The 60,500-nt window shown below is 39.7% G+C and overlaps 2 protein-coding genes, 1 long non-coding RNA gene and 1 pseudogene across 3 annotated transcripts; all 4 read right to left on the bottom strand.

The window, feature by feature from the left end:
- Nucleotides 1-8,695: 8,695 nt before the first annotated feature.
- Nucleotides 8,696-10,179, bottom strand: LOC103454919 (uncharacterized). The gene is made up of 3 exons (XM_008394515.1): nucleotides 9,895-10,179; nucleotides 9,589-9,685; nucleotides 8,696-9,456 (listed from the first exon to the last, which is right to left on the bottom strand). Exons 1-3 carry the CDS (start codon nucleotides 10,177-10,179, stop codon nucleotides 8,696-8,698), a joined length of 1,143 nt encoding a protein of 380 aa, XP_008392737.1.
- Nucleotides 10,180-21,194: 11,015 nt separating this feature from the next.
- On the bottom strand, nucleotides 21,195-24,805 carry LOC103454838 (subtilisin-like protease SBT3.10). Its single transcript, XM_008394432.4, has 10 exons — nucleotides 24,384-24,805; nucleotides 24,200-24,291; nucleotides 23,995-24,092; nucleotides 23,766-23,918; nucleotides 23,030-23,691; nucleotides 22,856-22,947; nucleotides 22,528-22,767; nucleotides 22,328-22,442; nucleotides 22,040-22,232; nucleotides 21,195-21,963 (listed from the first exon to the last, which is right to left on the bottom strand). The coding sequence occupies exons 1-10, from the start codon at nucleotides 24,528-24,530 to the stop codon at nucleotides 21,398-21,400; spliced, it is 2,358 nt and encodes a 785-aa protein (XP_008392654.1). The 5' UTR covers nucleotides 24,531-24,805; the 3' UTR covers nucleotides 21,195-21,397.
- Nucleotides 24,806-26,524: 1,719 nt separating this feature from the next.
- Nucleotides 26,525-34,122, bottom strand: LOC103454837 (subtilisin-like protease SBT3.4; annotated as a pseudogene).
- A 7,817-nt stretch (nucleotides 34,123-41,939) lies between these two features.
- LOC139191419 (uncharacterized) lies at nucleotides 41,940-43,285 on the bottom strand. The gene is made up of 3 exons (XR_011575469.1): nucleotides 43,147-43,285; nucleotides 42,491-42,596; nucleotides 41,940-41,969 (listed from the first exon to the last, which is right to left on the bottom strand). It is a non-coding gene; the product is annotated as an uncharacterized lncRNA (long non-coding RNA).
- Between the last annotated feature and the right edge of the window lie 17,215 nt (nucleotides 43,286-60,500).

Here is a 60,500-nt window from a genome sequence, read left to right as displayed (position 1 = left end):
AGCCGCATCCCATCGCGACCATTCAAACCCTTGAAGCAAGGGTGTTAGGCAGTGCTCCTGAAGAAGGCCGATGATAGTCGGCGGAATTGTAGCCTTGAAGAGAGGACCCAGGATTTGGTACTGGGTGCTCATGTCGTTTTCAAACCGGATGGTCTTGATCGAGCTCCGATCAACAATCTTCTGATGTTGGTCACATTCCCTGGAAAGCTTGGAGATGAAGGACGCCATTGCAAGAAAGAGACACGGAGTAAAAGGGTTGTCTGGGTTGGGGATTTAAAGACGGAAGACTTGGAATAGGAGAAATGCACTAGAAATCAATGGCAGAGGATTTCAGGAAGTTTGAGAGCGTAAAAGAACAAATGAGGGGATTTCGGTATTTATAGAGTTATGGGGGGGAAGAGCAATCGTTCGAAATTCAAAACAAAGGGCAAAATCGACCGGAGGAATCGTTGATCATAATGAATATTTGGGAAGTGCGGTTGAGAAGACCGACGGTTTTAGGTTTTGGGGGCGCACGATTGCGTGTGACGGCGAAGTTAATGACGAAAGACGATTCGACGCCTGCACGATGACAGGTGGGCTCACGGACTAATGTACTGGCTCGCGGATTGAGATAGTGGTCATAATGGCAAGACGGTTCGGGTAGGCGCACGCTTCAGACGTCATTATCGGGGATTGGCCATGTTAGAGGATGCCACTTGGCGAGTGGTTTAGCAGGATCAAGATCGTGCGATCGTGTTCAATAAATGCGCCTTGGAACTCGGGTATTGGGATCCTGAGTGGTAGATTCGCTTCTTCAAGGCCAAAACTCGGCCGAAGGTTTCAGGCCGAGGACCTCAGAAGCGAGGGGGCAATGTTTGGGCCCAAAATAACAGTTTGGGCCGAGGGAGGAATCACTTTTGGCCCGGGAAGACGTACGGCGAGAGGGTCGTAGGACGTTCAGCTCATGGGCTTCCAAGCCTAGGTCGGTTAAATCAGAATGCAAGTCGAGTCCTAATACAATAGGGACCCTTGACGAGATCTGTAAAACTAGAAGGCGAATCCGGCTCAGTTAAGGACTAGATTCGAGTCCTAGTAGAGATAGGACTGATCGAGGTAATCCGGAGAGGGAAACCTAGTTCAAGTAGGATTGGAACTCGGGCTCGGTGTTCTGCTACTATAAATACAAGACATTCAGCAATGGAAAAAGCCCCACAAAATCAATACAAAATTGCCCTGCGCAAACTCTCACAACTTGAGATCTTTTTCTTTTCCTTTTTCGCTGACACATCTTCCGTTGGCATCAACAGCACTGTGGAAGCAACCGGTGGTATCTTAAGTCGGCATAGATAGCTCTGTCACCGTAGAGTCGGTCGGTCTCGCAGTATCTTCCGTTGGCATCAACAGCACTGCGGCGAGAACGGTCGGTTACCTATCCAAGTCTCGGTCGAGGAGGGTTTTCGAATCCTTGTAGGTCGAGGTCATCTCATTAGCCTTCTCGGCGAGGTGAGGTGTCACAGTTATTACACTCGGCACATTGCAAGCCGAATTCGGTTCGTGAACTTTGTAAGAAATAGCAGCCTTGTCTTCAGGCTTGAGAACCCAAGAGGCCGAGACGTGTTCCTTTCTCGGCCGCAATCGCAAGACGCAGAGGTCAGTAGCGCGACCCAACGCAGCATCATCAAATTTACTCCTCGGCCGAGCCTCGGCCGACGAGTTGGCACGCTCCGCAATCACCGAAGGACGTAGTTAGCTCATTAATTACTCGACCTGCGCGCCACGTAGGCTTTGTAGTTTCTAGGGTCAACAAATATATAAGCACATAACAAATTTAAACAGTAGGCCATAGACAAAAATCGACTCCATGCTACGGAACTTAAATCCACTAGGATAAATCATGAACAAAATTAACACGATCATAGCTCAAACAATACATCAATCGTGCAGTGTTCCCAGTATATCCTCATCTTGATATAGATGGTACCTAAAACAGCCAAAAAAAATAAAATTAATGAACATCTAATCGGACAAAGGAAGTGAATGGTATAGACCAAAGCTTCTAGTCGCCAAAGCTCGAGTGAAAAGTTTCAAGTCGCCAAAGCTTGATGAATGGTATAGACCACCTATCATAGAATGAGATTACTTTACACTGGTGAGGGTAGCATCTGGAAGTGAAAATGATAACCAAAATGTTGCAAATCTGCAAAAGCACAGATTTTCTATTTCTACAAAAAATTTATCAACATTATTAGTTCATTCCATCATTTAATTTCCATAAAATAAACAACACCAACAACAACAAAGCCTTTTCCCACTAAGTATATGAATCCTAGAACGCCATTGCGCTCGGTTTTGTGTCATGTCATCCGTTAGATCCAAGTACTCTAAGTCTTTTCTTAGGGTCTTTTCCAAAGTTTTCCTAGGTCTTCCTCTACCCCTTCGGCCCTGAATCTCTATCCCGTAGTCACATCTTCGAACCGGAGCGTCAGTAGGCCTTCTTTGCACATGTCCAAACCACCGTAACCGAGTTTCTCTCCTCTTTCCTTCAATTTCGGCTACTCTTACTTTACCTCGGATATCCTCATTCCTAATCTTATCCTTTCTCGTGTGCCCACACATCCAACGAAGCATCCTCATCTCCACTACACCTACGTGTTGATGCTTCACCGCCCAACATTCTGTGCCATACAGCCTCGCCGGCCTTATTGCCGTCCTATAAAATTTTCCCTTGAGCTTCAGTGGCCTACGACGGTCACACAACACGCCGGATGCACTCTTCCACTTCATCCATCCAGCTTGTATTCTATGGGTGAGATCTCCATCAAATTCTCCGTTCTTTTGCAAGATAGATCCTAGGTAGCGAAAATGGTCGCTCTTTGGTATTTCCTGATCTCCGATCCTCACCCCTACTCATTTTGGCCTCCGTTTGCACTGAACTTGCACTCCATATATTCTGTCTTTGATCGGCTTAGGCGAAGACCTTTAGATTCCAACACTTTTCTCCAAAGGTTAAGCTTCGCGTTTACCCCTTCCTGCGTTTCATCTATCAACACTATATCGTTTGCGAAAAGCATACACCAAAGAATATCATCTTAAATATTAAGTTTGTGATCTTCGCTAGATTGCTCCGGTCATTAGTGTGGATAAGTATGTAAATGGATAGAGACAGGAAGCAAACACAAGATGTACGTGGTTCACCCAGATTGGCTACATCCACGGAGTAAAGGAGTTCTCATTAATTGTGAAGGGTTTACACAGTACATAGGTTCAAGCTCTCATTTAGTGAGTACAAGTGAATGATTTAGTACAAATGACATTAGAAAATATTGTGGGAGAATGATCTCGTAATCACGAAACTTTTAAGTACCGAAGTGTGGTATCGTCTTCACTTGCTTTATCTGTCTCATAGGTAGATGTGGCATCTTCTTTGGAAGTACTCTTCCTCCTTCCAGGGGTGATATCTTTAATTGGTGGAGATGCACAAGGTAATGTATCAATTTCACTTGACGCTTACTTGTAGTTTCAGGATTGGTCAAGCGCGATACAAACCATGTAATAGGAGTCCCCCAAGTCGCCGAGCTAGGGGATCTGCTGAAAGAGGTGACAGACAAGGTAAGCAATCAGGGCTCCAAGCAATCAGTCCCAGATCAGAAGTTTGATTTCGAGTTCCGGCTAATTGTTATCCTTCTCTTTATCTTGCAGGCAGCATGAAGGATAAAGAGAAGAAAATGAGAAAATGTGATATGAGATACTTTTGCTTTTGAAGAAGTAACTTTCCACAAGCTTATTCTTGAACTGGGCTGGAGGGTTTTCTGGTTTCCGCCAAAGTATAAGGCCGACTGAAGAATTTTAGGGTCAAAACAAGTCCATCAAATCTAGAGTACGTTCGACCCTGCTGATATGGGATACTTTTGTTGTTGACAAAGTAGTGGATGTATCGGCACGTGTGCTGTTGCGCTTGTCTCCACATGCTTCCTTGTATCCTTCTCACTTGCCCTATTTGTTCCTCAGGCAGATGTGGTATTTTCTCGGGAAGCATAAGATGTTGAAGATGAGTACTCGAGAGCAATGTCAGGTAAGTAATCAGGTAAGGGGTTCCAGGCAGTCAGTTCCGAACTGGAAGCTTGATTCCAAGTGCTGACTGATTGCTCTCTTTCTCCTTGTCTTGCAGGTAAGAACAAGGCCAAAGGAAAAGACAGGGAAAAAGCATGATATGGGATACTCTTGCTTTTAACCCTAATGATATGAGATATTCTTGCTCTGGTGTAGCTTGTTTGCAGAGGTATTTTCGGGGGGAAAGAAAGCTGAGTATTTCGAGAGGCTTCGTTGGGAGTGCCCTCTCAGATATGAGGAAGGGTTGAGCATTTTTGCAGGTCTGCCTGTCCATTGAGGATGAAGGTCGACATATATAGGAGTCTTTCTAACAACAATGAGTAATGCTATTCCTTTACCCTGCTTGGTCATAACACGGTAATGGGAGCTGCCAGCTTCACGTGTTTTAACTTTGTCAGAGCACTTTGAAAAAGTGGTCTGTGGTATCTGGAAAGCTGATGTTACGTGTGAAGATCACAGACAAGCTTTATCCAAGGAGATCTGGCTCTCGAAGTTGAGAAAACGGTGTGAGGATTACAGACCAACTTTATCTAAGGGGCTCTCGAAGTTGAGAAAGCGGTGCCTCTTCAGTTTTCGAACAAGCAATCATGTCGGGGATATGTATCTCGAGATTCGGAGAACGGTGCCTCTTCGATTTTTTAGAAAGCAATCTTGTTAGGAGTTTGGCTCTCGAGATTCGGAGAGCGGTGTCTCGTCGCTTTTTGAGAAAGTAATCATGTTGGAAGTCTGGCTCTCGAGATTCGGAGGACGGTGCCCCTTCGATCTTGAGGCAAGCAATCTTGTTGGGAGTGTTTTCTCGAATGTGAGTAAAGGTTAGGCCTGTTTGCTAGTCTACCTTGCCACGGAGCACAGAGGTTGACACACAGTAACTTTCCAATTATCCAGCAGTGGTCCTGTTCCTTTACCCTTGTGGGTAATAATATGGTAGCTAGACCTTCAAAATTTATGTGTCTAAACTTTGTTAGTGCTGTTTCTTTACTATTCTTTTACCCTTCTTGGTCATAGCAATGTAATGGGAGTTGCAAGCTTCACGTGTCTAAACTTTGTCAGAGATTTTGGCAAAGTTATCTGTGGTACCCGTGAGCTGATGTTGCGTGTGGAAAGTGGATGATTGAATAGTAACATTCACGTGCTTTCTACTTCACCAGATATCTTCGACAGAATGCCCGTAATTTCTGCAAAGTTGAGTGTGCATGTGACAGGTGCTGACAAGGCTGAAAAAGCAGGTGCCTCTTCGATTTCTAAGATCGGCCCTCGTGGTCTCTGAGCAGCCCAGCTTTTGAGAAAGCAAGCGCCTCTTCGATTTCTGCAATCGACCTTCGTGGTCTTTGAGCAGCCTAGTTTTTGAGAAAGCAAACGCCTCTTCGATTCCTGAGATCGACCCTCGTGGTCTCTGAGCAGCCCAGCTTTTGAGAAAGCAAACACCTTTTCGATTTCTGAGCAGGCGCCTCTTTGACTTCTGAAGCTCCATCGAGTGCAGATTTTTATAGAGGTTGGTATTAAGTTCCAAAGCACACTTGAATCTCCACCAGTAGAAGCTCCATTCTTGCATTTCTAAGATATTGATTTGTCCGACCTCTTCTCTCTTCAACACCTTTGAAAATGTTTGGCCCTTCCGACCGTCGTTTTGACTTGAACCTTGTTGAAGAGGCAGCCACGCCTTCTCCAGACAACATATGGCGCCCATCCTTCTTATCCCCTACTGGTCCTCTTACCGTTGGGGATTCCATGATGAAGAATGATATGACCCTGCAGTGGTGGCCAGGAACCTTCTCACTCCCAAAGATAACAGACTACTTTCCAAACGGTCTGATGAGTTGGCTGTTAAGGATTCTCTGGCTCTCAATGTTCAGTGTGCAGGTTCTGTGTCTAATATGGCCCAACGCTTATTTGCTCGAACCCGCCAAGTTGAATCATTGGTGGCTGAAGTGATGAGTCTCAAACAGGAGATTAGAGGGCTCAAGCATGAGAATAAACAATTGCACCGGCTCACACATGACTATGCTACAAACATGAAGAGGAAGCTTGACCAGATGAATGAATCTGATGGTCAGATTTTACATGATCATCAGAAGTTTGTGGGTTTGTTCCAAAGGCATTTATTGCCTTCGTCTTCTAGGGCTGTACCGCGTAATGAAGCTCCAAATGATCAACCTCCGATGCCTCCTCCTTCTAGGGTGCTGTTCAGTACTGAGGCTCCGAATGATCCGCCTCCGGTGCCTTCTCTTTCTGGGGCTCTACCGACTGCTAAGACTTCTCCTAAGCAACCTTTGTGAAGGCTCCCTCTTGTTTGTTTATTTTGACTCATGTATATGTACATATAATTTCCATAAAATAAACATGACAGAAAAAACATAAAGATTAAGAAGCAAAATTACTCGAATGGATAGGCATAATCGACGAGGTCGATGTTGGGAATAACAACAGGGCCTCTTGAAGGACATGCACGTAAACGATTTTCTCATAGAAAGACGATTGTTCTCTGTAGGATCAAACATTCTCCTAAAACAATTTGACTGATTTGTGGATCAAATTAAAATCCAGAAATCAATCAAAACCCATAAATCCCAGAAATAAATCATAATGCATAAATCCCAGTAAATCAAAACCCATAATCGATTAAACCCAGAAATCGATCAAAACCAGAAATCGTTCAAAACCCACTAATAATTTCACGAATCTTCAAAACAAAATCGAAGAAAATGAAGAAGATGAAGTGGAAGAGGAAGCTCTGAGAGACTTATGAGGATGCGGCATTGGTCGAGGAATGGTCCGGCAAGGCTATGGAGCAAATCGAGACGACAATAGAGATGACGGTCTTACTAGTCCGCTAGAATTTAGGGGGTTTCGTTAAGACGATCTAGCGAGCCCTTTAGTCGAGGCGAGTGAAGGGTAATCCCACTAAAGCTAGTCCGGTTGTGTAACAAACATAGGACTGTCCTAATTTCTAATATAGTCTAGTCCAATGAAACCTTGTGAAGGGAAACAAACACACCCTCATGGTTTTTTTATCAAACTGTTGTGACTACTACAGTGTTCAAATGACAAACTGCTACAGGTATATATAAGAGTATGAAAAACTAATAAAAATGACAAACTGCTGCAATTTGTATTAACATTTCTGGCACAACGTGAAAAAAGGTCTGTATAAGGCCTCTGTGTTTTCTATAAAATCTCATCCAATGTTCTTCGACATAATCAAGATTCTAAAAGACATTAACCGCTAGTCGAGCAGCGAGTTGGGGCTTAGCACTTAGGCAACTAGGCCGACGTCTACGCCGACTAAGTGGATATAAGTAAACCTGATATATTTTGTGTAAATAAGTGTCTGTTTATACTTAAAATATATATAATTTCATTAAAAATTACAAAATAAAATGGCATTATATTATAAAGTATTGGAACATAATGAAAACATGAGAAACAAGGATATAATGTGTTTTTATGTAAGTATGCAACAAGTCTCTTATAATTTATTGTAAAATATAAAATGCAAAATGAAAGTTATCTATTTTCTGTCTCAATGAATCACGACCTAGGCTGGTGCCTAGACGGGTCTAGACGGATTAGGCGAGTGTCTAGGCGGTCTAGATAGACACCTCAGCAGGTCTAGACGACTTTTCTTAATTTTTAAATTCCTATACATTAATAGGGACGATGACCAATCACCTAGCACCTAGGCAGTGCTAAGCAGGAAATTTTAGAACATTGGTCCTAATGCATATCAAAACCGTAGTAGAGCATAAATCAAATTTTGTTTGAATAAGTTGACCAGGGAAACATTAGTTTTTAAATTACGATATAAAGGGGATAGAAAAACATCCACTGTAATAACCCAAATTTTCACAGAAGTCAGCACCGAACCTTTGTGTCCCATCTGTGGTACGATTATCCTTGGCATTATGTTTCACCTGCATATATATGTGCGATGCCCTAGGAAGCCGCAAACTTAAGCATCAGACCAACTAAATGAAAAGACCACGGACACCCCCAACTTTTCCACTCTTTTGTCGTTTGAAGAAGGGATGTGATATCCACATATCCCATTTTACTTCTCACACATCTTTCTAATTTTCGGCCGTCGGATTGGATGAATGGAAGAAGATCAACGAACAAAAATTAACAAAGGTATGTGAGAGGTAATTTAGGATGTGTGGATAGCACACCCCTTGAAGAAAGGGGAAGGGCAATATGGTATACACCCAGCTATATATATTAAGATTATGATTGAGGTTTAGACATATTGATTAATACCTGTAGTCTAACATGTTACGTTATATCGAGAGATTATAACTATAACTATTCGTGAAGTACTATCATATATGAATGCATGATATAAATATTCACATGTTAGCAAAATACAAGCTGTCAAACGTCGAGCAAAAAATTGTTTCTTTGTGTGATTTTAACGGTTGTTTTGCAATTTATTTATTAGTTTCAGTAGCCAAAGCATAGAATTTTCTAAATTTTAGTTTTCTTCTTTTAGTTTTTGTTCTTTACCATATATGTATGGACATGCACCTTAACTTAGCATATTAAAAACACGTAAAAAAGATAACAAAAGAAAGGGTTTTTTTTTTTTTTTGTCAAAGGATAAATTTTATTAAATTATAATAGAAACGTTTACATCTTCTGCAAGAATATTAAAAAGAAATTCAGAATCATAAGCATTCCACATGAACGAACCACCATGCCAGGTAGCATAAGAAGTCATTGCATGGGCAGCGAGGTTGCCACTTCGCTGAACATGCATAAACTTCACCTCTCTAATCTGAGACACCAAATTCTGAATATAAAAAATGAAGCATTCCAAATTTGCATCAATTGAGCATTCCCCATTTATCATGTTGATAAGAGAGAGAGCGTCAGACTCTATCTCTACCATTTCATAATGCATGTCCCTACATACCACCAAAGCTGCACGAATTGCAGCCGCTTCCACCATAGCTGCATCATTGAAAAACTCACCTCTCACCCTACCAGCCATGTGCAAAAGTCTCGCAAAATCTCGCAGCACCCACCCATAGCCACCTAACATTGATTTCCCACGCCATGCCCCATCACAGTTAATTTTCAAAGTCCCAAAACTAGGACGTTTCCATCGAACTTGTTGTCCAGCAAAAACCGACGTTGAAGGTTTCCAGCAGCGCTCCTTCTCCCTTGTCTTTTCTGGCTGGGCATTTCTAAACTCTTGAATATGGCTTCGTGATAAAACGATCGCATCCTTTGGAGTTCTATATGTACCTTCAAAAACCAATGCATTCCGACATTTCCATATTCTCGAAAGGCCAAAAACAACTTCCTGTAACAGCTCGTCTTTTACCGCTTCTGTTAGAATTTTTGGATCGCTGGGCCGGTCCCACTCTAACAACACCGATACTGTCCCCACTTAACCACCTGCACAATCCTCAGGTGTGGGGTTTTACCACAAAAAGCCTCGGTATTAGTTAGAGTGGGGTAATACTATTTAAACCCCTTTGATTTTCTTCACCCCACCGATGTGGGACAGTTTAACAGCTTCATCCTTAAACCGTGCTACAATCTTCTTCCAACTTTCCAGAAAATCCACCCCTTTGACGGCATCCACATCAATCTGTAAAGGGCAGCAATACCAAAAGACCCGGCTAAATTCACACCCAAAGAACAGATGCTCCTCCGTTTCCTCAAACGAACCACACAAAACGCATGTCGTCTCCACTCGCATCCTCCTTCGGGCTAGATTCCTCCGCACCACCAAAGTATATTGTTGCAACACCTCCATATAAAAAACTTCAGTTTATTTGGCACTCTTAGCCTCCATACATCCTGCCAAACACGGTCAGACACCATACTCCTACTTCCCATTCCCGTACCCTTCCTATCCAATTCCCCATTCGCTTGAAGATCCATAGCCACTCCATAGCCACTTCTGACCGTATACTCTCCATTCCTAGAATAATGCCAAATTAGTTTATCATGACAACCATCTAAACTAATAGGCAACCCCAGTATAAGTTTTGCTTCCTCCTCTTCAAAATAGTTAAGTACCAACTCCTTTTTCCACGATCCCGTAGAATGCTCAAACAACTCCCCTACCATCACCGGCATCTCCGCATGCCTAGACCGTATACGGAACGTGCATAACTTTGGAATCCAAGGATCATGTACAATCTTGATACTCTGCCCATCTCCAACTCTCCATCTTAGCCCCCGCTCCAAAATACGACGTCCCTGAAGTATACCTTTCCAACCCCACGAAGATCGCCTCCCTTGTTTTGCCTCCATAAATGATCTGTCCGGGTAGTATTTTTACTCGAGAACACGAGCCAAGAAAGGGTGTTAAAGTCACAAACTTGAGTGTTGTTATATATATATATATATATATATATATATATATATATATATATATATATATATAAAATATTCCACACTCAAGCAGCTCAAGATGGTCTCTCTACATGATAATGAAATCTTTAAGGAAAGCCTTTTCTCACATATAAGAAGAGGAGACATGAAATATCACTCCAATATTACTATTACCAACATAAACATGCATTATACTATAATCCATCAATATATTAATATACATGATATATTTATATATTATATTACAGTATGAGCGCCAACCTATAAGAAACTCTAGTCGCAAAGTATAGTGGGAACGATGACTAACTATGATGGAATGAATGTGCAAATAACGATGCTAGAAGTAACTAAAACAGAAAGAGGAAACATTAATCTTCCAATTTATTACTATGGTGACAAACTATGATGGAATGAATGTACATATATAAGACTGATGGTGCTAAAGCAACTTAAACAGAAAGAGGAAATCTTCCAATTTGTTACTATATCCAAGGTCTGCAGAACATGTTCAAAGTTCACGTTCCTCACGCTGCTTCTATTAATCATTTAAAAAAAAAATATCATCCTTATTTCTCTCATACACATACACTTCGCGTTCATCTCTAGCACAACAAAAAAAAACTAAAAGCAAAATGAAATGGCTATCAAATGACTCTCATATGTTATTTGTTAAATGTTATCACATATCTACGATATTGTTTCAACAGTCTCAAGAGGCAACTACACAATGGGTAAGTTGAAAAGACTATTCGCAATAGATTGAACCAAAATCGAGCTCTCTGTCCCTCCTGCTTCTCTACAACCCGTCTACCTCTCTCTCTCTCTCTCTATGACAGCATGGGTCTCACCCACCATGCTTGCAGCAAAGAAAGAAGGGTAAACTGTCATTTGACTGTTTGAACTATTACCCTAGTTGAAATTAACCTCTGAACTATTTTTTTGGTAAATTAACCCCTAGAATTATTTGAAATTAGCCTATTAATCTCTTGTTGATAGATTCCATCCACTATTTCATCAAATTCAAGGACAAATTAGTCTTTCCATTGTTAATTTTTATTTGTTAGTTATAACCATCAATAAAATTATGACATATGGACACAAAATAATGTGAAATGGTCCGTTATGTAACATTTGGTTTTTTATGTTTTGTTATTATGCTATATGTTTTACACATTATTTTGTGTCCATGTGTCATAATTTTATTTGTGGTCATTGTTGACAAGTAAGAATTGATGATAAAATGACTAATTTGCCCTTAAATTTGACGAAATGGTGGACAGATATAACTGCAAGGGGTTAATTGGACATTTAAATAGGTCAAGAGGTTTATTTACCAAAAAAATAGTTCAGGGAGTTAAACTGCAGTTTACCCAAGAAAGAAACAAATGATGAAACAACCTAACCCCAATCGCTCCGAAACCCTAAGGACAAAATGATTACCCTACCATACCCCTCTAACTTGTCATCCTCACCGTGTGATCTGAAGCCCAGATGGTCACTCTCGTCATTTTGACTCCCAAAGGACTGGGCTTAAACTAATTGATGCGAAAGCCCACAGAAGGCATTGTTGCAAATAAGGTGAAATTGGATGACAATTCATTGACTGTAGCTAAGCTACAGCCAATTCCTCTTCTACTTAAAAAAAAAGATAATAAGCAATTCAGCCCACTCAATACTGCAGGTTTTAAATATGTGTTAAACCCGTGGAATATATGAAAATGTATTTACATCCTCATGATCAATAAGGAAAAATATGTCTTAAACCTGTAGAATATCTTACATAGCTTATACCTATTATGGTAGGAACAAAATAAGATTCTTCAAATAGAAAGACAAAGGATGTAACACAACAGATAGCTCACCAAAAAGCTCTAGCCCTTTAATAGTGGTGACACATTGCCACTTGTTACACATGACCTTTTTAATTGTAATTTCTTTCTTCTCCTTGAAAAAAAACATGACAGAACAAATTTCAAAAACCACATACTTGTTCAATATCTGGAACTAAAATTTTCAGTTTTTATATATATAAATTATGATCACATTTTGATCATTTTTTTTAACAATCGATAATATCTACATTAAGAGGAGGATGTGGGTTTAGCTTCATACTGGGCTAGCAATAATATAGTTCAAATTCGCCTTTAACGAGAATCAAACCTGATACTCTTACTTACAAGTGAAAAGAAATATCACTAGATCGTAATACTAAGTGACACATTTTGATCATTGACATAAAATAGAAATCATTGTATATTTGCACAATCAAGGATTTATGGAACTTAGAACTGAGAGCCAGAGCTTCAACCTCTGTGAAACCACCCTTCTCTCGAACCCTTAGCGATTGATTCTTGCATCATCTATACCATAAAACTTGATCAATCAATCGAAGATTTATAAAAGTTTTGAATTTTAACCTCAAGTACAACATGCAGACCCAAAATTTGATCCAAATGAAAGTTGGAGAATCCTAAAAAGAAAAAAAGGTGCTCAATTACATAACTTGGGTATTTCTTAAAACCCCTAACCCAGGATATTTTAAATTCTTAAATTTTCTGAGCAATGAAACACTATCAAAACTAACATGATTAAAGAAACTGCTAACAAAAAATTTTAGAGGTCATAAACTCTATAATAGGTCACGAACCATTCAAATCGAGATATGATTTCTACAATCTGAAATCAAAGAAATTAATAATTCATTTACTAATCTGTAATCAGAGAAATTGAAATAAAACATGAAACCATAGCACATGCTTCAGAACATTCACAATTACATTAACTCATTGGATTTCATTCTAGAATTTGATTTAATGGGTTTTTGTGGGGTCTTTCAGCTGGTTGAGGCCTAGACGGTTGGTAGTAAATTAATGGTTAGATTCAAATCTAGGCGAGCCAACAAAGGTAGGGGAGTTAAGAGGTACAGATCTCTCCTGATAATTAATATGGTAATAAGGGAAGCAACCACTTGCGTCGCATCACATAAATGCATCTGGAATTCAATTTTCACCAGATTCAGGTACTTCCTCCCAACAACCTATATTGCAATTCTAATTTCCTTACTTCAAACAATACGGATCAAGTTTAAGGAAAAAAAGAAGAAACACTACCCATCTGCAATCTCAGAGAGGGCCGTTACAATTTACCTCCAGTACACCTCTGAAAGCACCAATCAATCCCCAAGTTATACGAGGAGACAAATGGCACACCAAGAAGTGGAAAAGCTTGTGGTCCACCTTGAAAATTCTATAGACCTGTTGGCTATGGAGCATGGCGTGAAATTGGTCGGTACGACTCTGGTGAAAAGGACCCTCAACAAGTGGGGAGTCAGGAACATTCTTAGATCCACTTGGAAGGACTTCGGAGAAATAGATGTTAAATGGGTCAAGGAGAATACTTTTGTCATTACGGTCAAAGATTCAAGTATGGCAACAAAGATTCTTGAGCAGGTTCTGTGGGCAATGATGAAGAAAAACTTTTCTGTGAAGATGTGGCCATCGGAACTTGCTTTAGAGGAAGTCAGGATGGAGATTGTCCTATTTTGGATCCAGATCAGGGGGTCCCCCTGGGCCTCACTACGAAACCAAATGTTCGTCGTCTAATGCAGGAGGCTGGGGAGTTCATAGAGATGGAGGACCCCATCAAAGCTCTGGGTTTTCTAAGGGTGAAGCTCAATATCAACACCTCGACCCCTTTAGTTAATGGATGTTGGCTAAGAAGAAAGTAGAACAGAGACACTTGGGTGGAGTTTAGTTATAAACGTATACAAGATTTTTGCTACCAATGTGGGTGTATTGGTCATGCAAATACGGAGTGTATGTTTGAGCCAAATACATGGGGGCTGCTGGCTATGGAGAATGGTCCAAGGCAGCGCCAATCAGGGGGATAATGGAGGCTATAAGGCCCATGACTGTTGGGATGGGTGACATGAGGCATGTTGGAGCTGTGAGAAATAGTTTATTACCACCTTCTCAGAAGGTAGAACGTACGTCAAGGTCGGAGACACAGGTGATGGGTAGCAACAATGTCTTGACCCCTGAGCATGGAGATTTGTCATCGCCACCATAGCGGGGGAGGAAGATATGGCACAGGAAACCAAGAATGGACGTTGGGACGGCGGATCTACCCCATCAATGAGCTGGGAGGCCTGACCTCTTGGAATGTTAGACAGGAAGGGTGTTCCTAAGCTCCTAGTATTGTTTTACCTAGGCAATTGGAGAACAGACACACAATGTCGATCAAGGAAATAAGTGAAGAAAATCACATTCTCTTGGGTACTGAAGTTGAGGGCTCGAGTGGGGTGGAGATACTAAGAAGGGAGCTAACACCAGTTGGTAGTCCTATGAAGAGAAGAGCAGAAGTACAGGGTATTGAGTTGATGCAGTCTCCACATAAGAAAAACATGGCTCTCGAAAGCACTGAGGTGAGAAAGAAGACTATGGCAAAAAAGTTGAGAGAAATGAGTGCTCAGGAGATATGCTTGATGGTGGAGCGAGCTATCTATGTTGAAGATGAACTTTAGGAAGTCCCAATTGAGTACCAAGATAAGTGGGAATTTATGGAAGAGGTCTTGGAGGCCAAGAGGATTGCTCTTATAGCTAGGAAAATATGCAAGACAGCTCGAGGTGGTGGCGGCTGGCCCTCAACAGCCGCACGTTCGCCATGATACACCTCTTCTGGAACTGCCAGGTCTTAGGTTAGACAAGGCAGTTCGAGCCCTTCATAGGCATATAAGAAAGTAGAGACCCTCTATGATCTTTCTATTGGAAGCGAAAATGAAAGATCATAGAATTGATGGAGTAAGGAGGTAAATGGGTTTTGGTAGGGGTTTTAATTTGCCTCCAATTAGGAGAGCTGGGGGTCTTAGTTTGTGGTGGGATGACTTGGTAGAGGTAGAAATTTTATTCTCTTTAAAACATGTGATCGATGCTCATGTGCGGGAGAATGATGCTCAGTTGTGGGTTTGAGTTAACGGTATATATGGTACCTCATATAGACGGAAAAATGAGGAATTTTGGGGGTGGATGACTTCCCATTTCACTCCCACCGAGATGCCTTGGATTTGTGGCGATGATTTTAATGAATTTATATGGGACTTTGAAAAAGCCAGGGGGTCTACAGTGTTATACAATCGGCCCCGTTACCCTGAGGAGTTTATGAATGCCATGGAGTTGATATATCTGGATTTTAATGGCCCTGCTTTCACATGGAGAGGCACGAAAATGGTATGTTGGTGGAAGAACGCTTGAATAGGGGGCTGGTCAATAAAGGTTGGCAGGACCTTTGGTCTAACACCACGGTTACCCACGACATGGTCTTAGGTTCTGATCACTGCCCACTATTTATCCAAACTGAGGAGGAGTGTAAAGAGGTAGTGAAAAATTGCTAGGAAAAGCTCGAGGATGGGAGTGCCCCGGTGCGGTGGGTGAAAAAGATTAACAATCGTCGATCCCATTTAATTAGGTGGAGTCGTGACAAATTCAAGAAGCGGGGAGGACAGATTGAGGTACTTCTCGGTTAACTTTGTGATCTACAAAATAATTGGGGGATAAACATGGATGAGATTCGGGAAAAAGCCAAGAGGAGAGCTACTAACAGCAACGATCTCAGGTGAAGTGGTTGAGAGAAAGTGATGCAAACACGATGTTTTTTCACCAATCTACGCTGCAGTTACGTAGGAGAAACAAGGTGTTAAAGATTAAAGACGAAAATGGTGTTTGGGTGGATGACCCCAGCCGGGTCCATCAGTTGGTGGATGATCACCTTATTAACACTTTCATGACCAGGGGAAGTAGAAGTTGGGGATCTCTGCTTGATTGCCTGACTCTGAAGGTTTCGAACTAGATGAATGAGATGTTGAATGCTCCGATTCTGAAAAAGGAGGTCAAGGCTGCTATAGTTCACATAGGTGGTCTCAAAGCCCCAAGACCAGATGGATTTTAGGGAGTTTTTTTATCAATCATTTTGGGAAAGCATTGTGGGAGATGTGAATGCGTTGATTAGAACCATGATTAATAGAGAGGATGACCCAAGAATGATTAATTCTACTCACATCGTGTTGATCCCAAAGGTGCAAAATCCTGAGTCCGTAACTCAATTTTGGCCTATAAGCCTTTACAAGTACTCTTACAAAGTCCTATCAAAAGTTTTTGAAAATAGGCTAAAGCCTATACTGCCGGACCTTATTTCACCAACTCAAAATGCTTTTGTTGCGGGCAGGCAAATTCAGGATAACATCGGTATTGCCCATGAGTTGTGTCATTTCCTCAAAAAGAGGAAAACAAAATGCAAGTTTGAAGTTGGTTTTAAACTTGACATGCAAAAAGCTTATGATAGAGTGGAATGAGATTTCCTAGATGTGATCATGGAGAAATTGGGATTTAATGATGTCTGGAGGAAGCTATTTACGGGCTGTGTATCCTCGGTGAATTTTGCTGTCATCCTTAACGGGCAACCAGGAAAAAAGTTCACCCATTCGCGTGGTCTTTGGCAAGGCGATCCCCTTTCTCCATATTTATTTCTTTTTGTGGGTGAGGTTTTGTCCAGAATGTTACATGGGGCTGTGGAAATGAGGTTACTGGATGAAGTTAAAATGAACTCAGGAGGGCCGGTCATCTCCCATATTCTTTTTGCAAACGATATGTTAATTTTCCTAAAAGCAGATAAGAAGAATTGTAGGAATTTGGTCAACCTATTGGAGACTTATTGCCTGGCCTTGGGATAGGGAATCAATTTGCAAAATTCGAGTGTGTTCTTTGAGGCCAGCATCTCGACTTGTGTTTCTACTGAGCTTGGCGATATCTTTGGCATGCCAATGATGAATAACCTAGGTACTTACTTGGGGGTTCTGGCCATCTGGGGGCGCTCAAATAAAATGGGACTGGCTTATGTGAAGGGTAGACTTTTAGGGAAATTACAAGGATGGAAACAAAGCTTTTTCTCAAAAGCGGGGAAGGAAGTTATGATAAAAGTCATTGCCCAAGCTATCCCCGCTTATCCCATGAACATTTTCAAGTTCCCTGCCGGGGTGTGTGCTGAAATGGATGCCATGATTGCTGGATTATGGTAGGGGGACTCAGGTGGGGCTAGAAAAATTCATTGGGTTTCAATGGAGACATTGGGCCTCCCAAAGAGTATGGGTGGTTTAGGTTTTAGAAGTTTTCAGGAATTCAATAATGCTCTTCTTGCCAAATAGTGTTGGCATTTTATACACGAACTAGATTCGCTTTGGGCTAGAACTCTTAAGGCCCGATATTTCCCGAACTGTTCTTTCTTGGAGGCTAAAAAAAGAGGTTGGGCCTCTTGGGCTTGGACCAGTCTCCTAGCAGGACGTTAACTGTTTCTTGATGGTGCTCATTGGCAGATTATGAGTGGGATGGATGTTTGAGTTTGGGTCGATAGGTGGCTCCCTTCCTTACCGTTGGGACGCCCCACCCCTTCTTGCACGGTTGTAGTGATTGGGAACACTTGGGTTAGCTCCCTTATCTGCTCGGACTTTAGAGAATGGGATATCAACTTCCTCCTCCCGTTATCTCTATTCGGGAGATATTTCGACAATCCAGGACACTCCCATTGGTGTTTCTTGAAGGAAGGATCGACTTATTTGGGCTACAAGAAAAAATGGTAATTATTCTGTTAAGTCCGAATATCTATGGTTGCAATCTCGATCTTTCACTTCTAGGGACCATAGACTTTCCTCTTCCCGAGCTGTAGTTGTTGGGGTTTGGAATTGTATTTGGAAATTTGAGGTGCATTCGAAGATCCGTCATTTCCTTTGGAACACCCTCTATAACACGACGACTACTATGGCAACTTTATACAGAAGGCGATCCGCTTCCATTCCTATTTGCCCAATCTATAGGTGCCAAGAGGAAACAATTGAACATCTTCTTCTTTTTTGTCCTTGGGTAGCTCTCATTTGGCTTGGTGGGGTGCTAATGTATCAAGTGATCAGAGATAGTAGCTTAATTGGGGTGTAGTGGTTGCAGGCTATCGTCTCCTCCAACCTAGGGTCCAATGCAAACAATAGCTGGGTGCGGGCATATGTGGGCTTCTCTTGCTGGCACATATGGAAATCCCGATGTGAGTTTGTGTTCAACCAGGTGCTCATCAATTCCTCCAAGGTTATTGCAACAATTTCCATCTCAATGGGGGAATTCGTTGTTGCATGAGGTAGTTTAAATGACACAGGGATCTCGGCTTCGGTCAGGGTGGGGCAGCACCTCAGATGGTCTTCTCCAACGGCTCCTTTTTATAAGGCTAATGTTGATGCAAGTTGATCACGGCTAAATAATACTGGTTTTGTTGGGGTTGTGGTGAGAACTGCGGATGGTAATTTTTTTGCAGCGGCAAGATACTCCATTGCGGCTTCAAGCGTCGCAGCGGCGGAGGCCTTTATGCTGCTTCATGGGTGTGACATGGTTTCCTCTTTAGGTTTGAGTTCGATTGTTTTCGAGTCTGATTCATTGGAATCTATTTCGTGCCTTAATGTTTCGATGGATGATGGTTGTTGGGAGGCTTTCCCGATCTTGGTGAAAATCAAGGAGTTGGGTGAGTCTTTTCAAGACTATCGCTGGTCTTGGGTTCCAAGATTAGCCAATGTAGCAGCAGATTCTCTTGCGTCGGCAAACAATCCGGAGATGTGTGATGTCATTTGGGCTGATAGACCCCTATCTTCGTTGGTGCATGTTCTGAACAATGACAACTTACCTTGTCCTCATTAAGTTTTCTTTGGTAGTGTAAGGGGCGACGCCTTTGCATGGTTGCAGTGTCCCCCGTCTTGTACCCCTCTACGCTATTCTTTCTCTGTTTGCTTTGTTTGCCTCGTTTGTAGGCTTTCTTTGTAAGTTCTGACATCTTTGCCCTGGAATGAAAATTCTCTGTTTCCAAAAAAAAAAAAGAAGAAACTTTACAAAATCCAAGGCTTGAAATCAAACAATTATGCCACCAAACAAATTATTAGAAGAAGAACTGGATGCTTGTTGTGCCTAAAACTATCAAATAACACCTTATCCTTTTATCAGTCATTTGAAACATTAACATTCTAGGACGATTTGACACTACACCACACAACACAACAAAATTTATTCGACAAAACCAAAAAATGAATCCAAAACCTCCACCAAAATACATTCACCCGTTATTACCTAAAGCTTGACATTGATTGTCATTTGCAAATGTGGTTTAGATAATTAAATTTACAGTTTGTAATTTACATATTTCAATGTAAATATAATTTTTTATGTTCACTAAATAAATTAAAAAAAAAAATGAAAATAGGAAATATCACCTATTTAAGTATGCGGTGGGTTTGGCCCTGCATTCTTAGTTGTGTGAGATACATGGTGGATATTAACTAATTATGCAGTATGTCATGTTATATCAATGTCAACATTTCATTTTACTAAAAATAACCCCAAAGATTGAATAATAAAACACAACTTACCAAGAATAAGCCTGCACTGCATCAACATGCACCCAAAGGAAAAATAAAATTATAAACAAAATCGCAGAGAGCAAACATGCAGCAAAAACAAAAAAAATGTTAGAAATACCGACCTTTCACTGCGATTCTAGCGGAAACATTGAGGCTGATTCAACCTACAGATCAGGCACCACCCTCTCCTAAAACCAAACCCAAACGCAAGAAAGCTAAATAACAAATGAATTGATTCGATAAATTCACAAAATTAGCCACTTGAAATCGATCGGAGACTCACCAGGAAACCCAACCTTTTCTACCTACCATTGTAAAATAAAATTGCAATACTCCAAGCAATCCAATAATCACCAGAACCTAAACCTTTCCCAGTCATTCAAATTCACTGTTGCATTCATCAGTTTGCTCATTCATTCACACACAGTTATGAAAATCTTTTCTACGACCGTTGGGAGTAACGTTTAAAAAAAAAAATTAAAGAAAATGAAATCCCTAATCTGGAATTGTGAAGGGACACAACTTTAAAAACAAATAATAATTCGAAGATTTTAATAATTCACCAACCAGAATACTCACATCCTTCGGGTTGATGACTGCCAAATGCAAGGAAGAGAAGATACATACATCAAAAGGGCCACGGTGGTTAGCAGACATATTATAAAAATTACTGTTAAGCACTCGACTACAAATCCTAGAGTCTACAAACCTTACCACGTGTCAATCGTTTATTGAACAGGATGTGTTGTTAGCACTCAAGCCCAAGAGAAGAGCCCAACCTAAAAGACTAGCCTGATAGGTGGGAGAACCCCAATGACTTAAGTATCACTACACAATTGCTTGTGTAGCTGATGTGGGATCGTAACATTGCCCACCCCTTCGGAAGCTGACGCCCACATCGGCCCTTACACTGGTGGCTTTCACTCGGCGGCGCCCTTTGGTCGTCCTGTTAAGGTAGCCATTTCCAGGTCGTCCCTTTCACAATGTTGGTTAATCTAGCTTTGATACCAATGTTAGCACTCAAGCCCAAGGGAAGAGTCCAACCCAAGAGACTAGCCTGATAGGTGGGAGAACCCCAAGGACTTAAGTATCACTACACAATTGCTTGTGTAGCCGATGTGGGATCGTAACATGTGCACTTTTAAATTTTTAACAAAACGTTTATTAGACAATAATGCTACTAAAACTAAAACTTAGTTGCATAAGAGAATCTCTCATTTGACACCATCCAATATCATAGGGTCTTAAACATACATTAGATAATTTGCATAAATAAATATATAAATAAAAAGTGACAATGCATTTTGTTCAAATTTCATAATTTGACTATCCAATCTAGTGATATTTTATTCATAGATTTTGAAACTCAATCCAATTGGACATAGGCTTGAAATTTAGTCCAAGCCAATATCAATTGCATTAATTGCGTCAGGTATATATGCTTGAAGGCTAAAGCCTTCTCAGAAATTGGAGCAATCCTATATCTCAAATTTTATTATTCAGTCACATTGTTTCCCAGATTTCTCATACATAAACATACGATTCGAATCCGATCACGCGAATCGCTACTGGACTTCTGACAATATGCTCACCATCTGTCCAAGTTAGGCTCCCAAACTTGTAACCTCCATTCACTCTCTGGGCAGAGAAGAAGGTAACTTTGAAGGAAAGAATTTGGCTGGTTATATTGAAACTTAAACTTTGAGGCTCAACTGTCATTTTTACGCCAGAAGGAGCCTGCACCAATACCGTATACTTCGAGTTAATTTGTCCCACATTTGTCACGGTTCTTGTCACAGTTGTCGCCCTTTCGAGGTTTGGAATTGTGATAGAAGGGAGGTTGAGGTTCATTCCATGACTTTTCGTTGAGCAATTTATTGTGTTCTTGGTTAATCTAGTAATCGATGCGCTAGTGTCACCGAGGGAGCAGAGGAACTGAATGTAATCCTTTGTACTACTATCGAAGATGAGCCCCGGATCGATAGCCTTGTTGGGATCAACATGTCCTCCTCCCATGTCGAAAGGGTCAGCTACCTTGCGCATCAAGCCTTCAGCCGAAATACTTGTCCCATCTGTTCCAGTTTGGGAAGCTGCAATTTTCATAAAAGTTGAATGGTTAGTGTTGAAATTACATATGGTGTTGATTATTTTGGTTTTATGACTTGCCAGTAGTGACTAGAGCTGATTTTATTGCAGCAGGAGACCAATTTGGATGTGCAGATTTAATGAGAGCTGCTATTCCTGCGACATGAGGGCATGCCATTGAAGTTCCCGATAGCAGAGCATAACCGCTGCGATGTTCAGTGTCAAGTGGGCGAAATGCAGCTATGATGTCTACTCCCGGTGCAGCTATGTCCGGCTATGTTCATAGATCAAATGACATGATGAAAATATGAAGATAAAAAACATATTAGCACTTTTATTTATTTATTTATTTCGCGAGCCTTGCAGTACCTTAAGCACTTCTGGTGTCATGGAACTAGGTCCTCTAGCGGAGAAAGACGCAACTCGTGGAGAGACCCATTTCCCAATGGTAGTTTTTGGATCACTGAGCTTTGCAATCGAATGCCTTCATAGCGTAGTGGAAAAATTAGTTTGTGTCATATATGTGAACATTTAACTTCTAACGTTGTATCGATCTTCATATGCCTTACCTTGCTCTTCTGATGTAGGAAAGTACTTGTGTCCCTACTTCATAATCTACACTGATGCATGGAATGTCGCATGAACTGAGCCCGTCATCACGAAACTGTGCGAATATAAGTCCAACCCCTCCCGCGTCCTTGACGGTGGTTGCAGCAGACTCGATGTCCTGTTGATCTGATTTTGAGAAACAAAGTACTATTTTCCCTGAGGCTAATGTTGCATTGAGACTTCCAGGCTGACAATCCTTGCTTGAAGTAACATGGAAGATTGTGACACAAGGTACATAAACACAAAGATAAACCAAGATAATAATTGAAACAAAAGAATATGTCTCACGCTGAATCATCTGTTGGGTCTATAGCTATGCGTTCAGAGTATGTGATGCTAGCGAATTCACGGTTGTATTTTCCAGCATCAATAGATTGGCCCTGCAAAACACAACCATTGCAAGAAATCTTAACCAACTGCTTTATATTCTAGACGTTTAATCCCAAGGATGATCTAGTTTACCCAAAGAGTTTGATTGTTTCCGAGTGTAATGGCTGTCGGAAAGGCCCTGTCGATTGTGGTGGCTGCAACAGTGATGAGCCATGGGGCAGTGTTTACAATGGTTTGTGAGATAGGGCCATCATTTCCTGCTGAGCAAACTACTGTAATTCCCTTCGTCATTGCATGAAACGAACCAATTGCGATTGAATCACGCTGATCAACGTATGAGAACAAAGGAATCTCATTGCCCACAGAAAGAGAGATGATGTCTACTCCATCATGAATGGCCTTGTCAAATGCCTTTAGAAGATCAGCATCGGTGCATCCTTCGAAGGCCCAGCAGGCCTTGTAAATTGCCAAGTGAGCAAGAGGGGCTCCTCCTCTGGCTAGCCCGGAAGCAAGTCCTCTGTAGTTGGCATTCTTCACAAAATACCCAGCTGCTGTAGAAGCTGTATGAGTGCCATGTCCAATTCCATCCCGCGGTGACAGAAAGTCCACATTGTCGGTTTTGTTGAGATTTTGGAACTGATTCATCGCACCTTTTCTAAACCAGCGTGCACCAATAATTTTTTTGTTGCAATTTGTGGAGTTGAAGTATTCCCCCTGCTGGCAAATGCCTTTCCAATGTGATGGGATAGGACCCATGGCGTCATCATTAAAGCTTTCGGATTCAGGCCAAACACCTGCACAGATAGTCGCATTGGTATTCGACTACAATTTTAACTGTACTAGTATTTATCTGAAGGTATGTTTGTACCTGAATCTATTACACCAATGATAGTTCCTTTGCCCATGCTCTTTGTTAAAAGATTGTCCGACGAATACTTATGAATCCCAATGAAATCCCAACTTCGGGTTGTGTGGAGCTTGTGAACGCGATTCGGGATCACTTGGACAACTTCAGGAAACTCTGCAGCTTGCTGTGTTAGTCATGATTGCTGATAAAATGGTATGCTCATAATGTAATCTCTTGCTAAATACAATACCTGCTATTTCTTCTGCCTGAGATTCCGTTAATCTTGCAGCAAAGCCGGAAAATCCATACTTGTAGCTGTATATGATCGATCTATATGCATCTTGTTTGCTTCAAATAACCCAAGGGAGATTTTTATCTTTGTCTTCCATATCACCGAATGCAAGTTATATCGACATTAGAACTAAAGAAACGAATAATGTAGGATAAAGCCATACCTTCCAAACAAGGTGGTTAGCATTTTATGATGGAACTTTTTTGTCAACGCAGGATCATCATATTTCTTCTCCCCCAGATATACAATGTGCACCTGAAAACATTCCTTTGTCAAAAACCCGTGTCCAAAGAACGAAAAGAAAAAAGGAAATGGAGCTAAAACTTGAAAATACGCAATACACTCACTTCGCTTGTGGCATTAACAAATGTTACAGAGACATGGAGATAGTGTTGAAGTAAACAAAGAGCAAGAACCACAAGAGAGTAGTTGTTTTGTCTGCACATCCGGTTTCTTCTTGTATCCGAATCCATCAACGTATGGATCAAAGACATGAAAACTCTTGTGATTTCCTACTGCAGGTATTGCTTGATGGTAAAATCTGCAGACTTTTATAATCCAGCCATTCCCTGCATCTCCAAACTATAATGCAATAGTCCTAATGGACATGTGAAAAGTGGAAAATCCTTTTTACTGTTCTACTTCTGCCCTTTAATATTTGCTCAATCCATTGAAAAAGATACAGGACCAAAGACTTTCCAGTGTAAAGCTCCACATACGAAAATCATGCTTTACCATGTGAGGGTATCATTTCGGGTAGAAATTTTTTGCTCAAAACTTTGAATAATTTGCTTTTATCTACTTCCCCAGCCCTTTGTTGTGTCAACTTGAACGGTAGGGCACACACTTTCGGTGATGTATGCCGTCAACCAAGACCACCATTGCCAAGCATAATCTTTTCCAGCTCGTACAAATGAAGAGATTCTTTGGACAAGATATTTGTTCTTCATTAAAGGACGGATATTGGGTTGATAATGCATTGAGAAAATATTGATAAGTTTTGGGCTGGTTTGGTGTTGCTATGCTTTGAAAAAAAACTGGTTCTGCTGTGTTGTGAGAATAAGCAGCTGTGAAATAAAGCAGCAGAGTGTTTGGTAAACTTTTTTTTAAAAGTGCTTTTGAAATAAAGAAAAAACAGTATTATAGTGTTTGATAAATTTTTATGTAAAACAAATGTGAAAAAAAGCTGGTTTTTCAAAGCTGGGTTTTGCAGCTTTGTGTTTTTGGCTTTTTTTTTCATCTAAAACTGTGGAAAAAAAAACAAAAGCTGAATGTTTACCAAACATAAAAAAACTCCCAGTTTTTTTTGATAGCCACTTTTTTTCAGAATCACCTCAATACTAAACTAGGGCTTGATGTTGACATGCATCAAGAGAAAAAGTATGAGAATATGTATCGTATTATACACAAAGAACAGACGTTCTGCCTAGAGAAAAAAGTATGTCAATGTGTGTTATATTATACACAAAGAACGTACGTCATTTCTAGAGAGAAAAAAGTAGGTCAATGTGTATCATATTATACACTTTGTTGTCTTGGCATTTTTGTTTATGTGCAGTGTAATTGAAGGATGTAGAGTTTTAGGTAAATCATTGTGGTGCTGTAGTGTATTGAAGTAGGGCCCCTTATACACCTTTATTGGACTGCCTTTTATTTTTGGGGTCGAAATTGGACTGCCTTTTTATGAGAGGGCTGACGTGAGATTCCCCAGCCCACAAAGTTAAGAGCGCTGCTTTTGCCTTACATTAGTGGGACTCGGTATTCTTTTTCAAGATAAAGCAGGATTGTTTTGGGACGAAAGGCATTTCTGTAGAAGCCCCATAATGTTTGAAAAAGGAAGCATGATGACAACATAAGGTGAGTGTGATGGAGAAAGTTGATTATATCACCAGTTGTATATAATTATATGTTAATTATGTATTACGTAATTAGATTTTTGCATTAGTTGTATATAAATATATATCTATTTTTCTCATCATATGTTACGTGACGAGAGAGATAAACATTAATACTATACAACTTCAGTGACATTCAAGAATTTCTCGAGTAAGATGACGTTAGAAAAGTTGCGGTTACAACTGACATTTTTCAGACAAATTGAGCATGTTCATCATTAAAACTTAATGCTAAGAAAATTTGGTGAGATTCCTAAAGCAGGTTTTAGCCCCTTAATCTCCCCACTAAGGAACCTGGTTCTCTGTTCCCCATTGCACCCACACAAAAAAAGAGAATCAAATTCCTTTTCTCTCCACTTTCATGAGAATTTCAATTCCACTTTGAAAGACAATGGAGTCTATAGTTGTTCATCAAGCATTCATACACTCCCTCATATTATTTTCAACTGTGCATTGTACAATCTACAAACTATGCTCACAAAAGAGAGGGGAAGCAGACCTAATCTTTGGAAATATTCCCGTTATTATACGTACTCACTTATTCGATCATGTGTCTATATTAATACAATTTACTGGATGAGTATATGATCTGCTCAATTGTCATCAGTATAGGATCGTATGATTTGTGTTCTAACAGATATGGGACTTGTCACAGCATGCACCCCATCAGTCCATGTCAGGCTTCTGAAAAAGTATGCTGTGTTCACTCGGTAGGTTGTGGAAACCGCAACTGAAAAGGAAATTGTCTTAACTGTAGAGTTGAAGACCAATGTCTCTGGCCTGACGACTACATTGATGCCTGGTGGAGGGTCAATTTAGGCTTTGTATGTTGAGTTGCTAGGACCAACGTTCGTTACACTTCGAGTGGGTGTTATAGGATTTCTTAGATTTGGAATGGTAATTGAAGGCATGTTCACATCAAGAATTGAAGCCTTTGGAAGTTGGAACAGGACATGATATGGCTTGTTTAACAAGTAGAGAAATAGCTGAGGTATTGTAGCCAAACGCACAAAGGTAGCTTATGTAGTCATTGGTGTCCATATCGTATGAGGCCAGGGTTCGCTGCCTTGTTCAGGTTCAATAATCCTCCTCCATAATCAAATGGATCCGCAAGCTTTTGCGCTGCCCCATCAGCAAAGATTGGCTCTCCAAATGGATCAGTCTTCCATGCTGCAAAAAAAAAAAAAAAAAAAGTTTTGCTATTATTAATGTGCTGATCTAATATCGAAACCATCCAATTTCGCTACATTATCAACACTTACTAGTGGACACTAACTATTATGGTTGTAGATCAACCTGTTGTGACTAGTGCTGATTTTATTGCAGCAGGGGACCAATCAGGGCGCAACGATTTTAGAAGTGCCACAATGCGTGCAATGTGGGGAGTTGCCATTGATGTCCCTGATAGCAAGGCAAATCCTCCATCCATTGCGGGATCATAAGAACTGGCCGCTAATATACTCACACCAGGCGCTGCTATACTTGGCTGCGACCAACAAAAAGCTATATTCAGCTTAATCTAAAGGTGCATTGCTTAACAGGACTAATGTGGTACCAAATTCTACCTTCAAAATTGCAGGAGCGATGGAATTAGGTCCTCTAGCAGAGAATTTAGCAACTTTACTCGATACAGGCTTTCCCTTCAGTGTCTTAGACGTGCTCAGTTCTACAATAGGAGATTTGTGTACCACAAAGAACAACAACAACAACAACAACAACAAAGTCTTTTCCCACTAAGTGGGGTCGGCTATATGAATCCTAAAACGTCATTGCGCTCAGTTTTGTGTCATGTCCTCCGTTAGATCCATGTACTCTAAGTCTTTTCTTAGGGTCTCTTCCAAAGTTTTCCTAGGTCTTCCTCTACCCCTTCGGCCCTGAACCTCTGTCCCGTAGTCACATCTTCGAACCGGAGCGTCAGTAGGCCTTCTTTGTACATGTCCAAACCACCGTACCGATTTTATCTCATCTTTCCTTTAATTTCGGCTACTCTTACTTTACCTCGGATAACCTCATTCCCAATCTTATCCTTTCTCGTGTGCCCACACATCCCACGAAGCATCCTCATCTCCGCTACACCCATTTTTTGTACATGTTGATGCTTCACCGCCCAACATTCTGTGCCATACCGCATCGCTGGCCTTATTGCCGTCCTATAAAATTTTCCCTTGAGCTTCAGTGGCCTACGACGGTCACACACCACGCTAGATGGACTCTTCCACTTCATCCATCCAACTTGTATTCTATGGTTGAGATCTCTATCTAATTCTCCGTTCTTTTGCAAGATAGATCCTAGGTAGCGAAAACGGTCGCTTAAGTATATAAATGGATAGAGACATGAAAGTAAACACAAGATGTACGTGGTTCACCCAGATTGGCTACGTCCACGGAATATAGGAGTTCTCATTAATTGTGGAAGGTTTACACAAGTACATAGGTTCAAGCTCTCATTTCGTGAGTATAAGTGAATGATTTAGTACAATTGACATTAGGAAATATTGTGGGAGAATGATCTCGTAATCACGAAACTTCTAAGTACCGAAGTGTGGTATCGTCTTCACTTGCCTTATCTGTCTCATAGGTAGATGTGGCATCTTCTCTGGAAGTACTCTTCCTCCATCCAAGGGTGGTATCTTTAACTGGTGGAGATGCACAAGGTAATGTATCGATTTCACTTGAAGCTTACTTGTAGTTTCAGGCTTGGTCAAGCGCGATACAAACCATGTAGTAGGAGTCCCCCAAGTCGCCGAGCTAGGGGATCTGCTGAAAGAGGTGACAGATAAGGTAAGCAATCAGAGCTCCAAGCAACCAGTCCTAGATCAGAAGTTTGATTTCGAGTTCCGGCTGATTGTTCTCATTCTCCCTATCTTGCAGGCAGCATGAAGGATAAAGAAAAGAAAAATGAGAAGAGATGATATGAGATACTTTTGCTTTTGAAGAAGTAACTTTTCAACAGGCTTATTCTTGAACTGGGCTGGAGGGTTTTCTGGTTTCCTCCAGAGTGTAAGGCCGACTAAAGAATTTGAGGGTCAAAACAAGTCCATCAAATCTAGAGTACGTTCAACCCTGCTGATATGGGATACTTTTGGTTTTGACAAAGTAGTGGATGTATCGGCACGTGTGCTGTTACGCTTATCTCCACATGCTTCTTTGTATCCTTCTCACTTGCCCTATCTGTTCCTCAGACAGATGCGGTATCTTCCCTGGAAGCATAAGATGTTGAAGATGAGTACTCGAGAGCAATGCCAGGTAAGTAATCAGGTAAAGGGTTCCAGGCAGTCAGTTCCTGACTGGAAGCTTGATTCCAAGTGCTGTCTGATTGCTCTCTTTCTCCTTGTCTTGCAGGTAAGAACAAGGCCAAAGGAAAAGACAGGGAAAAAGCATGATATGGGATACTCTTGCTTTTAACCCTGATGATATGAGATATTCTTGCTCTGGTATAGCTTGTTTGCAGAGGTATTATCGGGGGGAAAGAAAGCTGAATATTTCGAAATGCTTCGTTTGGAGTGCCCTCTCAGATATGAGAAAGGGTTGAGCATTTTTGCAGGTCTGCCTGTCCGTTGGGGATGTAGGTCGACATATATAGGAGTCTCCCTAGTAACAAGTAGTAATGCTATTCCTTTACCCTGCTTGGTCATAACACGGTAGTGAGAGCTGACAGCTTCACATGTTTTAACTCTGTCAGAGCACTTTGAAAAAGTGGTATGTGGTATCTGGAAAGCTGTTGTTGTGTGTGAAGATTACAAACAAGCAATCCTGTCGGGGATATGGCTCTCGAGATTTGAAGAATGATGCCTCTTCGATTTTTGAGAAAGCAATCCTACTGGGGGTCTGGCTCTCGAGATTCGGAGAGCGGTGTCTCTTAGATTTTTGAGAAAGTAATCATATTGGGAGTCTGGCTCTCGAGATTCGGAGGGCGGTGCCTCTTCGAATTTTGGAGCAAGCAATCTTGTTGGGAGTGTTTTCTCGAATGTGAGTAAAGGTTGGGCATGTTTGCTAGTCTACCTTGCCACGGAGCATAGAGGTTGACACACATGGACTTTCCAATTATCTAGCAGTGGTACTGTTCCTTTACCCTTGTGGGTAATAATATGGTAGCTAGACCTTCAAAATTTATGTGTCTAAACTTTGTTAGTGTTGTTTCTTTGCTATTTTTTTACCCTTCTTGGTCAGAGCGATGTAGTGGGAGCTGCAAGCTTCACGTGTCTCAACTTTGTCAGAGAATTTTGGCAAAGTTATCTGTGGTACCCATGAGCTAATGTTGCGTGTGGAAAGTGGGTGATTGAACAGTAAGATTCATGTGCTTTCTACTTCACCAGAAATCTTTGACAGAATGCCCGTAATTTCCGCAAAGCTGAGTGTGCGTGTGACAGGTGCTGACAAGGCTGAAAAAGTAGGTGCCTCTTCGATTTCTGAGATCGGCCCTTGTGGTCTCTGAGCAGCCCAGCTTTTGAGAAAGCAAGCGCCTCTTCGATTTCTGAAATCGGCCTTCGTGGTCTTTGAGCAACCCAACTTTTGAGAAAGCAAACGCCTCTTCGATTTCTGGGATCGACCCTCGTGGTCTCTGAGCAGCCCAGCTTTTGAGAAAGCAAACGCCTCTTCGATTTCTGAGCAGGCGCCTCTTCGATTTCTGAAGCTCCGTCGAGTGCAGATTTTTATAGAGGTTGGCATTAAGTTCCAAAGCACACTTGAATCTCCACCAGTAAAAGCTCCATTCTTGCACTTCTAAGATCTTGATTTGTCCGACCTCTTCTCTCTTTAACACCTTTGAAAATGTCTGGCCCCTTCGACCGTCGTTTTGACTTGAACCTTGCTGAAGAGGCAGCCACGCCTTCTCCAGACAACATATGGCGCCCATCCTTCGTCTCCCCTACTGGTCCTCTTACCGTTGGGGATTCCATGATGAAGAATGATATAACCGCTGCGGTGGTGGCCAGGAACCTTCTCACTCCCAAAGATAACAGACTACTTTCCAAACGGTCTGATGAGTTGGCTGTTAAGGATTCTCTGGCTCTCAGTGTTCAGTGTGCAGGTTCTGTGTCTAATATGGCCCAACGCCTATTTGCTCGAACCCGCCAAGTTGAATCATTGGCGGCTGAAGTGATGAGTCTCAAACAGGAAATTAGAGGGCTCAAGCATGAGAATAAACAGTTGCACCGCCTCGCACATGACTATGCTACAAACATGAAGAGAAAGCTTTACCAGATGAAGGAATCTGATGGTCAGGTTTTACTTGATCATCAGAGGTTTGTGGGTTTGTTCCAAAGGCATTTATTGCCTTCGTCTTCTGGGGTTGTACCGTGTAATGAAGCTCCAAATGATCAACCTCTGATGCCTCCTCCTTCTAGGGTTCTGTCCAGTACTGAGGCTCCGAATGATCCCCCTCCGGAGCCTTCTCTTTCTGGGGCTCTACCGACTGATGAGACTTCTCCTAAGCAACCTTTATGAAGGCTCCCTCTTGTTTGTTTATTTTGACTCATGTATATGTACATATTTGTAACTTATCGGGGATATCAATAAATAAGCTTTGCTTCATTTCAACGTATTGTGTTAAATACACCAAAGCCTTCTTCGCTAAGTTCTTTGAATTTTTCTTTTGTTAAAGCTTTGTGAGTGGAGCATGTAGGTTGAGGTAGTGTTCCCTTAATTTCCCGAGTGAGGAAAACTTCTCGGTTGGAGACTTGGAAAATCCAAGTCACTCAGTGGGGTCGGCTATATGAATCTTAGAACGCCATTGTTCTCGGTCCTGTGTCATGTCCTCCGTTAGATCCAAGTACTCTAAGTCTTTTCTTAGAGTCTCTTCCAAAGTTTTCCTAGGTCTTCCTCTACCCCTTCGGCCCTGAACCTCTGTCCCATAGTCGGATATTCTAATCGGAGCGTCAGTAGGCCTTCTTTGCACATGTCCAAACCACCGTAACCGATTTTCTCTCATCTTTCCTTCAATTTCGGCTACTCCTACTTTACCCCGGATATCCTCATTCCTAATCTGATCCTTTCTCGTGTGCCCACACATCCAACGAAGCATCCTCATCTCCGCTACACCCATTTTGTGTACGTGTTGATGCTTCACCGCCTAACATTCTGTGCCATACAGCATCGCCGGCCTTATTGCCGTCCTATAAAATTTTCCCTTGAGCTTCAGTGGCATACGACGGTCACACAACACGCTGGATGCACTCTTCCACTTCATCCATCCAGCTTGTATTCTATGGTTGAGATCTTCATCTAATTCTCCGTTCTTTTGCAAGATAGATCCTAGGTAACGAAAACGATCGCTCTTTGGTATTTCTTGATCTCCGATCCTCACCCCTAACTCGTTTTGGCCTCCATTTGCATTGAACTTGCACTCCATATATTCTGTCTTTGATCGGCTTAGGCGAAAACTTTTAGATTCCAACACTTCTCTCCAAAGGTTAAGCTTTGCATTTACCCCTTCCTGAGTTTCATCTATCAACACTATATCGTCTGCGAAAAGCATACACAAAGGAATATCATCTTGAATATGTCCTGTTAACTCATCCATTACCAACGCAAAAAGATAAGGACTTAAGGATGAGCCTTGATGTAATCCTACAGTTATGGGAAAGCTTTCGGTTTGTCCTTCATGAGTTCTTACGGTAGTCTTTGTTCCTTCATACATATCCTTTATAGCTTAGATATATGCTACTCGTACTCCTTTATTCTCTAAAATCCTCCAAAGAATGTCTCTTGGGAGAATAATGATTCTAAAATGATTATAGTGGTGAAAAAATGAAGATATGTTGTGGAACGAATGTAGAACATTATCTCAGTGCCAAGTTCGTTGTCAACAACAATGCAGGGGAAGTCATTGCTGCAAACACCCAAGAGATTACTAGGATTCCTTGCAATAATCACCCCAACTCCGCCTGCACTTCTAACAGCAAATACGGCACTGGCAATTTGTTCTTGCCCGGGTTCTGTTGTGAAGCAAATGACTACATTTCCAACCACTGGTGTGTTATTAAGTCTCAGGGACCCGCAGACACTGCAAGTGAGTATTTTGTGGTATGGTTTTGGTTCCCAAAATTGGGAGAAATTTACTTACAACGGGGATGCCACTATGGTGGTATCCAAGCCAATCACACACTGCCATGCATTTTAACTTTCCAGTACTGCAGTGTATGATTACCATGAGATCTGCCATAGTTGTTTCAGGTAGGTTTTTCTCTTCGACATCACCAGCAAACAAGAGAACAAACAAACTCTAAAAAAAGTGCAAATAAATACATTACCCGTACGCTGTAAGGAAGAGTTCTTGACCTTCTGGATACACCAAACCAGTAAAACCAACCTCTTTTCCTACAAACATGGCTTGCCCCTAAAATGTTTATCAAACAAATCAATGAAGAAAAAGGAAAACATTATGCTTAATCAGAAAAGGTTTAATCATATTACTGATCAATTTGGAGAATTAATTTGCAACATATTTTGTATGAGTTGCCGGTAGAGTGTTGTTATTTCCGAGTGTGACGGGCATGGGGAAGGATCTGTCGATGGTGGTAGCTGCAGCACTTATGATCCAGGGTGCTACATTCGCCACTGTCTGAGGATCAGGTCCAACATTGCCTGCGGCAAAAACAACAATAATACCTTTGGCCACGGCATGGAATGAGCCAATGGCTTTTACGTCGTGCTTATCAACCTCTGCAAACATAGGATTAGGATCGCTTGGGCTAATAGAGAGCGACAATACATCTACACCATCATTTATTACTTCATCAATAGCTCTAAGCATATCAGCAGCAGCGCATATGGAATTTGGCACATTCCAACATGCCTTGTACACGACCAAATGAGCCCGTGGTGCACCACCTCAGACTAATCCTAGGGTAAGCCCTTTGTAACTTGCATTGGCCACAAAGGAACCCGCAGCGGTTGTGGCAGTGTGTGTTCTGTGTCCTTCTGCATCTTTTGGAGACAAGAACTCCGGAAATTCTGTGGTGTTGAATGGTTGCTCATTGTCAGCAAAGAATGCATCTATGAACCACTTTGCTCCTATAAGTTTTCTGTTGCAGTTTGTTGTGGCGTTGAAGTGCTCTCCTGATTCACATCGGCCCTTCCAACGGGTAGGGACTGGCCCGACCCCGTCATCATTTAGCATTTTCGACTCTCGCCATATTCTAGTGTCAATTATGCCAATGACAATCCCTTCTTCCATGTTGGTCTCATGCATAAAATTGGTTGGGGGAATGAAAAGAAAGGCCTAGGTTGTTAGCGTTAAAACGAATTTTAACCTTCCCTGTGAGCTGTGACTCACAGGTAATATGGAATCAAAACTGTTTACACCAATGAAGAAGATGATGTGGTGAGAGAAAGAGATGAAGAATGCAGAGAATATGACTCTGCAAAATGATTTCACTGTTTCATTCCACCGAGAGTGAGTGAGAAAAGTCACACTTCTCTTAATTGCAATTACAATTTAAACTTGGTAGTATTCAAAATTACATCCAACCAATCCTAGCCATCCATCTTACATCCTATAAGATGAAGACACATACACACTCACTTGTTTAAGACCTATGAGACTTAATAAGACAGCATACACACAATCCTAGCAATATGAGCTAGAAAACCAACTGCCACATTAGATCACAATTTACACACTAACCGACCCCTTTAAATTGTGGACTGATTTAACTCCAAGAAGTTCCCTCAGATAACTGAATTGTTCCCTTGCCAATGCCTTTGTAAAAATATCAGCAATTTGCTCTTTCGTAGGACAGTGCAACAACTCAATTACTCCTTGCTGCAGTGCTTCCTTTATAAAATTGTATCTCCTGTTGATATGCTTGGTTTTCTGATGAAAGATAGGGTTTTTAATGATAGCTATGGCTGAAGTATTGTCACAATTCATTAGTGTTGCAACTGTTTGCATTTCACCAAAGTCCTCCAAAACAAATCTCAACCAAGTAGCCTGTGCAGTTGCTTCAAATGCACTAATGTACTCTGCTTCAGCTGTGGATAAAGCAACACATTGTTGCTTGACTGAAGACCAAGAGAAAATTCCACTGCCAAATGTAAAGGCATACCCAGATGTACTTTTCATATCATCTTCAGAACCGCTCCAGTCATTGTCACAAAATCCCACTAAGATTGCCCCTTCACCTTTCTTGTATTCCAAGCCAAAATCAAGAGTTCCTCGAACATATCTTAGTACTCGCTTTGCTGTCCCAAAGTGCTTGTTGGTTGGACAGTGCATAAACCGTGATAGCAGACATGCATCATACATTATATCAGGTCTGGTTGCTGTGAGATACAGCAAACTACCTACAATTTGTCTATGTTGAGCTTCATCTGCAGTCCCACTTCCATCTTTTTTTCTCAATTTATCACCTAAAACCAATTGAGTACTCATTAACTTACAATCTTGAAGTCCAAATTTCTTCAGTAGGGAGGAAGCATACTTTCTCCGATGAATGAAAATATACTCCTCAGTTTGCATGACTCCCATACCAAGAAAGTGATGTAAGAGTCCAAGATCAGTCATCTTATATTTAAGCATCATATTAGATTTAAAAGCATCCATCAATTCCTGACAACTTCCAATGTATATTATATCATCAACATAAATGGATACTATAATCATTTCTGAATCTTTCCTCCATTTGGTATACAAAGTTGCTTCGCTGGTGCTTTTCTTAAACCCACAGAGTGTAAGATATGAGTCTATTTCACCATACCAGGCCCTTGGTGCCTGCTTCAGACCATACAGTGCTTTATGTAACCTGTAGACCTTATCTTCCTCTCCCTGTACAATAAACCCATCTGGCTGATCGACATACACTTCCTCTTCTAGCACACCATTCAAGAATGCCGATTTTACATCCAATTGAAACAGCTTCCATTTGTTCTTTGCTGTCAGTGTAATTAATGTTCTGATTGTATCCAACCTTGCAACAGGTGCAAAAGTTTCATTATAATCAATTATGGGCTTTTGTGCATAGCCTTTTGCAACAAGCCTAGCCTTGTTCTTTTGAACTGATCCATCCACATTCAATTTAGTTTTGTACACCCATTTCACACCAATCACAAGTTTATCAGATGGTATTTTCACTAATTCCCAAATCTTATTTTTCTCAATCATGCTCATTTCATCTTCCATGGCTTTCTTCCATGCTTCATCTTGTGCAGCTTCATAATAGGATTCTGGTTCAACAATATACACATGACATCTTTCATAGATTTCACTCAAATTTCTATATCTCAGAGGAGTATGATCAACCTGAGGTGTAGAAATTGAGTCACTAGCACTTCCAGACTCAATGAATAGAGAATCTGTAATTTGAGTTTGAGAACCTTCAGTAACAACTTGTTCCATGAAATCAGAATTCTCATCAGCTTCTTTCATCTCTGGAGATTCACTTGTAGCAAATGGAATGTACACTTCTTTGATTTTCTGTTTATCCCAATCCTATTTACCATTCTCATCAAAAATAACATCTCTTGAAAGAATTACTTTTTAAGTTTCAGGATTAAGTAATCTGTACCCCTTTTCATAAGTGCCATATCCAATAAAAATACCAATGACACTTGTTTCATCCAACTTATGTCTCAGATTTCCTGGAATAAGAGAATAACCTAATGAGCCAAACACTCTCAAATGTTTAATTCCAGGTTTTCTTCCACTGAATTTCTCAAAAGGTATCACATTTTCCAATGCTTTTGTAGGACATCTGTTGAGCAAATAGACAGATGTAACCACAAGCTTCACCCCAAAGACTATAAGGAAGACCTTTCTCATGAAGCATACACTTTGCCATCTCCACTATAGTTCTGTTTTTCCTCTCTACAACTCCATTCTGTTGTGGAGAGTATGCAACAGTAAGCTGCCTCTCCAAACCCAAAGCTTCACAAAACTGTTCAAACTCATTTGAGATGAATTCTCCTCCTCTATCCATTCTCAATTTCTTCACAGAAAAGCCACTTTAAAGTTCCACCATCGCTTTGAATTTCTTGAATACATGAAAGACATCTGACTTGTGTCTCAAGAGATATATCCAGCACATCCGCGAATAATCATCAATGAATGTAACAAAGTATTTGTTTCCACTCATGGTTGGTGTTTGCATAGGACCACACATATCTGAGTGTATGAGTTCCGATGGCATTCTTGCTCTCCAAACTGACTCATTTGGAAAGGACACTCTATGATTCTTACCAAATGCACATCCTTGACGTACACCTTCACTGTCATGCATTTCAGGTAACCCAAGAACCATATCATGCTCCTGCAATTGTTGCAGACTCCTATAATTCAGGTGACCAAACCGTTTATGCCACATTGTATTACTCTGATGCACATTGGTTTTCAGTACCAAGTGATCGTTTGATTTGAACACAAGTGGAAATCATCTATTTCCCTTTTGCTTCACACTAACCACCAAATTTGTCAAAGTTTTTTCATAAAAAATATCCACCTTATAATCACCAAACACCAGAAAATACCCATGTTCAGTCATCTGCCTAACACTGAGTAGATTCTCTGCAATTCCAGGTACCAACATAACTTCTCTTATGTACCTTTTCCCTTTATCAGTGTCAATGACTAAGGTTCCTTTTCCTTTCACATCAACAAGAACCCATGTGCCAACTTGCACTTTTGCCTTAATACTTCTATCAATTTCCACAAGTAACTCCTCTCTGGAAGTCATATGGTTACTGCACGCACTGTCTATATACCAGGCATCACTCACAGCCTTCACTTCAGTTGATTGCTTAACCATAAACAGATTTACAGGTTCTCCCATCTTATTTGCAAAGTTCTTTTGTTCTACCACTTTGTTTGCAAAGTTTCCTTGCTTGACATTCTTGTTGAGATTACAAACTTTGGCAATATGACCAAGTTTCCCACACTTATGACATTTAATCTTCCCTTTTAACCAACATTCTCTATAGTGAAGTTTATCACAATATTTACAAGCACCTCCAGAGTTACCAGAGTTATTTGCTTCATTCCTGACACCCGGAATGAACCTGTTAGTCCACTGCTTCCCTTTGAACTTGAAATTCTTCTGAGATTTCGATCCACCAGTCTTGGTAAACTGATTACCAACTTTACTGTTCTTAGATGAAATATCTAAGCTAGAAAATGCACGTTCAGTGCTATTCTCTTCATGCCTAGTTAATCTCAGTTCATACCCTTTCAGGATAGCAACTATATCTTGTGCATCAATTACATCAATATCTCTAGTATTTTCAATAACAGAAGCAATACTATCATATGATTTAGGTAAACTGATCAACAACTTTTGCACAATTCTTTGATTACTAAGATCTCACCATAACTTTTCATCTGATTTATCAAATCAAACAACCTAGCTAAATATGCAGCTAGAGATTCATTTTCACCCATACGAGTATATTCAAAATCACGACGAAGGCCTTGTAATTTCACAGATCGTACCTGTTTATCTCCTACGAACTCTTGCTTCAGAACATCCCAAGCTGCCTTCGCAGTTTCTAGAGTTGCAATCCGGGGAAAAATTTGATCCGACACTGCTCCTTGAATGATTCCAAGAGCCCTTGCATCCTTGACCAAATTTTCACGATGCAATTTCATCTCCGCCTCTGCTATCTCACCCTCCGCCTTCGCTGGAGATAGAAAACCCATCTCAACAATGCTCCACAGCTCGTGAGATTGGAAAATTGTTTTCATTCGAATTTGCCAAAAATCGAAATTATCTCCGTTGAATATCAGAGCGCGAAGCTCTCCTCCACCAGATCCAGCCATGTTAGACTAAGATCTCACTTCTCACTCTCACTGACTTTCTCTGCAACGAAATGTTCCTAGAACAAACCCTCACAAAATCTACGCCCATAAAATCAGACCTAACAAGGCTCGGAGGCCATGTTAGTGTTAAAACGAATTTTAACCTTCCCTGTGAGCTGTGACTCACAGGTAATATGGAATCAAAACTGTTTACACCAATGAAGAAGATGATGCAGTGAGAGAAAGAGATGAAGAATGCAGAGAATATGACTCTGCAAAATGATTTCACTGTTTCATTCCACCGAGAGTAAGTGAGAAAAGTCACACTCCTCTTAATTGCAATTACAATTTAAACTTGGCAGTAGTCAAAATTACATCCAACCAATCCTAGCCATCCATCTTACATCCTATGAGATGAAGACACATATACAATCACTTGTTTAAGACCTATGAGACTTAATAAGACAGCATACACACAATCCTATCAATATGAGCTAGAAAACCAACTGCCACATCAGATCACAATTTACACACTAACATAGGTAATCCCAACTCCTAGTAGTTTGCGGTGTGTAAAAGCTATATGAAATGTTAAGGCCTAGATTAGTAGTTTTTTATAAAGAAATAGTGTATGAAGTTAATATTGGAGGGTAAATTGGTAGTTTTACATAAGAAATAGTGTAAGTTAACATTGGAGGGTAAATTAGACGTTAGATTTGCAACCTATATGAAATGTTAAGGGCTAATAGGCGAGAAAATAACATTTACACTTTAAAGTGTGTCAAGTGACTTAAGTTGACAAAAAAAAAGGATAAATTAAATTTGAATATAAAAGTAGGGATGAAATTAGCAATTTTTAATAAATTTAGAGAAATATTATACCAGAAAAATAATTTAGGGAATGAATTTTCACAAAGGGGATAGTTCAGTGATTAAATCGAGATTTTTATTTATTACATTAATATTTTTTTATATATTTGTTGAAATGAACCTATTTTCCTTTCCAATAAATAGGGTGTCTATATCGATAGAGCTCTCATAATTGAAATTAGGTTCAAAAGTTTTTTGTGGTGTCCTAACTTTCTAAAACTTTCATTGAATTTAAGAATATTGAGATCTTCCTAAGTAATTCGGTATAGACCCCTCTCAAAATATATAGCAAAAAAGTCAATGTAGAAAATAAAAAAATCTTATCATAGAAAGAAAGTATCTTCTAAATAGGAAAAACCTTTCAAACAAATCTACAAAATCCCGTTTTATCAACTTCCGTTCTATAGCTCAATTCTATGTCCCTATAGTTTGATTCTCACAAATTCAAACTTACATACAACAAGCTAAATCCTCTCTCGTAGCTTTTGATTGATCACATACCTAGTATTTCAAAATTTCAAATCATTTCTCTTTTAAGTCTTCTCTAAAAGATTATATGTACAAAGAAAATCACTCAAGTGAGAAGCAATATATATTATCATTGGATGAAATTATAGTTATTTTTGTTGGAAAATATTAGGATTTTAGTTTATTTGAATATTTGGTTTTCTGGGCTTAGCCCATTAGCACTAGGGTTTCAGTTTCTTACATTTTAGGTTAGGGTTAGTTTATTATAAATAGCATGCTTGTTATTCAGTTTAGAACAATTCATTCACAATGTAGTCTCTTAGGTTTTTTTGTAGCCGTTCCGGCATTTTCGTTTGTTTAATAATATTTCTTATTATTTTGTTAGTCTTGTTCGTTCCGCACTCTGATATTCAACTTGGTATCAGAGCAGGTTTGATCCTCCGGGTTAAATATGTTCTTGGTAGCTAGTTTGTTTTTCTGTGATTTGTTTTTTCGTTGTGGCCTAGGCTAGGGTTTCGCAGTTGAAAAAAAAAAAAAACTGAAGCTTTGTTGCACGAACCGCCTGTAACCTGATCAACCCCAATCGACCGACTTAGCGACCTGTAAAGCAGCCACAACCCCAGTCAGTTGATCCGCCGCCGCTCTGATCCGCAGACCATTGCCATCACCATCGCAGAATCAGAACTACCCTTGTCGTCGTCACAACCGCCTCACATCTCCGCCTGAACCATGAACCAGGCCCGAATCGAACTCGCTTGCATCCGCACCCAGATTTGTAGCCGTTGTTGCCCCACGTTCCTACAGTCCGACCCGTTTGCATCTGGACCTTGTTCCTGCACTCTCCGCTGCACCTACCCCATCTGAATCTGCCATGAACCTGCATCACAATGTCTTGAAGCCGTCATGCTGCGAACTGCAGCCCAGATCCATCCCGCCACCGCACCAGTTTGAGTGGTGTGCTTTAGTTTTTGTTTTAGTGTTGATTGAATTGTTTTTTTTTTTTATGCTATCAGTCCAGAAAGAAAAAACAAAGAAAAAATGGAAGGAAGGAAAGCATAGAAAAAAAAAGGCAAAAAAAAAAAAAAGAAAAAAAAAATCGTTTGCTATTAGTTTGAGGCCCACACGGGCAACAAGAACAAATATTTGCTTATCCTATTGTGAGGTCTTTGGTTTGAAGTTTTTTAAGGCCCATACGGATAAGCATTGCGAGTTTGTTTGACAATCATTCGAGTACTTGGAATTGTGACCACTCGAGTGATAATGTTTGTGGTTTTAAGTGACGGGTTGCTATAATTGAGATATGAAAATCTCATCCGTTTAGTGACGGGTTCTTTCCATACTCTCAACACTAGTCAATTTGAACCAGAATCAGTTTGCCGTCAAGAATCAAGAATCAAGAACCAGTCAAGTCAAGAATCAAGTCAAGTTTGCCAGTCAAGTCAAGTCAAGTCCAATCAAGTTTGCATGTCTGCCAGTCCGCCTAACGGAACCAGTCCGCATCTGCTTGTTTGCAAACCCATGTCGTATACCGCCATGAGTTTGACTAAGGGTGTTGGAAAATATTAGGATTTTAGTTTATTTGAATATTTGGTTTTCTGGGCTTAGCCCGTTAGCACTAGGGTTTCAGTTTCTTACATTTTAGGTTAGGGTTAGTTTATTATAAATAGCATGCTTGTTATTCAGTTTAGAACAATTCATTCACAATGTAGTCTCTTAGGTTTTTTTGTAGCCGTTCCGGCATTTTCGTTTGTTTAATAATATTTCTTATTATTTTGTTAGTCTTGTTCGTCCCGCACTCTGATATTCAACTATTTTAGTATTTTCAAGAAACACTATGTTCGTTTTTTTTCCAGTATAATTGGATGTCTTATTAGTTTTAGGTTTGTCTAAATTTTTTTTTATAAATAATTTGTGATTGATGATTTGAAGCATAATACACATACCTCCTTAAATCTTTCCTCCTTTTGCTCAGCCTGTATTTGGACTCAACCTGTATTTGGAATAGATTATGACTTAGGCATAAACTCAGAAATCAGTGAAGAATGAAATCCAAAAGTAAATTGCAGTTTCTTATATCATTTTTCTTAGAAAAGACTAACAAAATTGTTTCTTAAATTAACAATATGTATACAAGTAAGATTGTGCTTAATTTTCTCTAATTAAAGAAATGGTTTGCACAATTTAGAACATGATAACAAAAAAATTTCCAGAGCCTGAAGTGCCTTTTGAAAGCTCAGTCCTACGTCAAAAATCTACAAAGGCAAAAATTGTGAACCCAAATTACAGCTTCTTCTCTCACTGATAAGAAAAATCGAAACTCTACATGGAAAAGAATTGAAATTATGCATAATCAAAAGTGGATCAAAACTCTAAATAGATTATCTTAATGCGTAGGACATTGTTAGAATTCGGAAACAATTGAAACTTCATTTTAAACACAAACTTAATCAATTGATTTATATTTAAATGGAAAGAAAGTATCAGTCAGTTTTACCTATATTTTGTTTAGCGTCGCTCCATTTCTCTCTTTGATTAAAAGCTTGAATTTTTACTTTCCTTCCATTCCCCTGCTGCATAACAACTTAGTAGCTCTTGTTTACCTACAACAAATTGAAAACCATTTGGAGAAAACAACTAAGCCTTTGGTTATTAGATTCTTGGTAGGCAAAGCAAGAAAATTACACACAACAAAACTATTAAAACTTTACGACCCACTTCCCAAATCAGGTTCTCTAAGTGACTAATGATCATATTGGATATAAATTATCATCCCGAACAATGCAATGTTTTTTTTTTTTTTTTGGGACATTCTAGTGAACTTTGCCAACAAAAGTTTTGAAGCAATTCATTTTCAGAAACAAAAATCTGAAAGAGAACACATGAAGGGGAAACCAACTTTAAATTTCATACTATTTGGCCTACTCCTTACCCATTTAAAATGCACTGAAGAAACAAAAGTCAGGACTACAGAACACAACATGAACTTTTTCAACTATATGTGATCTTAATGTGAGTCATACAACATACTATTAGTATCACCCCGTATAGAATTTTCAATACATGTCTACTCAGGAGAACATGGAAGTGAGATTTATAGATACATAATAAGACAAATTCATTATGCAAAACAATCCCAGATGAGAAGCTCACTCTGGACATTGAAAGTTGACCCTTCAACATACTCAGGTTCTCCACTATATTAACTTTTTTCTTCTCCACGCACTTAAATTTTTCCTCAACTTTTAAGAAGTCATTGTGCAGTTGGCTATTGTACTGTTGCAAGCTTGCCCTGCTCAGGAAAACACATAAATAAGAGATATTCCTTATGTAATTAGCAAAAATTCCAAATAAGAAGCTCACTCTGGAGACTGAAAGTTGAATCCTTAACATGATCAGTGTGGTGCCAAAAATAATCACAAGGTGGCACGTGGATTCTTGGGTAAAAGAGGATAAAAATACTCTTGAGGCATACTGGGATTCCTACACGCGAGCAGCGGCCAATCATCCTTAAACCAAATCAAAAGTGCCCAAAAAAGGTAACAAATTCAAAGTTATCCCATCCATCCTCATCTTAGGTAATACTTCATAACCTATAAATTATTTCATATAAATAGAGATTAATTGGCTAATTAATGGATTAATTTCTAATTAATCCATTAATCACCAATTTAATCACCCATTATATCAAATAAGTCACCCAAATTAATCCTAAAAGCTAGTCAAAACCCGCCACCTCCCTTCGCTCCTTAACTTTCTTATTTTCTCCACTTTATTACCCAAATAAAGTTAGTCATTCAATTTGATAACCCCCCATTTATTTCTTTCATATTTAATTAGCCAATAAATTGGCTAATTAAACCACAAATTCAACAAAAAATCCACAAGTTGGCCGGCCACTTTCTCTCCTAAGTGGACCGGCCTAGCCCTATAAATAGGCTCCCATTTTCACCAAACATCCATTCCAACACTTTGGCAAAAATCCCAAAATCTCAAAATTCTCTAAACACTCTTTCTCTCTAAATTCTAACTTTGGCATCGGAGGTTCTTCGGCCAAATCCTCCCCCCATTCATCGTGGGCGCGTAAGGCTCTTGGCCTTAACCTAAGATGTTAATTGTTTTATAGGTGCAAAATTGTCCAAGATCAAGGAGGAAGAAATTTGCATCCACAAATTGGTGCTTTCATTAAGAGTTGAGATCGATACTCGTAGAAGACTCTCACATAAAAAGGTTTTTCTCTATTTTCTAGTCCATTTGAATATTTTTCATATGTTTGTATTATTAGAATTTTTTATTTGCAAAGGTTCTTTGATAAAACGTATAAGAAAAATACAATGGCTAGAAATTTAGAAAATTTCACAGTGAAAATTGTAATACTCAAGAAATGGGACCTCGGCGATCCACGAGGCTAAATGTGGTCATAGGCGGAGTGGTACCACCACTATGAGGTTCCACCATGGCCCAAGCCGTGCCATTCAAGCTTGCACGGGTCCGAGCCCAAGCCTCGTATTCGTATGCATCATGCGCTATCGCAACCCACTATCGCAGCTCAGCCTGCTCTTGTGGCCCAACCTGCTCTCCCAGCCTAGCCTGCTCCCACCGAGCAGCCTGCTCTAGTGGCCCAGCCTACTCCCGACGAGCAGCCCACTTCCGTGGTCCAGCCTGCTACCGCCGAACAGCCCACTCTTGCTGCCCAGCCTGCTCTCGTGGCCCAGCCTGCTTTCATAGCCCAGCCTGCTCCCGCAGCCCAGTCTGCTCTCGTGGCTTTCCAAGCAGCCCAAGTCGGCCCAAGACTATCTCAACTATCCGGACCTACCATCAAGCCGAGGGCATTCTCACCATATTTTTTCACAGATTTGACATTTCCCAACTCAAATCTTGCGCCCAGAGTCTACCACACTTCCACTACTCAAGGAGAAACATTCCTTCCAAGCTTTTCCAACCCAAATGGAGAACAACACTTATCTCGACATGTCATAGAGTTGACGAACGCCCTCGCACAACAGACGACCTTGGTGAACCAGCTTTTGCAGCACACCGAGATGCAATGTGCCCCAAATGAGGTGTCCCGAAGTAGGACAAGGGTAGACAAAGAACCTATCCAGTAGCGTCCCAGTAAGCAGCCACGAACCGAGCGTTCAGGCAGTGTACACTCCCGATTCGACCCCCAAGATAGCATATACTCCCGTCTTAGAGCGTAGATGAGCGTGCACTCTTGACTAGGCCTACAGACGAGCATACATTCACGGTTGGGGTCACACTTCGATAGTCAACATGAGTAGCCTTCCAGGCGAAGTGTTCATTTGCGGCTAAGCCCGCAAAAAGCATCATCCACCTCACATCGGAGTAGGCAGCACGACAGACAGAGAGAAGTAGTCACTCAATATCACTCAAGTTCAACCGGCAGCCTGCGAAGAACTTGCTCGCCTACTAGAAACGCGTTACATGCACCGTATCCGTGGCATAGATAAGCCAAACACATGGAAGAGCAGTCTAGACCAGCAAGTCACGGTTGGGGGCAGCCGAGAGCTCCACTACCCCAACAAAGACAAATTCAGGAAGAAGTAGAAAGATTCTTGGCCAAGTGATTGCGCAATTTCCAACGCAATGAGGTCACCGACAAGGCACTACGACGGAACATCACCAACATAAGCAGGTCGCCCTTCATGGATGAGATCGAGCAGGTAGAACCTCAACGTGAGTTCAACATGCCACATTTCACATCTTTCAAATGGGATGAAGACCCAGAGAGACACTTAAAGCACTACCAAAGCACAATGATCCTCTATCGAAATAATGATGATCTCACATGCAAGATATTCGCCACCACTCTACAAGGCAAGGTGCAAGATTGGTTCTACACCCTGCCGCCACAATCAAATCGAAATTTCGACGAACTTTTTTTGGTTTTCACCATAGAATATTCATCCTATTGCTCGATCAAAAAGAAGTCCAACCATTTGTTCGACGTCAAGAAGAACCCAAATGAGTCGCTTCACAACTATGTGAGAAGGTTCAAAGCAGAGAAGACAAGGATAGTTAAATGCAAAGACTTGATAGCTAGAGCAGCCTTCCAAAAAGGACTTTCGGCAGACCACCCGCTATCGAAAACTTGATCATGAAATAAGATTTAACTCTGGCAAACTCTTTCGCTCTCGCAGAGAAGCATGCACTTTGGGACGAGGCTCGCCAATGCACATTCAAGGACTTGAAGAAGTACCTGACGTCGCCTCCTTACTATCTAAACCGGAAGCAGCGGAGGACTTATTCTCATGTTTAACGGTATCTAGAGCATTAATAAGCTCTATCATCATGATAGAAGAGCTAGGGGACCGACTACCTGTATTCTACACTGTATTTTACAGTTCAAAAGCTCTCCTCAATGCTATTAGAAATTCAAAAGTTAACTTTGGCAATAGTTGTTGTAACCTGAAAGCTCAAGTTTTACCTTCAAACGCACGCAGTCATCATCATGACGCACTATTCTACCGAATCCAAACGCGCGACAATAAAGGCGTAGACCTTGGCAGATGCAAAGTTTTCTGACGAACGTAACAACTAGGCCTAAAAGACACGTCAAGGGCAGACGAACACTGGAAGAAACACTCAGAAGCAAGTTTTGTCCTCGTCACCCTAGAAGATTCTACATAAGAGCAACATGTACTGGCAGTTGAGCACTATCTCCTGCTGCGTGTCACAGGGCCCTAGCCAACCCATGCTCCATTATTTAGCTCTAGAGTAACCCAATACCAGAAGTTGAGCATCTCCTGCTACATATAACATGGCCTCAGCTCCACGGCTCCCTGCCACGCCTTCACGCTTAGCCTTGACAATGCCCATGCAGACGTACTAGCTGGCCTAGGCTCCGCCCTTGATCACCAATTCAAAACGTTCTATTCCGGTGGAATATCTTGAAAAGCTAAGCATAGAGACGGAGCCAGCAGCCTAAGTGTTATAGCATTCTCACCAAAGATCCCACACTATACCACATCTTCACTACCTAGCGCTTCCCGACGACTTAAAAGTTCAATCCACGAAGGCGTTTGTGGAAACAACTCCAGAGGTCAATCCTTAGCATAAAAAGCTCTTACCACATGCTACTATTGGCCTATCATGCACCAAGATGCTAAGGAGTTAGTACAAAAGTGCAACCGCTACCAACGCTACAAGCTGATACCAGCACTGCCTGCCAGCGAGCTACACCCGCAAAAGAGTCCTTGGCTGTTCATGCAGTGGGCAATCGACTTGGTAGGACCTATGCTGCCTGTTACTAGGGGCAGCAGCATGATACTCGTGGCAACCAACTATTTCACCAAATAGGTTGAAGCATAGCCCATGATGATCATGATTCAGATTGACATAAAGCGCTTCATATGGAGGAACATCATTTGTCGATTTGGCATCCCTCAGTCCATCGTCACCCACAAAGGCCCACAATTCATGGGCAGAGATTTGGCGAAGTTCTTCCAAAAGTATGGCATCAAATAGCACATGTCCATGCCAATATATCCTCAAGACAATGAGCAAGCCGAAGCATCTAACAAAAACGATCTTCAACTGCCTCAAGAAATCCCTCACCAACAAGAAGGGAAAATGGCCAGACGAACTCCCGGATGTCTATGGGTATATCGCACCACCAAAAGACGAGTAACCAGTGAGACTTCTTTCTCTTTGACATTTGGCTAAGAAGCAATCATTCATCCTAATGTCATCAAGCTAAGTATCACCGTTCTACTACCAAGCATTGAGCAGAACAGTAAGGAGATGACCACAAACTTAGATCTGACAGAGGAGAAGCGCGAGCAGACCATCACCTGCTTCGCAGCCTACCAGCAGCAGCTCCTCACCAGCTACAACAAAAGGGCCAAGATCCGGCAATTCCAGTCCGGAGATCTAGTCCTAAGAAAAGCCTTCATCATTGCCTGCAAAGAAGGCTAAAAAAAGATGGATCCCATCTGGAAAGTAATTACACCCTCGCCACCATGAAACAACAAAAAGATCGAAAAGCAGTGGAATGCTTACAATCTGAGGAAGTACCATGTGTGACCTCTCGCTACATTAAATCCCAAATACTCAAGCAGCTCGACGGGTACTACCTCATAAGTTGAGGATTATCCAGTTGTTATGCAGTTTATACCTTATAGCTAAGTTCTCGTTCGTTTCACTCATTTTTCAATGAGGAATTAAGAAGTAATCACAACTTGGCTTGGTTATATGTTTACAACAACTGATCAATCCTGCACTTTAAAAGAAGATCGTGCCATTCTTAAGGATTCATCGCTGGAATTGCGCCCCCCGAAAGACCAACCATGTTATCCAGTGTGAGAGGGTAAACTAATAGCTCTCCAGTGCAAGAGAGTAAACCAATTCCTCGACATCCATATGGGTTAGCTCTCCAAGACAGGAGGATAAACTCTACACTCCAAATATCCAGACGTGGATGAGCTTGGCTGCCCTAGTATAACTAGATGCATGATAGTTTGCACCGGGATTCCTAGAAGTAGCCACAATGGTCTTTTTCAAGGCTTAGCTAACTGAAGGATTTTGGGTCTCTTGGCCTAATCCGCGGGGAACCTGGCCCTAGAGATGAAGAGGGCACATTACGCAGTACATCCGATGGATGACTGCCTTGGAACCCTAAAGCTGCTACCGAGTGCACTAAGGTAGCCTACGGCTTCTGGAAGACTGCTTACGGCTTGCCTTTCGAGCAGTAAAGCCGCGTTAAACTTATACAACCGCACATTCTTGTGAAAGGTTAAACAAGCTAGCGCGCATATACGAAGCTTTATCCACTGCCGACATGCTACGTAGTCGATAAACTTTACCTCTGCCAAGTGCGGAACAACTTACACCAAGTCCTAAAGTGTTGTGATACTTGCTACGCAACCTATGGAATTGAAGAAAGCCAAGGTTAACAGCCTAGTGGTTACCCGGACTTGTTTACTTCTGTAAGTAAGGCATCCGGCTGCCAACCCTATGGCTAACAGCTTTGCAAAGCTTTACACCAACATCTACGACTGCATAGGCTACGCAGGTTTGTCTACTTATAAAAAAGTAGCACGCCTACCACTGGACTATAAAGTTTAAAGGTTAGGGCATGAATAAAAGAAGTGAAGATGAAGAAAAGCGAAGGAAACATGTTTATAAACAATTAGCAAAGGTCGAAGGAGTTCAAGCAAAACAAGAGCTACAAGGAAAAACAAAGAAAATCTTAAAGGCTACCTAGATGACTACACTTTAGCAGCCTGGACATCCCACGATTATTCAGTCGCCATACCTTTAGCAGCCGCGAAGCTCTTAGCAGCGGCATCACCCCTATCTACCCCAGCCTGGGCACCAACTTCTCCAACTACTTCACCAATGGAAGCCTCAAAAGTAAAAGCAAGCAAGTCTTCCGAAGAAATAGAGAAGGTATCGAAACCTCGAGCCCATCATTCTCACCCTTCAGCTGTTCATTCTCCTTAAGTAGACCAACGCAGACGTGCTGTAGCTCATCCACTTCCTTCTTCAAACTTTTGTTGATCTTCAGTACACTTTGAAGTTCCAACACTTGGGGTTCAAGTCTATCGATGATTCTCTTGAACTAGATCACTTGATTATAAGCAGTAATCAACTCGTCATCCTTTGCATAAGCAGCGAAATGAAGCTCAGAAATTGCAAACTCAAGATCTTGAATCTGAGGTATGTAACATCCAATCTCATTCTCTGTACTTTCATACTTAACTTGGATCGTGTCAAGCCTAGTCTTAAAGTCAACGATCTCTTGGCAAGCGTCTCAAGCTACAAAGAAGTGGGGGCAGAAATATTAGTCCCCTTCAAAGCAACGAGCTCAGAATCCAACCTCTTAACCTCCTTAGCCAAGGAATAAACTTCAGCTACCATAGCCTTCGTCACCTCCTTGGCAGCCTTGCTACATCTGCATCATAGCAAGCAGAGCAATCATTATATATTGGGTCATATGTTTCGCAAAGGAATTTGGGCAAACAACATTTCTAAATCCATCAAGAAACTTGGCACAAGCGTCCATGTCTTCAAGCAGATCTGGTCTTAAAAGCACATGGATCTCAGCAGCCTCCTCAGAAGCAGGCTTAGTGGATTTCTCACAGCTACCCAAGTGAGTAGTTTCATCTTTCCCAACAGGCGAGTCAATCTCTGCAGCAGAGAGAGTGGGCCTTAGTGCCACTTTAGCAATAGAGTCCACCTTATCGCTCTTCATAACAGCAAGCCATTCCAAAGATGAACCAGACTTACCTCTCAACGGAAGTCTTAGTACAGACTTCGGCACTGGGGGCATGACAGGACCTCTACGCTAAGCACTCCTATCAACAATCGTACTAGTTATTCTCGATAGCATGAGGACCCTCACGAGCAGTGGAAGAAGTCTTCAGTTTTCTCTTAACCAGCATCTTTTGAGCAGGCAGGGAAGATCTCTTCTTTCCACCTTCATTCATAGTAAACTCTATGACAACGATCAGATAAGCTAATGCGTCCGCCTAAACCCTACCTTTCTCCCGACAAAGAGGACTAAACAACCAACGACATTCATGGTAATCAGTAGAGGAGCTCAACCCAGCATTCTAGCAGGCAGGAGGCTTGCATGCCTAGCATTCCAACAACCCATGAGCTCCCACGACCTCCTCATTTCTCTTAGTCACTAGCCTGGCCTAAGTCAGATCCAAGAGCCCAAAGGACATGAGCTATACAGCTCGCCTAGCATTGCGCCCTAGCGCCACAATCTGCGGCCCCAGCCGCACAAGCTGCCATTGGCTCTAGCCAAGTCGAGTTGCCCAAGCAGTGGTCCCTGCCACAACACCTCTTCGGCCCATGCCGAGCCAACTCTTGGCCCCTACTAGCCGACGTGCTGCACCACCCCGACGGCTGCCCCGCGACAGCACTATCCAAGAAGAAGATAAATTTTTCTTACATCGGTGTGGCACGGAGAAAACGAAGAAATCAACGAAAGACGATCCTTTGCACGGGCAAGATGTAGAAGATTGCTAGATGAGGGGGAAGAAATGTCCTCTAAGCTCTCTCTCTCTTGGAGGGTAGAGTAAATCGCTTTCCAAAGTTGATTTAATAACCCACTTAAGGTGGACTTAAATAGACTTTGAGAGAAATTTATTTCCTTTTCCTAGAAGGATCTAATTTCCTATTAAAGAGGGAGTCTATATAAAAAAAAAGAAGCAGTCCTATTTTCATAAAGCAAGAAGATCTCTACACCTGTTGCCCTTTCCTGCGAGTAGCCCAACAGGTGTGGGGACATTTGTGGAGCCAAAAATAATCACAAGGCGATACGTGGATTCTTGGGTAAAAGCAGACAAAAATACCTTTAAGGCATATGAGATTCCTACACACGAGCAGCGGGCAATCATCCTTAAACCAAGTCAAAAGTGCCAAAAAAAGGAAACAAATTCAAAGTTATCTCATCCATCCTCATCTTAGGTAATTACTTCATAACCTATATATTATTTCATATAAATAGAGATTAATTGGTTAATTAATGGATTAATTCCTAATTAATCCATTAATCACCAATTTAATCACCCATTATATCAAACAAGTCACCCAAATTAATCCCAAAAGCTAGTCAAAACCGGCCACCTCCCTTTGCTCCTTACCTTTCTTATTTTCTCCACTTTATTACCCAAATAAAGTTAGTCATTCAATTTGATAACCCCCCATTTATTTCTTTCATATTTAATTAGCCAATAAATTGGCTAATTAAACCACAAATTCAACAAAAAATTCACAAATTGGCAGGCCACTTTCTCTCCTAAGTGGACCGGCCTAGCCCTATAAATAAGCTCTCATTTTCACCAAACATCCATTTCAATACTTTGACAAAAATCCCCAAATTCTCTAAACACTCTTTCTCTCTAAATTCTAACTTTGGCATCGGAGGTTCTTCGACCAAAGCCCCCCCATTCATCGTGGGCGCGTAAGGCTCTTGGCCTTAACTTAAGGTGTTAATTGTTTTGTTGGTGCAAAATTGTCCAATATCAAAGAGGAAGAAATTTGCATCCACAATCAGGTTCTCTACAATATTAACTTTTTCCTCCTCCATGTGCTTAAATTTTTCGTCAACTGTTAACAAGTCGTGATGATGTTTACTACTTTACTGTTGCAAGCTTGCATTGTATTCTTGTGATTGTTTGCACATATTATTCAGTGAAGTTATCTGCAGAGCTCCGAAAAGAATAATTTTTTGATTAAAACATTTGTAAAGAAACTCCATACCTGTCAACATGGAAGCAAAAAAAGGAAAAGAAGGCATATTCTACTTTACCTTCTGAGTAACACTTGAAAGCTTTCTTTGAACTCTCTTGTGCTCTACAACATGGTACACATATCCAAACATTTAATAATCTAGAGAAATTAACCAAACCCACCTACAACCAAAATGCTTCTGGATCTATTCGGCTATTCCAGCTGGTTTCTTCACTCTTGTAACATAAGGCAAAAATACCCACATCAATACTACCTAAGCTCTGTAATTCCTATGGATAACTTGTTGGAAATTTTGAGTAGAATTTCATTGTTCCACATTGCTCACCACCACAACCTCACTTTATAAGGCTTTGTCCTTTATAGAAAGTGATTGAAGTGATCGACATTGGAGACTAAAATTGGGCTCACCCTTGGGGTTGGGCTTTGGGGTGTAATAATTAATTGATAATTAATATATATATAATTAATATATAATTAATTATCAAAAGATGGGCCTTAGGCCTCTTGGGCTCTGAAAATTAAATTCTTTAATTAATTTCAAATTTAATTAAATTAGTTTTTATTTGAACAGACTCATCTTTTCAGATGAAATCTGAAGTTAATAAAAGCGCGGAGAGCATTGCACCCTATCTGAAGAGATGTCTCCCAACAGTCACATCCCATTCCTATACTTGTTGCTAACAGGCATAATCGCTCTATATATACATCCGTCTGCATGTCATTTAGATCACAGAAAACATATATCTCCTTCTATAACCCATAGCATTCTTACTGAGAGTACCACAAGGAAATTCGCTAGAAGTTAAGTTTTCCGGTGCTGGAATTCTAACTTAAATCGTTGAATCCTGGTGAAGCAGACATTCATAGAACTACAAGCACTAAGTAGGGACGAAATTTCTATTTCAAAGACATTGCGGTACGCAAGCCTTGATCTTCAAATGGTTTGTTTTATATTTTTGTTTTGTTCCTTCTTCTTCTTCTTCTTCCTCTGACTGCAACCTTTTTTTTTTCTTCCTCCTTCTTCTCCTTCTTCCTTCCCCTTCTTCCTCCTTCTTCCTCCTTCTTCCTTCCTCCTTCTTCTTCTTCTTCTTCTTCTTCCTCTGACTGCAACCTTTTTTTTTTCTTCCTCCTTCTTCTCCTTCTTCCTTCCCCTTCTTCCTCCTCCTTCATTCCTCCTCCTTCTTCTTCTTCTTCCTCAAACAAAAAAAAAAAAAAAAACTTTCATCTTCCCCCAGATTCAGAGGAAGAAGAAGAAGAACGAAGAAGGCGAAGGAAGAAGGAGAAGAAGGAGGAAGAAAAAAAAAACTGAATATGGGCAGATTCGGAGGAAGAAGAAGGAAGAAGAAGAAGAAAGAAGAAAAAAAAAAAGAAAAAACTGAATCTGGGTAGATTCGGAGGAAGAAGAAGAAGAAGAAGAAGAAGAAAAAAAAAAAAGGTCGAGGAGGAAACTCCGAACCTCAAGAACAGTATCTCTTTTTTGATATGAAAATATGCAGTATCTATTTATGGTTTAGAAAAAGACTCCCTCCTCCACTTTCGGTGCACCGGGATCTCTCTCTGCTCCTAGATTTGAAATTAGGTTTAAAAGTTCCTAACTTTCTAAAACTTTCATTGAACGTAAGAATATTGAGGTTTTCTTAAGTAATTAAATATAGCCTTTTTCAAAATGTATAGTAAAAAGGTCAATAGAAAATAAAGGCATAAGGTCATTTCCTTTTAAGATTGTAAAATTGTGTAAATCATTATAATTGTGGAAAATAAAGGCATAAGGTCTTTTCTAGCACATGTATGATTGTGTAAATAATTAGTAGATTGTATTTAGATACTAGAAGATCATTTTCCTTTGGGATTGTTTTACTTGTACAATAAAGAAATCATCATTAGTTTACTATAAATAAAGGCAAAAGGTCTACAGAATAATATACATAATTCTTCAAACCCTTGTCTATAATGCACCCTCTCTTTCCTTTAGATAAAGTAGGTCATAAAACGTTATCAGCATGCTCATGGCCCTGCAGTAAAGAGAGATTGTTCGTTTTCAATCCAAAAAGTATTGCATTTCAATTATTGTTATTATGTTAAACCTTTTATTTGATTGAATTCATATATTTTATTGATTCAATTTTTTATTTTTTATTTTTTTATGTCGAGAAACCAAAGGCCATTGCCCATCGTCAGGACGACCTGCAGTCGTCCACCAGCGAACGGAATTGTCTCTGACGACTGGGTCTCAGAGATTCCAAAAGAATCGACCTGAATTTTTGTACTAGGAGGAATGCTTTCAGCGTAAACGTTTTTCCACTAGGTTAAAGTGTTTTTGCATATATATCGGGTTTATGAATTATATAGAACAATTGTAAGATGTGGCTTGCTTCTTTAATCAACATTTGGTTTGTCATGGAAGAAGAAGAAGAATTGTGGCTGATTCTTGATGGAGAAGGGGTGATTCCAAGAAAACATTTTAAGATATAAAGAATGTGGAGTATATCTATAAAGTAGGGGTGTATATTGAGAATGTGGGATGTGAGGGTATTATGAGAAAGTATATGGTTGTATTAACAAAAAATTAATTTACAAAATAAATATTTGATGTATTAAGTATGTGAGTTGTATTCAATAATATATAGGGTGTTAATAAAACAAGTCTTATGTAAATTGTGTTTTAATTAGGTAGCTGGGTGAGAACTTGAAAATTGTTATTTAATATACTTTTGTGGTTTATTAGGAAGTTGTATTACCGGTGATTAAGATGTTTTCGCTACTCGTAGCTAAGTAGAAATTCACCAAAATTACGAGCTAACTTTTCAATAAAGTGAAAATAAATTATTTTGCGAGAAGAATTTGCAAATTTGTTACATTTTATTCAACTTTATTTTTTCCACTTGGTCAGCAAATTACTTTTTATTATAATTAAGATCATAGGCAAAAAAATCATCCTAATCGTTGTCATTTTAGGTTACATGAATCAGTCAAAACCTATGAGGGAGGATTTTAATTAGGTTTTGGTGTGTGGTGTTTGTGGGAATCAATACATAGGGACATAGAATTGAGTAAAGTTAGAAAGAATTTTATTCCTATAAGAATTTGTCACATAACCTAAAATGACGACTATTGACAAACGTTGCTACTCCTCTTTGTCACTGCAAGTTGTTACTCTCTCTCTCTCTCTCTCTCTCTCTCTCTCTCTCTCTCTCTCTCTCTATGTATATACGTGATACGGCTCACTTTGCTTTGTATTTTAACATTTCAAATCGTTTATCCTTTGAGTCTTCTCTAAAAATTTATCTTTACAAAGAAAATCACCCAAGTAAGAAGCCATATATATGATCGTTGGATGAAATTGTGGTCATTTTAGTGTTATCAATATATACTATATTCAGCTCCAATGCAATTGGATGTCTTATTAGGTGTTTTTTTATATAAACAAATAATATCATCTACATTAAGGAAGTGCGAATGGGCTATGTCTCGCAATGGGCTAGTCATAATAATGTGGTTCAAATTTGCCTTTAGTGAAAATCAAACCTAAAACCTCTTACTTACAAGTGAAAATAAATATCATTAGACTGTAGTACAGTAGTACTAAGTCGTGTCTTGTTAGTTTTAGAATTGTCTATATTTTTTTTTATAAATAATTTATGATTGATGAATTGAAGTATAAACCGTTCAAATATATGGAGTGAGTCTGGTTTTTAGTTTTGGTACATGGAGGTGGTGGCCAATGGAATAGTATATATTGCCCTGTTGCATTTTGTAGGTTCAACAATTTTGAAGGTTTATCGAGGGTGCCATCTTCCATGTGTGGTCAACGAAGAGACTGCAGTCCGGATGGCAAATGTGTGCATGTAGACATGAGTAATAAATCGTGGGAGAGTAAAGAAAAAGAGCTTCACGTTAATTACATATACCAGGGCCAGCCCAGGCCCAGTGCAGGCAGGGCAACCGTCCAAGGCCCAAAACAATTAAGGGCACCAAAATTATTATGGTGATATATTTATATATGTTTTTATAAGAGTATAAATTTATAAAATTTGGTTCAAAAACATAGAAATTTAACTAGAAGTGGTGATTTGTCATTTGAAAATAATGAGGAGGTCTTGGGTTCAAAACACTATGTGTGCTTATTTACTTTCCATTTTTTACAAATTTCTTTTTATAAGAGTATAAATTTATAAAATTTGGTTAAAGGATCAAGAAGTTTAATTAGAAACAATGATTTTTGTTGTTTAAAATTAACAAGAGGTCGTAAGTTCGAAATGCTATGTGCATGTTTATTTTTTTCAATTTTTTGTTTGGTTGTTAATTTATTTTTAGTTAATATGTAGTAGCTATGTGGGTTGTTATTTTTAAATATTCGTTTTAATTTAAGTCTAATCTTCAACAAAGAATAATACGTAGATCAAATTTGCAAATTATATGACGTGTCATCAAAATGTTTAATTTAGTGTTCATTCATTAATAATAATATATAACAATTAAAGACTCGAAAACATCATTATTTTTTAGTCCCATATTGACAAGGTTAGTAAATAAGAAAAAAAACATCTCACGATTTATTCAAAAACACATACAAAGTTCAGATGGAAAACAAAACTCATCATCTATCTACTTGTAAGCCCGAAGTTTTTTTGTTTCCCTCTCTCAATACAAAATAAATTAGTCTTTCTGTGTTTCCAAATTATTGAGTTTGAAGTGTTTTTCTAAGTATAATTTTTTCAATGTCTTATCTGTGAAAATAAATAATTTTCTTATATGAAGTTAGTGCACTTTTTTTTACGTCATCCCGGGCCTCAAAATCTTTGGACCGGCCCTGCATATACACAGGTCATCTCATGATCTCATCAAAAAGATCATAACACGGGTGGCGCCAAAAAAATTAGAATAAAATGAAAATATAGAAAGACAAAAAACTTATCTAACTTCAAATATTGTAGAACGTTAAACGAAAAGAGTGCTATTACGCCCACTCCTATTTTTTTTCTCCCCACACACTTATTTTGCCACCGATTATTAAAAATAAATGGGATACTATTTCCAAACCCAATGTTAGGAAAACTAAATTTGCAAATCAAATAATGTAGTTGTAGATAATTAGATTATTAATGAATTGTTGATTAACGTGTTTGTTTCTTATTAGTGACACATAATTTAGTTAAAAAAATTTGAACTTTCGAGCATTACCCTTCCTAAAATAACCTTAATCTTTTAAATTCTTAAGTCTTAGCCATACATAAAAAAGAAAATAACAATTTAAAAAAAATATTTTTGACTATTTTTTAAACTGAACACGTACTATTTCTTAAACTAATTATTTTTGAAACTGAACGTCGATAATACACTATTACTTAAACTGAACACTAACTTTTTCTGAAAACTAAACTCGGGTATTATCACTATTTCATAAACTTAACATTGGTAATATCACCATTTCTTAAACTGAACACTGACTATTTCTTCTGAACATGAATACTACACTAAATCTGAAACTGAGCGCAAGTTGGCATGCGCCTTGCACGCGCTTTTGGCTGAGGTTTTTTCTTTTCTTTTATTTCTTTTGTTCTTATCATTAAATAAAGTTATTAGATGACTTTTGGTTGAAATTCCAGTTTTGAAGACATTTTTATTAGTGTTTCTTAAAAAAAAAAACTTTATTTTCTATACAGAGTTATCAAGGGCATCAATGTTGGCATTGCCTGGGCACCAAAAATTTCAGGACTGGCCTTACAACTTCATGTCTATCCTAATCTCCACTATTAATGTGTACTATTATAAGGTTGTTTGGACCATAACTTCTCTAGGCCTAGGAATGTCTCCACTCGAACCATAACTGTAATAGGATTTATTTGCAGTAATTTTTGTTTCCTTTTCGCCGAGATGTTAATTATATTGTACCACTTCAGTGAGTTGATTAGTAAAATTGTATTAGAAAATGCAATGGTAGGCCTGGGATGTTAATTATATTGTATTAGAAAATGCAAAGATTTTATTAGTAAAATTGTGCAACCTTGCAATTTTTTCTTCCAATAAACGTAATATATCTAATTTGAAAAAAAAAGACTTAATATATCTAAACTGCATATTAAAAGAACTATTTTTGTCAATTAAAAGAAAGTAAAAAGACTAGCTATCTCACATTGGATGTTATGCTCGAAGCATTTACTTTGTAGCTGAGGTCAAAGGGGTCCATGGGCATCCCATATTGGCAACTTCTCCTCTTCCAGGTACCACTACTCGTCTTTTATCCTTTCAATTCTTTTAGCACAATTTCAGAATACCATATGGTAGGTACTACTCTCGTCTACGTTTGTTCTAAAATTAGCATTTATTCTCTTTAAAAAGTAAATATGGTTGGAAAGTAATTGATTTTGTGGTAAAGCAGAGAACATAGCTAGTAAACCACTCTCTTAAAATCGAGAGATTTTTCGATGTGATCGGTACACGAAGTGGTACACCACATGTCATTATACAAATGGTGGGATATGTGTGCTAAAAAGTTAATAACTTAAAAAATAAAAATTTCCACCACTTCAATTAGAACACGTGGTGTACTATTTGTGTTCTCATCACTATTAAAAAAATTTCCTCAAAATCTCTCTCAACATCAAAAGCATGAATAAAATTATGATTTAGTCCAAATTTACAGTGAGTCTTGAAAGCTTTGACGGCCTCACTCTGGTTTCATCAAACCTCTTCCTCCTTTTCATTGGCCTGAATGTAGAGCATACAACTAACTAGAATACTAAAAGAAATAATATAAAATTGGAAAAATTAGTATCCGGTCCCTAGTTTTTACTGTTCATTGACTAAGACCTTATTAGTTCTCAAATTTTGATTCAAGTCCCTATCATTAATGTGATAATAAATTTACATGTTTATTATATAATTTTTAATATAAAAATTAGTAATTAATTTAGGGTTTAATACTCACACCTCTATTAAACTTCTAATTAATTTTCAATTCAAACATTTCCAAAACAATAAAAAATTAAATTAAATTAAGTTTGTACCTATTAGTTTATATATATATATATATATATAAAGATTCTCAATTTTTTAATTTTAAATGTACCCATTCATATGATTTTTCAATTTTTTAAATCTTAAATGTACCCATTCTCAAATATATCAATTTGTTATATGTAAAATGTACCCTTTTTTTAATATAAAATCCATTCAAATTTTTTAATCCATGTTTAAACTTATATGGGTACATTCTTTTTCGTTGATTTGAGAATGTATCCATGTTTTGGTACAATACCTTTTTTTGTTAATTTTGGTTAATGTGCCCATACATATATGTACACACACACACACACACACAATATAATAGAGAGTATAATTTATATTTTATTATTTTTAATCCCATAAATTATGGATTTTATTTAAAATATCATTAATATAAACAATTACAAATTTCAATTTTAATTTTTAATTTAAAAATATAGTAACTTACATTATTATATTAATGTCGGGGACCTTAATAAAAAACTAAAAACTAAAAAGGTTTCAATCAAAGAATATTGATAGTTAGGGATTGCATCCAAAGTGTCCCTATAAAATTTAATGAATAAAAGACTAGGTCCTACACCATGAAAACTCGAAGATGCCGATACGGAAGTGTCTGGATGCCGGGATTGTATGCCTCAATTTCTAAGTCCTGAAGGGAGCGCAAAACAAACATGAGTTGACCAATTTGATATATAAATAGTAAAACAGTGATCAACGTACTAACTCTCAGGTTTTATGAAAACACATATATATCATGATAAACATAGGTTTTCCGAAACCTAGCATGTCGTGCAATGTCTCAAATCATAACTTGTATATATAATAATCACACTAGTGAATTGTCCGATAACAACCAGGTCTCATGTCGGCTCCCTGTCTCTAAGCAGACAATCAAAGGAATAGCCAAAGGAAACACACTCTAGGCCCTATGCCAACACCAAACCATCGCCCAAGACAGACCGGAATCTATCCCTACGTCTCGTAGCGGAAATGACCACTAGGTAAGTACAAAATCATTGAACATATATATATTGAAAAGCAACTTCATAGTATAAAGTCATCCATCATCTATACTATAAAGAGGTGTTCGAAACATGTTCTAAATATCATATCGTCATCCATAAGATATTTTATAAGAACATGGGTTATAGGAAAAATAGTAATAATTCAAACTAGACTTAGTAAGCATGTTATCTCACAAAACGTTTCATACAACGTAATCAACAAATCATGCTTTTCATGTATGTATTTGTACTATTAAAACATGTATT

The sequence above is a fragment of the Malus domestica genome, chromosome 14 (assembly GCF_042453785.1).
Source record: "Malus domestica chromosome 14, GDT2T_hap1".
NCBI classification, from domain to species: Eukaryota; Viridiplantae; Streptophyta; class Magnoliopsida; order Rosales; family Rosaceae; genus Malus; species Malus domestica.
Note: the sequence above shows the minus strand (reverse complement) of the source record. Positions and strands in the feature narration are given on the sequence as shown.

Excerpts from the sequence above, each read along its gene's own strand:
- LOC103454919 (XM_008394515.1), bottom strand. The coding sequence starts at position 10,179 with ATGCCGGTGATGGTAGGGGAGTTGTTTGAGCATTCTACGGGATCGTGG. Across the intron at positions 9,686-9,894 it reads CTGACCGTGTTTGGCAGGAT|ATTGATGTGGATGCCGTCAA; the intron begins GTATGGAGGCTA and ends TGCCCTTTACAG. Across the intron at positions 9,457-9,588 it reads TGTTAAACTGTCCCACATCG|AGTGGGACCGGCCCAGCGAT; the intron begins GTGGGGTGAAGA and ends CGGTGTTGTTAG.
- LOC103454838 (XM_008394432.4), bottom strand. The coding sequence starts at position 24,530 with ATGTCTTTGATCCATACGTTGATGGATTCGGATACAAGAAGAAACCGG. Across the intron at positions 24,292-24,383 it reads TTGTTAATGCCACAAGCGAA|GTGCACATTGTATATCTGGG; the intron begins GTGAGTGTATTG and ends GAATGTTTTCAG. Across the intron at positions 23,692-23,765 it reads CATTGGTGTAATAGATTCAG|GTGTTTGGCCTGAATCCGAA; the intron begins GTACAAACATAC and ends CTATCTGTGCAG.